Here is a 72,089-nt window from a genome sequence, read left to right on the forward strand (position 1 = left end):
AGCTGTTGCAGAACTACAAATCCCATGAGGCATAGCAAGACTCTGACAGCCACGGGCATGACACCCAGAGGCAGAGGCATGATGGGACTTGTAGTTTTGCAACAGCTGGAGGTCCGCTAATTGCATATCCCTGCCATACAGCATACTAGTGTCAGCTATAGTATGTTTTTTTTTTCCGCTGTATTTACCGTTTAATCCTTTAGTTTCGTTACAGACTCACGCGGGGAGTAGGCGTTCCTATGAAGAGGGGAACATGATTGACGTCCGGCTATGGCGCGTCACGCGTTCCGAAAATAGCGGGAGTAGGACTCGCCTCTTCACAGCACTATATGGCGCCTGCGCACAGACTAGGAGCTGACTGCGCAGGCGCCGTATATATCCAAGTCCTATTTTGGCTATTTTTGGAACGCGTGACGCGCCATAGCCGGTCGTCAATCATGTTCCCCTCTTCATAGGAACGCCTATTTCCCCGCAGGAGTCTGAAACGAAACTAAGGGATTAAACGGTAAATACAGAGAAAAAAAAAACATACTATAGCTGACGCTAGTATTCTGTATGGGATGGTAGATCATTTTTTTTTTTTTTAGGGTGAACCCCGGTTTTAAGTATGCCTTAAATTTTGAATAAATCCCCAACAGTGTCACCAGCAAAGCACCCCCACACCATCACACCTCCTCCTCCATGTTTCACGGTGGGAACCAGGCATGTAGAGTTCATCCGTTCACCTTTTCTGCGTCGCACAAAGACACAGGGGTTGGAACCAAAGATCTCAAGTTTGGACTCATCAGACCAAAGCACAGATTTCCACTGGTCTAATGTCTTACGCCGCAAGAATCATGAGAGAATCGTGATATTTATTCTAAGCAAAGAACAGCGATTCTCATTTTGGCCAGAATCGTGAGCTCTAGTGTCAGTACATCAGGACTGATCAATTTTCTCAAATACAGTATATATCATAGTTTGTGGACTCTATAACTTTCCTACAGACTAAACAATAAACACTGATTTGGGTTATTTTAACCAAAGAAATGTAGCAGAATACAATTTGACCTAAATTTATGAAGAAAGATTATATATTTGCTAAATTTTATAACAAAAACGAAGAAAAATGCTTTTCTTTTTTTTTTTATTTGAGTTTTTTCACTTACACAGCAAAAAAATAAAATAAAACCCAGTGGTGATTAAATATCACCAAAAGAAAGCTCTAGTTGTGTGAAAAAAAAATATAAAAATGTCTTATGGGTACAGTGCTGCATGACGGCGCAATTGTCATTCAAAGTGTGACAGCGCTGAAAGCTAAAAATTGGCCTGGGCAGGAAGGGGGTTAAATTGTCTGGTATTGAAGTGGTTAAAAATTCACTAATCTTTTCTCTAACATCCAAAATGCATATGGCAATAAACATTCCAGGGAGAATTCAAAATAAAAAAGTATTCCGTAGGATACAAATAAGTAATCATTTGCATGTTGATCACTGTTTTATTCCAACTATATTTTATTTGTAGAAATATCTTCACATGACTTTAAGCAAGACATCTTAATTCTGTATACTGTAACCCATCGTAATAAATATATATATAATGCCAGTATTTCAGTCAAGTTCTTTCTTCATTATGCTTGCGTGGTTTTCAGGCACATTAGATCTCACACTGATATAGCGTCCTTGTCAGAATGACATGAAGAGTCAAAGCAGCATGTGACCTTCACTACAGCTGTATGTTAATGTTAGCCATCATTGTCCAATTATACACCAGCTCTAGAGTTTAATATGAAGCCAGCAAAGCTGCTGCATAATGACTGTTATTTAATTATACAGCGCCAAGATAAAATAAAGATAAATTATTTATTTTGTAAATGTGATATTTTAAATTAGCATAGTGGTAGACAGATGTGATATTGGAAATTAACTTAAAATTCATTGGACACCAAAATACCATCTTTATGTATGTTTTTCTTGATGTCAGGGGTACATAGCACAGATAATTCTGCTGTTTTTATGCCCTGCAAGCTATTAATATTGATTGACATATAATCTTCTTCTGTATCTTGTATTAATGTAGTAGGACACCTACCACATTCAATGCCCAGGTTGCCTCTACACATGTAAAATATTGTGCATACACATGATAATTAATCCTAAAGTGAAAGCGTATACACAAATGTTACTGTATCACATCTCTGCCAGATGAAATAAATTATCCACTGGTACTATACATAGGTCTGGTTTCTTTATATACAGTATATTTTTCAACTGTAATAAGCATAGCTCAACCCACTAAACAATGTACAGAATCTGGTGCAGCTGTACATAGTAACCAATCAGCTTCTAATTTCAGTTTGTTCAATTAACCACTTGCTTACTGGGCACATACCGTATATCCCCCTCCTGCCCAGGTGAAATTTCAGCTTCTGGCACTGCGTCGCTTTAACTAACAATTGCACGGTCGTGCGACATGGCTCCCAAACAAAATTGACGTCCTTTTTTCCCCACAAATAGAGCTTTCTTTTGGTGGTATTTGATCGCCTGTGCGGTTTTTATTTTTTGCGCTATAAACAAAAAAGTGCGACAATTTTGAAAAAAATACAATATTTTTTACTTGTTGCTATAATAAATATCCCAATTTAAAAAAAAAAAAAAAAAAAAATTTTAAAACAATTTTTTTTTCTCAGTTTAGGCCGATACGTATTCTTCTACATATTTTTGGTAAAAAAAAAAAATCGCAATAAGCGACTGGTTTGTGCAAAAGTTATAGCGCCTACAAAATAGGGGACAGAATTATTATTTTTTATTATTTTTTTTTTTTTACTAGAAATGGCGGCGATCTGCGATTTTTATTGGGACTGCAACGTTATGGCGGACACATCGGACACTTTTGAAACATTTTTGGCACCATTCACATTTATACTGCGATCAGTGCTATAAATATGCACTAATTACAGTATAAATGTGACTGGCATTGAAGGGGTTAACACTAGGGGGTGAGGAAGGGGTTAAATGTATCCCTGCATTGTGTTCTAACTGTAGGTGGAGGGGGGGTGACGGGGGGGGTGACCGATCTATGTCCCTATGTACAATGTACAAGTTTACATATGAGATCATCTCTCATTGGCCGCACAGATCGCATCGCAAACGGCCACTCTGATTGGCCGTTCGTGGCGATCTGTAATTGGCTGTGTCCAAGGGACACGGCCAACACAGAGTTTCCCTGCTGCGCGCTCTGGAGCGCGCGCGGGGAACGCCCAAAGGGGCGGACGTCAATTGACGTCCTGTTGGATTTTGGGATCCGCGCTGTAGCCGTCATTCGACTATAGCGCGGGTCCCAGGAGGTTAAGCTTTGAACATAAATCCTGAAAGCTGATTGGTTACTATGCACAGCTGCACCAGATTATATGCATGCCAGTTTTAGTAAATCTGTCCCACAGTTTACATAAGTAGTAAAGTAATTGTTTTCTTAAAATAATTGGCATTCCCAAATATCAAATAAACACAATGGGCCAGATTCACGTAAGAGGGCGCATCTTTTGGCCGGCGTAGCGCATACCATTTGCGCTACGCCAACGTAACATAGTGAGGCAAGGCCAGGGTTCACAAAGCACTTGCTCCGTAAGTTACGTTGGCGTAGCGAAAATGGGCCGGCGTAAGCCCGCCTAATTCAATGTAGGCAGGTAGTGGGCGTGCTACATTTAAATTAACCGTGACCCCATGTAAATGAAGGGCCGTTCGTACGGCACATGCGCGCGCATGATCAGAATCACGTCGCAAATACTCCCTAAGATACGCTGGCTTAATGCTTTCGACGTGAGCGTAACCTACGCCCAGCCCCATTCACGTACGGCTTACGCAAACGACGTAAAATACGATGGCTGTTCCGTCGTCCATACCTTGCATGTGCTGCGCCACCTATAGAGGTGTTTTATCTTTACGCCGGACGTACGCCTTACGTAATCGGCGTATCTTGCTCATTTACATATTCGATGCGTAAATCAACGTAATCGCCCCTAGCGGCCAGCGTAAATATTCACCCAAGATACGATGGCGTAGAAGACTTACGTCGGTCGTATCTTGGCAACATTCAGGCGTATCTCATTTTAAGAATGAGCGCATAGATACGACGGCGCACATTTGGACTTACGACGGCGTATCTACTGATACGTCGGTGTAAGTCTTTATGAATCCGGCCCAATAAATAATAAGAGCCAATAACACACTGGTCAAAATGCATTAGAATATGGAATGAAAAAAAGTGATTTTTATAGTACTATAGTTAGTAATATCATGTGCTTCAGCCATTAGCTTATGATTAAGGTAAAACCTGTAAGTTGCATTCTGTATTTAAACCATTTAAACCATTTATGGCAAGTGTGCCCAGCTTAAAAATCCACATTTTTCTTTTTACAAGAGAATTGTTTCAAAGTCTCCTCTATGCAATGGTAGGTTATACACAAAGGGCCAGATCCACAGTGAGAGTACGCCGGCGTATCTACTGATACGCCGGCGTACTTTCAAATTTCCTGCGTCGTATCTTTAGTTTGAATCCTCAAACCAAGATACGACGGCATCTGGGTTTGATCCGACAGGTGTACTGCTTCGTACACCTTCGGATCGTAGATGCAATACTTCGGCGTCCGCTGGGTGGAGTTCACGTCGTTTTCCGTGTCGGGTATGCAAATTAGCTATTTCCGACGATCCACGAACGTATGCGCGGCCGTCGCATTCTCTTACGTCGTCTCTAGTCGGCTTTTCGTATAGTAAAAGCTGCTTTTTTGCGGCGTATAGTTAGATTTGCCATGTTAATGATGGCCGTTGTTCCCGCGTCGAAATTTGAATTTTTTTTTTTGAATCGGGATGGACGTAAGTCACGTCTAAGTTTAAAAAATGATGTCCTTGCGATGTCATTTCGCGCAATGCACGGCGGGAAATTTCGAAACGGAGCATGCGCAGTTCATTCGGCGCGGGGATGCGCTTCATTTAAATGAAACAAGCCCCCTAATCGCCGATTTGAATTTCGCCGCCAGAAATACACTACGCCGCCGTAGCTTACGGTGCGAAATCTTTGAGGATTTGAAAGAACGCCAGGTAAGGTACGGCGGCGTAGCGTATCTCTGATACACTGCGCGGGTGCAGATCTATGTGGATCTGCCCCTTAACCTGCCTGGCGGTATTCCCGAGTCTGACTCGGGGTTAGATTTTCCTGCTGCGAGCGGTAACCCCGAGTCAGACTCTGGCTTGCCTCGCTAGATCCACAGGGAGTGTTTACTTACCTTGTCCCTGGATCCAGCGATGCCACCGCGCTGTGTGAGCGAGCGGGACCTCGCTCGATTCACACAGTGCCTCTGTGTAACGCCGATCTCCGTTCCCTGCGACGTTACGACGCACGGGGACGGAGAACGGCGCCAAATTCAAAAAAGTAAACAAACACTTTACATACAGTATACTGTAATCTTATAGATTACAGTGCTGTATGTAAAAAAAACACACCCCCCTTGTCCCTAGTGGTCTGTCCTGTGTCATGCATGTCATTTTATATAATAAAAACGGTTCTTTCTCCCTGCAAACTGTAGATTGTCCATAGCAACCAAAAGTGTCCCTTTATGTCAAAAATAGTTTTAGATCAGCTAAAAAACAGCGATAATAAATTATAATCACTTGCAGAATTGTGCGATAGCGATTTGTGGGGAAATTCATCATAAAAAAAAAAAAATAATGACAGCGACAATTCTGCAACTGAGCAAATTTCAGTGATTTTGATTTGATTACATTATTGAATAATTTTTATTATAATTATATTATTATTTGTTATAATTATTTATAATTATTTATTATATTATAATTTATAATTTTGTTTTTAAAAAAATGTCATACCCGGGATGCCTATTAGAATCTTGTTTGGTCAGATTTAAGTGAGTTATTTCTAAAAATTACAGACCTACAATATAAAACGCCAAATTTCCTTGCAAATAATGGTACCGCTTTCAGCACCTTTTTTCTGAAAGAATCATACCGCCAGGGAGGTTAATGCATAGTCCATGTGGATTTCCATTATAATGCTCAGCAAAGTGTATCACCAGAGGACTCTCATCCCCCTATTTTTTTTATACTGGATGTGTTCGCCAATGGGGACCCGCAGTTGTCGCTAAGTTTTACCAACGTAGTATTTGTTACAGGGATATTCAAGCATGTAGATAAGGCCAGTAGTGGAAAACATTTTAAACTCTTTGATCTTAAATCTTTTGGATTGGTTTGCATTGGCGAACACATACGTCCTCTCTATGTATCTACAGATGGGGCAATGAGCACATGCGTACATGCCTTTCAAAGGTGGTAACTTGGTCAACCAGTTCTGTATAGGTTTCTTATGAAAAAATGAGTGCACCAAGGAGTCTCGCAAGTTGGGTGCCCTGCCTGCCACCTACTGGGGACAAGGGATTTAATCATTGTATGGACTGCTCTGAACCATACATTAATTTTATTTCTATTAATAAAGTTGTTAAATTTACATTTTGTATATTCTCTTGTCCTTTCCTGTTATTAATTGGAATTATGAATTTTTCTGAAGAATACAATATAGTTACTTATGAATCAATTATGTGAATATAAGATATACAATGTACCATAGATATGTCAATTACTAAAATAATCAGACCCTAATCCCGCACATACTTCATTCAAAGTCCCGCCCTTTCTGTCCTCTTATTTTTATACAAATACCGGGATTAAGATAAATGACTATATCATTACCTCATTTAAAGTCCTACTCAATCTTCTTTTAAAGGTGCTGTGTAATGTAAAGGGGTCCAGAGGTGCAGGGGGTTGTGTAATGTAAAGGAGTCCAGAGGTGCAGGGTGCTGTGTAATGTAAAGGGAGTACTGGGAGTATCATTTGGAGTCCTGGGAGTAATATCTGATGTAACTTGGGAGTTCTTGAAAGTAATATCTGAACTAACTTAACCACTTAAGGACCTTGGCTGTTTTTTTTTCAGATTTGGCGTTTACAAGACTAAAACTGTTTTTTTTTTTGCTAGAAAATTACTTAAAACCCCCAAACATTATATATATTTGTTTCTAACACCCTAGAGAATAAAATGGCGGCCATTGCAATACTTTTTGTCACACCGTATTTGCGCAGCGGTCTTACAAGCGCACTTTTTTTGGAAAAAAATTACTTTTTTGAATAAAAAAATAAGACAACAGTAAAGTTAGCCCAATTTTGTATATATTGTTAAAGATAATGTTACGCCGAGTAAAATTATACCCAACATGTCACGCTTCAAAATTGCGCCCGCTCGTGGAATGGGGTCAAACTTTTACCCTTAAAAATCTCCATAGGCGACATTTAAAAAATTCTATAGGTTGCATCTTTTTAGCTACAGAGGAGAACTCAGTCACGTTATAGCCAGACCGCTATTCCTAACCTTCATGGACAGCATACTGACAGGATTGGTATCAGCTGATTGGCGAAAAGCCCACCAATATTAAAAAAAGGGGCAAATATCTATTCTGAGGAACTATAGGTCTGTAGTGAAAAGCTGAACCACTTAAGGACCGCATCCTGCACATATACGTCGGCAGAATGGCACGGCTGGGCACAAGCACGTACCTGTATGTCATCTTTAAGTGCCCAGCCATGGGAAGCTCCGTGACCGCGGCAGCGGGACCCGATCGCCGCCGGAGTCTCTCGATCGGTCCACAGAGCTGAAGAACGCGGAGAGCTGTGTGTAAACACAGCTTCCCCGTTCTTCACTGTGGCACTGTCTTTGATCGTCTGTTCCCTGATATAGGGAAAGGCGATCAATAATGTCACACGTCCAGCCCCACCCCCCTACAGTTAGAAACACATATGAGGCCACACTTAACCCCTTCAGCGCCCCCTAGTGGTTAACTCCCAAACTGCAATTGTCATTTTCACAGTAAACAATGCATTTTTATAGCATTTTTTGCTGTGAAAATGACAATGGTCCCACAAATGTGTCAAAATTGTCCGATGCGTCCGCCATAATGTTGCAGTCATGAAAAAAATTGCTGATCGCCGCCATTGGTAGTACATTTTTTTTTTTTATAAAAATGCAATAGAACTATCCCCTATTTTGTAAACGCTATACATTTTGCACAAACCAATCGATAAACGCTTATTGCAATTTTTTTTACAAAAAATAGGTAGAAGAATACGTATCGGCCCAAACTAAAACTATTTTTATATATTTTTGGGGGATATTTATTATAGCAAAAAGTAAAAAATATTGCATTTTTTTCAAAATTGTCGCTCTATTTTTGTTTATAGCGCAAAAAATAAAAACCGCCGAGGTCATCAAATACCACTAAAAGAAAGCTCTATTTGTGGGGAAAAAAATGGACGCTGATTTTGTTTGGGAGCCACGTCGCACGTCCGCGCAATTGTCATTTAAATCGACGCAGTGCCGAATAGCAAAAACTGGCCAGGTCCTTTAATCTACAAGCTGAGGTCAGCAGGCATGGACCATAAGGTTTGTTCTTGGATAATAAACTGGCTACGTGGGCTTGTCCAAAGGGTTGAGGTAAATAATGTGTACTCAGAATGGTCTAGAGTGGTTAGTGGGGTAACCCAAGGCTCTGTCCTGGGCAGTGGCAGCCCGTCCTTTAGGGGCGCACGGGCACCGCCCCCCCATCCATGCATCCGACCCCCTGATCTACATGCAGGGTGCCGGACCATGGATTCCAATGAAGGGAGTTTTTTTTTTTAAGCACGTGATTAGAGCCAGAGGCTCTAATAGGCTTCAAAAAAGTGTGGGCTTGGGTGCAGAGCACTGCACTCCAAGCCCGCCCAGTTGTGCGACAAGAGCGAATGAATATTCACTATTGCCACACTGATCCTCCTCCCGGGCCAATCAGGAAGTGGGTCTTGAGACCCGTCACCCGATTGGCTGAAAGGACAGGCGATCCTATTGGATGCCTAGGAGGAGGAGGGAGGAGACACATGGCGGAGGCCGTTGTGATTCAGGAGGAGAAGACACATTAGCCACTGCCCACCGCCTGCCGACTTAGGAGCCACTGTGTCCCCAAATGCAGCCATGTTCCCCCACAAATGCAGCCATGTCCCCCCCATATATGCAGCCATGTCCCCCCCATATCCAGCCATGCCCCCCCCATATCCAGCCATGTCCCCCCATATCCAGCCATGTCCCCCCCATATCCAGCCATGTCCCCCCCATATGCAGCCATGTTCCCCCATATCCAGCCATGTCCCCCCCATATCCAGCCATGTCCCTCCATATCCAGCCATGTCCCCCCCATATGCAGCCATGTCCCCCCCATATGCAGCCATGTCCCCCCCATATGCAGCCATGTCCCCCCCCCCAATATCCAGCCATGTCCCCCCCATATCCAGCCATGTCCCCCCCATATATGCAAACATGTCCCCCTTACCGTACATGCTGCCACGCCGTGCCGCCGCTTGGTTAATACGGGCGGGGAACATTACAGCTTTCATTTGAATAGCTGTAGTCTTTCGCGCCGCGCTGCGTATAGACACTCCCCCTTGCTCGGGATTGGACAGTTCACTAGCAAGGGGGAGTGTCTATACGCGGCGCAGCGGGAAACACTACAGCTATTCAAATGAAAGCTGTAATGTTCCCCGCCTGTATTAACCAAGCGGGGATGAGGCGTAGCGGCGGGTTGCGTCAGCGGCGGCGGCGGGGGGGGGGGAAGTATTCTATTTCGGTATCGGGGGTATTTGCGGGTAGTACGAGTACTCCCGCAAATACTCGGAATCGGTCCCGATACCGATACTAGTATCGGTATCGGGACAACCCTAATATATATATATATATATATATATATATATATATATATATATATATATATGTATAAACATATTTGTTGGTAGATAGATAGAAACATACAGTATATACATGGCCGGCGCTAGCGCAAGGTAACAATGGCACTAGCCTTACGGCGCCAGAGCCGCCAGGGGAACAGGGTGGAAAATTGCAGGGCCGATCCGAGACGGCTGCGCCGGGTGCAGTTCACCCAGGTGCCACAGAGGTGGGGGCGCTCAAGCGCCAGAGTGCTCACTGCCAGTGCTCCCCTCCATCCAACTCCTCCTCTCCTTGTTGGCGTCTCTCTGGCCTTCCCGCGGCCGAACTACACTTCCCGCGATGCTCGGGGCGCCACGGCACGTGCGCAGTGCGGAGCGGCTTGAGTTTGTTCCCGTGTAGCGGCATCTGCTTTTTTTTTATTTTTTTGCGCTCCAGAGCTGCTTATGTTCCCGAGTCTTCCTGAACTCATTGAGCTTCTTGTTCTTCACCCTTCTCCTCCTCCAAACCTTTCCCCTTGTCCGTGTCCAGCCCGGTGTAGTCCCTCCTCGCTCCCAGCAGCAGTCCTGTCACACATGATCCACAAATGAGAAGGAGAAAACGATGGAACTGCATATTCTAAAGCACAGGTTACAGGCTGAAAGTAGCCAGCATAGCCAAGGACAACATCCATCTGTTTACCTATGGACTCATCAAACTTGCCTTCCTCTCCTCTAAGACAAGGTAGGGGGAGGGGGGTGCAGAACAAGTTGCTGCCATTGTATAGACTTATATGGGGGGTGGGGGTGGGGCCCACATGACACCCAGATGAATGGATGGAACGGGTGATGGATGGGGCAGTGTGTACAGTGTGGGTACAAATGTGGGACTGGGGGTGATGTAGAAGTTGGAGGTGTGATCTGTGCCCTGGTGTGGGGATGGTACAGCTAACTGTTCTGCATCTATTGGGAACAATGGCCAGGTATGATAAGGGGGAGTGGCAGTCTATCCAGAGCATGCTGAAATGTGCACACATTATTTGGGGCTTTTGTCTCTCCCTCTGGCATTGTTTGTAAAAAGACATGTAGGGTGATTCAGTAAGAGTTAGGCCGGCGTATCAGTAGATACGCCGACCTAACTCGGAATTTGCGCTGTCCTAAGTTTAAGTGTATTCTCAAACAGAGATACACTTAAATCTATCTAAGATACGACGGCTTGCGCCGTCCTATCTTAGGGTGCAATATTTAGGCTGACCGCTAGGTGGCGCTTCCATTGCGGTCGGCGTAGAATATGTAAATCACTAGATACGCCTATTCACGAACGTACGCCTGGCCGACACAGTACACATACGCCGTTTACGTAACGCATTATCAGGCCTAAAGTTATTCCATCAAATAGCTGGAATAGTAATGTTAAGTATGGCCGCCGTTCCCGCGTCGAAATTTGAAAATGTTACGTTGTTTGCGTAAGTCGTCCGTGAATAGGGTTTTACGTCATCTACGTCCACGTCTAAATCAATAGGACCGTGCGGCGTACTTTGCCGCAATGCACACTGAGATATGTAGGTGGACGGCGCATGCGCCATTCGTAAAATACGTCAATCACGTCAGGTCACGCCCCATTAACATAAAACACGCTCCCTCAGCCGAATTTGATTTAGCCGCCCTTACGCCCGCCTGATTTACGCTACGCCGCCGTAACTTAGCAGGCAAGTACTTTGTGAATCATGTACTTGCTTCGCTAACTTACGGCGGCGTAGTGTAAATGCCATACGCTACGCCGCGGCAACTATGCGCTCTCCATCCTGATTCTAGCTAATGGATTCCACCTCCTTGTTTACTTCTCTGGCTTCATCAGACGATGAGCCGAAGCTCCACTAATGACACCAATGTAGGCCAGCCTCTCAAGAGTTGAACAGTTAATGGAGCACAGATATAATGTATGGTGTGTGTGCGTGCGTGCGCGACGGGGAGGGGGGGCGGCAAAATTGCCCCTTTCGCCTTAGTTGGAAAAAATCCTTGCACCGGCCCTGAGTATATACATATGGAAACAGTATGGTTTCTGTGTTTTATGTTGTGATTTTCAGATAGATGGATCCATCACTGTTCCTTTCAGCCCAGTGTAATCTAATTTAAACTGAAAGCAACCTTTACTGAATAATGCACTTTATAAATTTACAATAATTATTAAATTCCGTGACATGTATTAATAATCACCAGAAAAATCACACCTAATAACATCAATGAAATACAAGTATAGCTGCAATTGGATAAAAGGTGCATCATGGCTCAAGAGACTCTCAGTCATATTATGAGAATAAAATTATGCCATTATTTGAGGAAAATCTAGTTTCTTTGTCCTAGCTCTGCAGCGTTCTGGTCAGAGAGCAATTCACACATGGCTAGAAATAATACACAGTAATCTTTCAAATCAATGAGACTTAAATGATGGCACAGTTGACATCTAAACTGCATGCCAGATTAGAAATGAACAATTCCTTTTTATGGACTTGATCCAATGCATTAAAAAAACACAGATCTAAAGGGTACAGGTAACAGGGGAAGATTATTTCTTGGTCTTCTATCCGTTAATTGATGCGTGGTTTGGATAATTATTGTGCAAATATTTCTAATTCTATCTCTGGTCAACTGATGCCTTTATATTTCCTTTCATTTTTTTCTTAAATGGAAACAGAAATATTTATTTATTTTACTACATATACAAAGGAGTTGATGGAAACACTTATGGGAAAGCTTTTTGGTTACTTGTTAATATATAAAATAGATAAGTGTCTAGTATGCATTATATTTAAACTGAAACTTACTGTCAGGGCCAAAGCGCTGTACTTCCTCCTTTAACACACCAGCGTAGTAGATTGGCTTCCCGGCGGCTAACTGGGCACTTTAGGCGTGTGCGCATACGCATGTGACCTCTCGGGGCCAATCACCAGCGTGACTGCCCTATTTAAACCAGCTCCTGTCAGTAGACAGATTGCTGGTTTATCGTCAGCTACTTCCTGAACCTGTGTCTCTGAAAAACATTTCCTGTTGGAATTCCGTCCGACTCACCTCTCACCTGGAACCTGACTTCGGATTGCTTCACCACTCTATTGAACTCTTCTGACCCTGACCTCGGCTTGTGACCTGGACTCTGTTGTTGTTTCTCCTGCCCTTGAACCTCTTGGCTTGTGACCCGGATCTGCTGTCTTCTCTGCTCCCCGAACCTTGGCTTGCACCCCGGACTTTCCAGTTTGTTTCTTGGACTCTTTCAGTACCGGTTATCCGGCTTCAGTATCGTTTGTTCCTGTTTCCGTCTGCAGTCACCCAGAAGCACCTGTCATCTACAACCGTCACCGGTCAACGCTTCTCCACTGGCACCGGTACCGCCTCGTGCTTCCGCCACCTGTTCCAAAACTCAGTGGGCGGGCGCGCTTGGTCGTAAAGGTGAACCACCCTCGGCAGTTCGGTCTCGGTGAGTACTTGATTCCTGATACTTACACAGTGAGTCATGTGTTCTGCTGATCTTGTTATTTAAAAGATAATGGGCCAGATTCTTAGAGGAGATACGACGGCGTATCTCCAGATACGCCGTCGTATCTCTGCGTCCGGCCGGTCGTATCTATGCGCCTGATTCTTAGAATCAATTACGCATAGATATCTATTAGATTCCGACAGGCGTAAGTCTCTTACGCCGTCAGATCGTAACTGCAATTTTACGTTGACCGCTAGGGGCGTGTACGCTGATTTACGCGTCAAAATATGTAAATCAGCTAGATACGCGAATTCACGAACGTACGCCCGGCCGACGCAGTAAAGTTAAGCAGTTTACGTTAGGCTTTTCCCAGCGTATAGTTACCCCTGCTATATGGTGGCGTAAGTGCGGCGTACCAATGTTAAGTATGGCCGTCGTTCCCGCGTCGAAATTTGAAAAAGTTACGTCGTTTGCGTATATGGGGCTGGACGTCATTTACGTTCACGTCGAAACCAATGACGTCCTTGCGGCGTACTTTGGAGCAATGCACACTGGGAAATTCCACGGACGGCGCATGCGCTATTCGGGAAAAACGTCAATCACATCGGGTCACAGTACATTTACATAAAACAAGCCCCCCTGATCCAAATTTGAATTAGGCAGGCTTACGCCGGCCGATTTACGCTACGCCGCAGCAACTTACGGAGCAAGTGCTTTGAGAATACAGCACTTGCCCGTCTAAGTTGCGAAGGCGTAACGTAAATCGGATACGTTACGCACGGGCAAAGTTACGTGGATCTACCTGAATCTGGCCCAATGTGGTTAACTGTTGTCCAGCTTTTATTGCTGTTTGTGTCCATATATTTGTGATCACCCTTAGGGCTCATTCAAATAGGTGATCTGGGGTGGATAGCAGGGGCGTCGTTAGGCCCGGGATTAGGGGGCTGGAGCCCCGAATGGGTCCCCATAAAGCCCCAAGTCACGGGCATTTAGATCTCCATTGTTAGCCCCGAGCACCGGGACCGTTCTGATCCCTAGCGTGGCCGAGTGCCGCCGAGTCCTGCCGAGTGTGACTGAGAGCCACCGCGCCGATTGTGGCGGAGTCCTGCCGAGTTTGATCGAGTGCTGCCGTGCCGAGTGTGGCCGAGTGCGATAGCAGGTCCTGCCTTCTGGAGCCTGCAACGCCTATGATGGACATCCCACTGATCCAATACCGGGACCGCGGGATGTGTGACGTCCATCATAGGCGCTGGAAGCTCCAGAAGGCGGGAATTACAATACCGCCGCGCCACATCACTGAGATCATGATCCACGCTCGGAGCTCGGGCGGGGGGCTCTCGGATCAATCAGGAGAGATTAGGCCAGCGGAGGAGCGATCGGGTGATCGGGTGAGGTCAGTGTATGTCAGGTAGGTGTATGTAGGTCAGGTAGGTTAGTGTATGTCAGGTAGGTGTATGCAGGTGTAACAGGCACTCTGCGCGCCTGTTACTTCCTGCTAATCAGGCGCTTTCATCACTGTAGTGCGTTCCATGCTCGAACGCATATGGCACTCACCCGATGATGTCATCGCCTGGCGCCGTGTGTTTTCAAGCTTGGAACGCGGAAGTGCGCCGTGGTGTACGGCAGTCATTTGAATCAATGCGATGCACTGCAGCTGCCCACTGCCTATAAAGGCATTCATGGGACATACGATCCCTGTTCTATTATTGTCGGCCGTAGCCGGTTAGGCTACCAGCCCTTCCGGGGGCCTACAGACATCCACTATTAAGGCTACAGAAGAACTACAGGTACCAGCAATCCCTGGACTGCATGGCATCCCCTGCAGCCATCAATCCCAGGCTGGAAACCATTCTCTCCTGCATCTACACTGCACCTCCTAAAAGAGATCTTCCTACAAGAAAACCTACACCACGGAATCCTTATCTGCTACACTGAAGCCTGCAAACGGATAAGTAGCTATTGTGTCACTTGTAGTGCCATAGGAAGATCTACTGCTTGTGTTCCATGCAAAACAATTGCTGTTATTTATCATGTCTTGTGGCTATCAACATACGATTTGGGATAGACTGTTGTGCCTATGGTTATTGCTAAGGAACATTTACTTCCAAATTACCTCAGCTATAATTGCCTCTCATATGCAACTATTGTTACCTCAGCTATATTTGCCTCTTATATGCAACTATTATTACCTGAGCTATAATTCCCACTCTTACGCAATTATTAGTTGTCGCAACAACTCCTATTTACTACGTGTACTCTCAAAGTACCTGAACTATATTGCCTCCTAGATGCAACTATTAGTTGTCGCTACATCGCCTATTTACTACGTGTACTCTCAAAATACCTGAGTTATAATTGCCTCTCATGTGTAATTACTACTAGTTGTCGCTACAACTCCTATTTACTATGTGTACTCTCAAAGTACCTGAGTTATAATTGCCTCTCATGTGTAATTACTAGTTGTCGCTACAACTCCTATTTACTACGTGTACTCTCAAAGTACCTGAGCTATATTGCCTCCCAGATGCAATTATTTGTTGTCGTTACAACGCCTATTTACTACGTGCTGACATAAGTGCTACTTCTTTATGCGCCTATGCCCTAGGTTGCTAGACATGTTCACCTAAACTTTCCTATGCTAAGGGTTGACGTATTTCATACCTTCTTCCTTAGTCGCCTAATGCACGACGCTATGTAATACTGATAACCGCTAGCATACAGTTGTGCATTGCAACCTTTTAGTACATACTATAATTTTAAACGCTAAGCTTTGGTCGCATGTTGTAATGCGTCCAAGCTCAGTAGCTCAACACCTATCTTTATGTGAGAGAGAGATGATGTAGAGAACCCCCAAACTCCTGTTTGTGTGGAGTGACGCCTGGGGCTTAATACTGAATTCTCGCATAAGGAAGAGCATTGAAATCCTTGCATCCGCAATTGTGGTTCACTCCCTTCACCAGTGCTGTTACAGTAGGTCAGGTAGGTGTATGTAGGTCAGGTAGGTCAGTGTATGTCAGGTAGGTGTATGTAGGTCAGGTAGGTGTATGTATGTCAGGTAGTCAGTGTATGTATGTCAGGTAGATGTATGTATGTCAGGTAGGTGTATGTATGTCAGGTAGGTGTATGTATGTCAGGTAGGTCAATGTATGTCAGGTAGGTGTATGTATGTCAGGTAGTCAGTGTATGTATGTCAGGTAGGTGTATGTATGTCAGTGTATGTCAAGTAGGTGTATGTATGTCAGGTAGGTCAGTGTATGTCAGGTGTATGTATGGCAGGTAGGTCAGTGTATGTCAGGTAGGTGTATGTATGTCAGGTAGGTGTATGTATGTCAGGTAGGTCAGTGTATGTCAGGTAGGTGTATGTATGTCAGGTAGTCAGTGTATGTATGTCAGGTAGGTGTATGTATGTCAGTGTATGTCAGGTAGGTGTATGTATGTCAGGTAGTCAGTGTAATGATCAGTGTGTCAGGTAGGTGAGTTTAGTGTTCAAAATTCATGGGCAATGGTAAGCCAGGCAGCAACCAGCAAGTGAGCTTACCCCCCACCACACAACCCAACCGTCCAGCCAAAAAACCCTGCGCCATGACCATCCCGGATCCCATCCATTAGCAACACTAATGGTGGATAGGCTGCTGAACCAATCAGCACTCTGCCTACAAACTGGATGATTAGTTATGGTCAAAAGCTCTCAGAAAGTGATAGATGTATCCATCACCCCCTACGTCTATGGGATAAATGTACAGATCTATCTTGCAATTGTCAGGTTGCACAATGTATTGTCACAACTTTTTTACAATTGCAACTAATTATAGAAAGACATACTGGGGTCAATTTGCTAAACACAGGTGCACTTTATTGATGGCATTTTGAATGCACAGAGATACCGTGACAAGATCCTAAGGCTCATTGTTCTGCCATTCATCCACGACCATCACCTCATCTGTACACAATTCCTGGAAGCTGAAAACATCCCAGTTCTTGCATGGCCAGCATACTCACCGGACATGTCACCCATGTTTGGGATGCTCTGGATCAGCGTATACAACAGCGTGTTTCCAGTTCCTGCCAATATCCAACAACTTCGCACAGCCATTGAAGAGGAATGGACCAACATTCCACAGGCTCACAATCGACAACCTGATCAACTCTATGCAAAGGAGTTGTTCTGCAGTGCGTGATGGTGGTCACACCAGATACTGACTGGTTTTCGCACCCCCCTGACCCCCCAATACAGTAAAACTGCACATTTTAGAGTGGTCTTTTATTGTGGTCACACCTGATTCGTGACAATATGCCACACCTGGATGGCAGACTCCAGGTCCTCTGGCTGGGCAGCAGGCTCCAGGTCCTCTGGCTGGGCAACAGGCTCCGGGTCATCTGGCTGGGCAGCAGGCTCCGGGTCATCTGGCTGGGCAGCAGGCTCCGGGTCGTCTGGCTGGGCAGCAGGCTCCGGGTCTTCCGGCTGGGCAGCAAGCTCTGGGTCGTCTGGCTGGGTAGCAGTCTCCGGGTCGTCTGGCTGGGCAGCAGGCACTGAAACATCGGGCACTGTAATGGTAAGTTGGGTAGATCCTGACTGTTAGAAGAAACCTGCTGGTGGACACCAGTACTGCAATCCACAGGACTGACAGCGCCACCAACGGGTGAAACCTCTCCTGGCACATATCAAGATGCTGATTAGACAACATGATTATAGCACAGATGTGCCTTCGGCTGGCCACAATAAAATATATATATATACCTGTCTGACTATTGTTATTTGTGGGTCCCTGTCTGTTTGTTGTGCACTGTGTTATATTGGAGGTGGTTGTATTTATATTTTCACTTATCTTAATAAATCACAATATTTTAACTTTACATGCATTCAGTTTTCCTCTGTTGCTATCCACGCAGTTCTGGTCACACCTGATTCGTGACAATATGCCACATCTGTGAGGTGGATGTATTATCTTGGCAAAGGAGAAGTGCTCACTATCACAGATTTCGACAGATTTGTGAACAATATTTGAGAGAAATAGGCCTTTTGTGTACATAGAAAATGGCATAGATCTTTGAGTTTAGGTCATGATAAATAGGGGTGAACATAAAAGTTTTGTGTTTATAATTTTGCTCAGTGTATGTATATATATATATATATAAATATTGGGGCAGATCCACAGAGCGAGTACGCCGGCGTATCTACTGATACGCCGGCGTACTTTCAAATTACCCGCGTCGTATCTTTGGTGTGAATCCTCAAACCAAGATACGACGGCATCTGGGTTAGATCTGACAGGTGTACGTCCTCGTACGCCTTCGGATCTAAGATGCAATACTTCGGCGTCCGCTGGGTGGCTTTCACATCGGGTATGCAAATGAGCTATTTCCGACGATCCACGAACGTACGAGCGGCCGGCGCATTTTTGATGGCGTCTCTAGATGGCTTTTTCCGGCGTATAGTTAAAGCTGGTATTTTGACGCGTATAGTTAGACCTGCCATGTTAAGTATGGCCGTCGTACCCGCGTTTATTTCGAATTTTTTTTTTTTTTTTTGCGTAAGTCGTCCGTGAATCAGGATGGACGTAATTCACGTCTAAGTTAAAAAAAATGACGTTGTTGCGACGTCATTTAGCGCAATGCACGGCGGGAAATTTAGAAACGGAGCATGCGCAGTTCATTCGGCGCGGGGACGCGCTTCATTTAAATGAAACACGCCCCTAATCGCCGATTTGAATTCCGCCGCTAGAGATAGACTACGCCGCCGTAACTTACGGCGCAAATTCTTTGGGGATTCGAACCGGCCAAAAGTAAGTTACAGCGGCGTAGCGTATCTCACATACGCTGCGACCATCTATTTCTATGTGGATCTGCCCCATAGTGTATGTAAATATATCATATTGATTGGATTGTAATTTTATTAAATGACATTTGGTTGGCACTGAACACCCATTCATTGAAATACAGTTTTATTTCTCATCCTATACCAAGTCTTGTAGTTACGGTGTAAAATGATGTTGCTTTTGTGTCAGAATGATTTTTTCTGCCAAAGCTGTGCCAATATCAACAAGATGCATCCTATTTTCATGCTTTCAGAATGCAGCCTAGGTTTTTTTCATCCTACCCCAAGCATTTCCATAATGTGTAAGTAGATTACTCTAATGTTTTTTACATGTAGGATTCAGTGTATGTACTACTGCATAAACAAACTCAATTTAACTGTCTGCTGTAGACAAAAAAACAGTTGCATCGATTTTGCATCTGCCAGAGTTGAACATATTCTGCAAGCATATATCTAAAACATGTAAATTAGTAATGTCTTATAACAATGATTTTATTTAGGTATCTTACTACATGTGCATTTAGGTTAAAGTAACTCTGTTTTAATATAGGTTAGAACTAAGTCTATAGCAATGTTAACCTCTTTGTGGCCAAAAAGAACACATAAAACCCCAAAGAAGCTCATGCTTGCTAAGAAAAACAATCTCTACACACACAAAAAAAAAAAAACGTAATGTGCACAAAGAAGTAATGGTGAACTTAAACACCATTTAACAGATTCCTGATCAGTCTGTTTTCAGATGGGTAAAGGATATGTGAAAGTAGCTGAATTATCAGGCCAGAAAATCTTGCTGGAACCTTTTTTTTTTTTCTAATTATTCCAGAATGCCAGAACAATAAGGGATATAATTGTAAAAAGTTTGCATAGCTGTTTGTTTATCAATACTGCATGTAAATTGTTATGTGTGAATGGAGTAAAACCGAATGTTTACAAGCCATATTCTATGCAGATTGAGACTGTGTAACTGGGGAAAATACTGCATTATGGTCACATGATGGCGTTGACTATCATAGGAAATACATATGCACCTCAGCTACATCTAGTGGCCATAATGCAGTATTATCACATATTCGGTCTCGATCTGCAGAGAACACTATATAGCCTGAGAACATTTTATGTTGTCCCATTCACAAAAGAACAAAAATACATGAAGTTTGATATATTAACATGCAGTTTTCAAAGATTAACAGCTATGTAATTTTTTATAAATACACCTGTAATTGTGCTCCTCCCACAAATTTTTTCTATTGCAAAAAAAGAATGCTCACGCAACCAAAGCTTTCCTGCTTAGACAGAATACTGGGCTGAAAGTCACAGCTGGATCAGATTTTAGTTTACTGAAGTCAGATTAGTGAAAGATGATTTTTTTCAAATACTGTAAATAAAGGGGCATAATTAAAAGGGACATGTTTATAAAGCAGTGACTGTGACATTCACCAAACATTCACTGCAGGTAAATCTCTCTAGTGCACAAGTTTAAAAAATCTGTGAATAATTCACCATCAGTAAATGTCACAGTTACTGCTTTATGCTACTTGAGTAAACATGTTGGTACAATATCTTTAAATTATATCATTAGAGTAGTCAAATACTAACTAAACATGTATTTTAAACAGCTGTTTTACCTCAAAAAATTTTTTATATCTTATAATACATTGCATGCACAAAATAAATCAAGTTCCATATAAATTCTATCTTTACATAGTACTCAGATAAAGTGGATCTTTTTCATGTGGTGGTATAAGCAAAAGTGTTTATGAAACCATGAAACATTCAAGAATTAATGAGAATCAAGCCCACGGTGGAGGTGGCTAGCATTTATGTCACTGCTTTTTCTATTATATATCGTATATAGCACAAACTTCAGTAATAAATTAATTAAGTGCAAAAAGGGCTTTTAGGAATATATAATGGAAATATTATGCAGACTAACCTCATGTAACTCTGCTGTATTTTCATATTTCTCTTCCTGTGAACAAAATGAAAAAATGTGATATTCCACTATAATTTGAAATTAAGTAAAATTATCCATAATGAATGAATCATGAGAAAAATTGTCAGTATACTTACATTATAAAATAATTACTTCATTCATTTCAAGCTGCAAGGGTATTTACATAAAAGGTTATGTTCAAATATTAATGAACTATTTTTTTTATTAATATCTATAATTATAAAATGTAATAATTTAATAACTTAAAGGTAAGGCTTATGCAAATAACGGAAAATTTATTATCAAATACTTATAGTAATTTTCCTTTCGTGATGGACTCTATGGCAGTCTACGTATGGGTTAACCCCGCCTCCTCTCCAATGCAATAGGACCCCATACCCTATAAGTTTGAGCTCACCGCTAGGGACTGCGTTCCGTAACTGGCCGACTCTTAGACTCATGGGTGGGAACTCCGACTGCCATGGAGTCCATCAGGAAAGGAAAATTACAATAAGTAATTGATAATACATTTTCCGTTTTTCTGATGGACTCCATGGCAGTCTACATGTGGGAAATAACTAACCAGTCCACCCGGGTGGGTATGGTGAACAGAAATATATTTAATTTGACCCGTCAACCGACAGGATTTACAAACCAAAGTTCACAGAAGATAGGGAGGCGCGCTCAATACAAAAAGGTATTTAATGGAGGCCCATGAAGCCGCTTTGCAGATAACATCTGGAGCCACATGCCAGGCTGCTGCTCACGAAGCTGCTATACCCCTGGTGAAATGTGCCATCACCGCCCCGGAGGAGCCAAGCCCTTAGCTATATAAGCCTGTTAGGTGGACTGGATGACCCAGGCTGCAATCGTTCTGGTTGAGGCTCAATTCCCTTTGTTACTGCCAGAGTGCAGGACAAAACAGGTAAGCAGGGCATCTTAAAGGAGGAAGTAACTTGCAAGTACACTTTCAGAATTTGATCCGAGCATAAAAATAAGGACTACCTAGACCGGGAAAAAACTGTCAGAAAAGGTTCTTGTAATCTAGGGACCCAATCTCTAAATTCCTCTTAGCCAAGGAAAAGGCTACTAGGAAAACGACTTTAGCAAAAAAAAAAGTCCTTAACAGAAAGCGGGGGAGGACCCTGTGTTACTGAGTTCAGACAAGGAGTAGAGAACAAGGGGAAAATCCCATTTGGGGAATCTTGGTCTCTTTTGGCGCCTGAGACTTGGCGCCCCCCAGAAGAACTGCTGGATTAAAGGGTGAAAAGGCAGACCGAGCTGAGACTTGGATTCTAGGAGAGCTGATGGATAGAGATAGATCTAGGCCGGAATGAAGGAAGCTGAGGAAATCCTGAGTTATTGGATTTCTACATGACCTGCCCGTAGAGGATGAGAACTCGACAGACTTGGCCCATTTTCTCCTATAACTTTACTTGTGCACTTCTTCCTTGAGCTCATGAGGGTGGAAAAACACTCTTGAGGCGTACCTGAGAAAATTCCAGCCCTTCCGTCTCAAGAACCAGATTGTCATTCTCAGTAATGCCGCAAATGGGTGCAGCAGGACTGCCCCCTTAAGACAGAAAGTCCGGTTCGAGAGGAAGACACACCGGGTCCTGGAAGTTGAGCTGGATCAGGAGGGGAAACCATTGCCTGTTTGGCCAGTAGGGTGTCATCACCACCACCTTGACTGCTTCCACTTGCCCTGTTGAAATTCCAGTGATCTGTCAGGGCGTCTAATCCAAAGGCTTGGCTGCAACGGCCCCGAGCATAATACTTCTTGACCTTGAAGTTGCAAGGGGAAGCAAACGGAGTCCCCTCGGGATTGACTCCCAGGGACAGGATTCACTCGAACGTCTGCTCATGAAAGGATCACTTGTTGTCTGAGTGGACTCCGGGGAAGAAGACTGCTGAAATGTTGGCCAGATATCTCTGGGCCCAGGACACAATGGGCTTGACTTCTTGGAGCCGGATGAAGCTCCAAGTACCTCCTTGTCTCAACACATAGGGGCCTGCTGTGGTGTTGTACACTCTTAATAATACTGATTCCTCTTTCAGGAGATGAGTGAAGGACTGAAGAGCACACCAGACTGCCCGAAGTTCCAAGACATTCAAACCTGAATTGAGAAAATGCGAATCCCAATTGTCTAGTGCAAGTTCCGCCTTACATAGGGCCCCCCAACCAGCGCCGCTGGCATCGGTTGTGACCGTGACTCAGGAAACTGGATTAATAGAGTGGTGATTGAACAAATTTTTATGTTGAATCCACCAGAAGAGGCTTTCCTTCATCAATGATGTTATAAGAATCGACTAATTGACATCCCCTGACTTCCATTGTTGAAGACATGTTTTACTGAAAAGCGTGTAACTTCCATAGGGTCCACTTGACCATGGGGTCGTAGAGACCATCGTGCTGATAATTCTCAATTCTATGAGGCCTTCGGGCTTGAGGAGCTCAGAGCCAGAGATATCTCTCTCAGATGACTGGGATATTCTCTACTGGAATAGAGATGGTGTTCTCCAACTTATTGAGCTGAGCCCCCAAGTATATTTGCGAAAAACCTCTGCCACAAGAACGTGAAAATAAGCATCCGTCAAGTTAATTGAGATTAACCAGTTTCCTGGATGTACAGTTTTCTGCGTGGTAGCTAGAGTCTCCACCTTGAATCTTTTGTATTTTATAAACTTTTTCAGATAAGTTAGGTCTATCACTGGACGCCAAGGCTGAACTCTCACCTTAGAACCAATCCCCTGGATGAACCATTCTTTTTCTGACCTAGGTAGAGAGGGAAGTATATTCCACAAAACTCCTCGCCGCTCGGGACGGACGCTGCCGCTCCCTGTGTTTTCAGCGAAAACCGCGTAGGACAGCAACACTTACTTCTTCTTTTCTTGCCGTGGTAACAGGGTAGAGATGAATCTGGGGGGAGGAGTGCTGGTGAAGGACCGTGTATGACCTGATGAAACTTGATGGTCCAGTAGTTTGAGATTGAGGCCAGCCAGACGTGCCGGAAAAGAATCAGATGAGCCCCTACCCGACCCACCTGGGCAGGTCCAAACTTAAAATGACTTAGCCGACTCACATCCACTGGACGCCTAGCTCTTTGCGGGCTTTTAGAAGGACATCTGCCCTCTGCTCCAATTTCTCTCGAAGTCCCTGCCGGGCTTGTACGAGCGTGCTTCCCACGAATGCTCAATGCTGCGTTCTTTGGGCTGGGGTCTCTTCCGACCAAACAGACACTTATCCTGGGATAGGAAGCCGGGTCTATTGTCGAATAACGAGGACCCTTCGAAGGGGAACATATACCAGTGCTGTTTTCCATCGCCTGGGACAGAGCTGCTAGGGCCAGGACAGGTTTGTAAGCCATACCGGCTAACCCGTAAATTTTCTTAAGATTTTGGTCTAATCTCCTTCTCGAGCCTGTCCTAAAAGGATACGGCATGTTCTAGGGGAAGAGTGATGAGTTTAGCCAGACCCTCGATACCACGTCCACGAGGGGAGCATTTTCCAGATGATTCACGTCCTCTGTTTTAAAGGGATAACATCTAGAGGTTTTATTTGACATAGAAGTTTTCTTGTCCACTTCGCTCCATTCTTTATCAATAATATCTTTCAATTCCACCAGGAGCGGAAAGTTAGAGCATTCCTTCCCCAGGTGTTTTTTTTTTAAGAAACTTCCTTTGTTTAGCCGATGGAGGGGAAGGCTCTTCCCACTTCAGGGCCTCCTTGACCACTCTGACTAATGGGGAAACCAGAAAGAAGCTGAAGTCTCTGACAAATGTATTCCCTTCCAAGCCAGTGACCGAAGAACCTGGGGAGGTATTGTAGGACTGGGATGGGCCTGGATCTTCCTAGGCCTCGTCAGCCAGGTTTAGGGGTACAATCTGGAGGTCTTGCCTGCCAAAGAGACATTCTTGTTCACCTTGCTCCACTCCTCAATAATGATATTCTTAAGTTCGTGAAGGGGCGCCACAAATGTTCAAAGAACTTCCGTCGCTTAGCCGGGGGAATGGAAGCATCTTCTCACTTACGGACCTCCATGGTCACTTAGAATAATGGGAAAACTGGGGTGTAGTTGAAGCCACAAACAAAATCTCCCTCCACCTCTCTGTGCGAGGAATTAGGGGAGGCCTCATAAGGCTGGAATGGGCCTGAATCCTCCTGGACTTCGTCAGCCAGAGAGCCAGAAAGGGTGGTGGCCTGGCTCCGCATGTGGGTTGTACCCTACTCTTTTAGTGTAATATTGTTGTATTACACACTTAACAAGAGACTCCATTTGTTGGATTTGCATCTCTTTCTCTCCGACCGCCTGGGCATAGCATGGAACACACAATGATTTGCCCTCCGGGACTCGAGTCCCACATCCCCAGCAGGCTCTGCGATCAATGCAGTGGGTGCGGTGACTGGAGGAGGAATGGGAACATCTCCTCTGGAGGAGGAATGGGAACATCTCCCTTGATTGAAGGAGTAATGGGAACTTCCCTGTTGTTTAGAGGGGGAATGGGAACATCTCCCCCGATTGAAGGAGGTATGGGAACTTCTCCTTTGATTGGAGGAGGAATGGGAACATCTCCCCTGATTGAAGAAGGAATGGGAACTTCTTTATTTGTAGGAGAAATGGGAACATCTCCTCTTGTTGTGGGTCCCAGACAGAGAGACGCGTCTGGACCTGGAAGATGAATGATAATGTTGCGGCAAGGTTTTTGTTGACTTGAACCACGATTTGGTGGTCCGATCCAACAGGGCTGCAAAAGAAGAGAAAAGGGGAGGAGGCATACCTTGTGCGTGATGGGTGGTCGCACAACGGTGGTAACTTGTCCATAACCCCTGGATGCCGGATGCCGGATGCCAGGGAAAAGGCACACACCTCTGGGCGATACTTAGATACTCTAGAACGCACCAGGGGGACAAGTGAAAAAAAGCCACCTATTTTTTTTTTTTTTTCTATTCCTTTAAGAGAAATAAACACATACACTGCCAGGCTCACCTTGTCATATGTGGTACCAGGCTCGGGGAAGCTGCCACATGCTGCCCAAGGGTTTCCTAACCTGGCAGGGGCTGATAGTTAATCGAATTCCCTGCCCGGACGACGTCACTTCCACCCCCGCCTCACTCCTGCGATGTGGAGAGTGGCCAAACGGCATATGTGCGGCCACAGGTAGCTCCGGTGCTCTGCGCATGTGCGAACTGACCCTCGGTGTCGCCAAGGCCCCGCGCATGCGCAGAAGCCTGCGGCAACTGCAACCCTGAAGTTTTGTGGCATCCTGGAATGCAGAAGCGCTCCAGGAGCCATGAAGGGCCCAAAACACAGTCAACGGGAAAGGGAGGGTGGCTACTGACTACACAACAACATAGTCACTGCCATGGAGTAAAAAAAGGAAATAACCGCAGACCTTGCCATCCGTGATGAAAGTTTTGACAGACGTCCATCCTGGTATACCTCAGCAACCTCCCTTTCACCATAGAGGTATCTTATGCCTGAAAGCCGCTCCCCCTCCCATGGCTGGGCCCTGGAATGCGCCCGCATAGCTAGACACCAGGAGCAGAAGTCATCCCGACAGGACGTCACACAGGAACAAACGTGATATACTGTAGGTCCATTGAAGAAAAACAAAAAAGGAACGCAGTCCCAAGCGGTGTGCTCAAACTTATAGAGTATGGGGTCCTATAGCATTGGAGAGGAGGCGGGATTAACCCACACGTAGACTGCCATGCAGTCCGTCAGGAAAACACCTATTAATGCAATTGAGTATTTATTAAACAATCATTACATTTTAAGTTTCTGTTTTTTTTTTTTTAATACTCCTCCCTTTAGAATAGATTGTAAGCTCCATGAGCAGGGCACCCCTAATCCTTCTGTATTGAATTGTATTGTAACTGTTCTCACTCCCTTTATATTGTAAAATGTTGTGCAAACTGTTTGGTGATATATAAATCCAATTTAATATAGATAGATAGATAGATAGATAGATAGATAGATAGATAGATAGATAGATAGATAGATAGATAGATAGATAGATATTAATAATATATTGATTATTTATATATTAAACTATTAAATGAGCTTAATTTTATCCTCTACAAATTAGGATTATAATGTATTATATGTACAATTCTTTTTTTTGTTTGTTTTGTTCACTCAACAGTTCTGTTTTTTACAAATAATAACTTCAGGTATGCTAGAAAAGATAACAAATTAATGATGGAACATCTGTGCAGGGCCGCTGATAGGCCAGTACAGCTGGTCCAGTTGTACCGGGCCCGGCTGGCAGGGGGGCCCGGGCAGCCTCGACAGAACCTATTAATGTTATTAAAAAAAAAAAAAAAACCTCCACAGCCCTGACCGCTAGTCAGCCGTCCAACGCCCCCCCCCCCCCCCCCCTTTCTACGTTTTTTTTTTTAAGATCGCCGCTCAGTACCTGCCTGCTTGTTCCGTAAGTATTCGGCAGCAGGTAGGGACTATTTCCTCTGTTTCGGGCGCGGAAGAGTATCTCCTCTCTCTCCCGCGCCCGCTCCTCTGCTCTGCTCAGTCTGCAGAATCAAGTCCCGGCCAGCTTGTCCTTCCCTGGCGCCGCGGAGTGATTCTTCTCCCTCCGCGGCGCCAGGGGAGAGAGTGAGAGAAGAAAAAGCACAGGCAGTTGCAGAAAGAAAAAAAAAACACTTTTTGTGACACTCCGGGCAGCAAATCCAGGAATCCAGGCAGGCAGACCGCACAGCAGCCAGCGCTACTACTACAGTCAAGGAGGAAGTGACTCTGTCCTGGGGCCAGGAATCAGGATAACAGGTATGAATGTACTTGTTTGGGGGGGGGGGTCAAGATCTACTGTCTGCAGGCTCACTCTAATTATTATTTCAGGCCTGGCTACCCCACTGTAGCTGAAAGTACTGGTAGCATTTAAAGTGGAGGTTCACCCCAAAAAAAAAAATTTAACATTACATTCAGCCGAGTTGTCCTAATGACAATCGGCTGTTTTTTTTTTTTTTTTCGTACATACCGTATTTTACCGCCGCTTCCGGGTATGTCTTCTGCGGGACTGGGCGTTCATATCTGATTGACAGGCTTCCGACCGTCGCATACAACGCGTCACGAGTTGCCAAAAGAAGCCGAACGTCGGTGCGCAGGTGCCGTATAGAGCCGCACCGACGTTCGGCTTCTTTGGCAACTCATGATGCGCTGTATGCGACGGTCGGAAGCCTGTCAATCACTTAGGAACGCCCAGTCCCGCAGAAGACATACCCGGAAGCGGCGGTAAAATACGGTATGTACGAAAAAAAAAAAAAAACAGCCGATTGTCATTAGGACAACTCGGCTGAATGTAATGTTAAAAAATTATTTTTGGGTGAACCCCCGCTTTAAGGAAAATGTTTCACTGCAAATACATACCTCCCAACCGTCCCGGATTCCGTGGGACCCTCCCGCAATTCCAAGTATGTCCCGGGGTCCCGCGGACTAGACTAGAGTCCCAGAAAACAGGGCCCCAGGCGCAACCTTTAGGGGGGTGACATTCCGTGCCTCCTCCTAATTTTCATTTTCTGTGTCCCCGATCTCACCCGCCATGTTTGGTGTCCGGTGCCCTGTGATTGGGCGTATGGGGGTCATGTGCGGCGTGGGGCTGGCCTGTCTGGGATCGTCTAGAAGTCCCGCCTCCGCACATGACCGCTATACGCCCAATCACAGTGCGACGGGAAATACAGACCATGGTGGCGGGTCCCCTCCGCCTGTCTCTCTGCTCTGTGTCCCTCGGCGGCAGAGGGGCAGGGCAACTCGGTTCTAAGAGATGGGAGCATGGATGATGGAGGTGCAGTCTTACACCATGGAGCGGGCTGCAGGTGGATGGCGCAGGCGGGGAGTCGAGACAGAGGTAAGGAGGACGGATTTGAACCGAGCTGTGGGGAGGGGGGGGGTGTGAGTAGTGCAGGAAGTAGGACGCTTACTGTAGGAGTCAGGGGGGTCAGCGTCTGTGTCAGGTGGGGGTCAGCGTCTGTGTCAGGTGGGGGTCAGCGTCTGTGTCAGGTGGGGTGCAGCGTCTGGGTCAGGTGGGGTGCAGCGTCTGTGTCAGGTGGGGGTCAGCGTCTGTGTCAGGTGGGGGTCAGCGTCTGTGTCAGGTGGGGGTCAGCGTCTGTGTCAGGTGGGGGTCAGCGTCTGTGTCAGGTGGGGGTCAGCGTCTGTGTCAGATGGGGGTCAGCGTAATGTGAGTAGTGCAGAAAGTAGGAGTCAGGTGGATCAGTGTGTGTGTCAGGGGGTCAGATAGATCACATGTGTTCAAAACATGGAAAGAGTGCAGCGCTATGTGGTTAAAATCATGTGTGAAATAAATGTTATACCTTGAAATGTAAACAAATGATATGTGAAAAATGTATTAAAAGGAAAACTAATGCAGAGTCCAAAAAGAACATAACATAGTCTGTGAAGAGTTAATTTCAAAAGCACACTACACAGACCACACTGTGGAATCTAGGAGCCAGCTAAAAAAGTTAGGAGCCAGAAACGCACCCCGTCCCACCAAGCTCGTGCGCAGAAACAAACGCATACGTGAGTAGCGCCCGCAGGGCCGCTGATAGGCCAGTGGAACTGGCCCTGTTGTACCGGGCCCGGCCAGCAAGGGGGCCCGGCAACCTGATCAGATAAAAAATTAAATCTAAAAAAATAATCCTCCAGCCATGCCCCTTAACGACAACATCACCCCTCCCCCCCCCCCCCGACCCGCCACGTTAAGATTTTACGCTTTTTGTTTTTCGTTTATGATCGCTAGATGAACTATTAGGTAGCGGCAGGGAAGGGACTTTTTTCTGTATTTCGGGCGCGGAAGAATACCTCTTCCGCGCCCGCTCCTGGTGCTGGCTTAAGTCCCGGCCAGCACGTCGTCTGTGTAGTGCCGTCCTCCTGGCACCGCGAGTGATTCCTTCCTGTCTGAGTCTGAGTCTCTCCGCGAGAAGTAGCAGTAGCAAGCAGCGGCGGAAGAGGCAGAGGTTCCCATCTAACTGACCCCCAAAGTCCAGACAACGGCAGCCATCGGGGAAGAAGTGACTCGGTCCCAGGCAGCTAAAAATGACACAGGTGTGTGCTGGGGGGGGGGGGGTTCAAGATCTCCTACTACTACTGCAGCGTGTATACATTATGGCATCGGCATGGTGGATCTGTCTGCCCATAACGCATTTGCTGCCTGCAGAGACAGTGCCACCCATGCAATGTCGTAATTTGCTGCAGACAGTGCCACCCATGATGCTAATGCCATAACGCATGTGCTGCCTGCAAAGACAGTGCCTACCCATACGGCCAATGGCAGTGTCTGCAGCACAATATGGCATTGGCAGCATGGGTGGCACTGTCAGCAGGTAGCACATGCGTTATGGCATTAGCGTCATAGATGGCACTGTCTGCAGCACAGTATGGCATTGGCGGCATGGGTGGCACTGTCTGTAGGTAGCACATGCATTATGGCCCATAACACATGTGCTGCCTGCAGAGACAGTGCCACCCATGCCGCCAATGCTGTAATGTGCTGCAGACAGTGCCACCCATGCCGCCAATGCAGTATGGTGCTGCAGACAGTGCCACCCATGCCGCCAATGCAGTATGGTGCTGCAGACAGTGCCACCCATGCCGCCAATGCTGTAATGTGCTGCAGACAGTGCCACCCATGCTGCCAATGGCATTATGTCATTGGCGGCATGGGTGGCACTGTCTGCAGCACAATATGGCATTGATGGCATGGCATGGGTGGCACTGTCTGCAGTACGTTATGGCATTGGCGGCATGGGTGGCACTGTCTCTGCAGTACATTATGGCATTGGCATGTCCCGCTGTCAAGTCACTGGGCCAGGGGTGGGACCAGGGGTGGAGCTCAAGGGGGGCCCCGTCAGGTAGGCTGTACGGGGCCCCATGAGTTCTATCAGCAGCCCTGCATCTGTGCACCAATAACAAAGTATCTGATAGTTCAACTGGTTAACCGAGTACCCCTACATCTTCCTTCTTTTCTTTATTCCACCTGCTGGTTTGTAAACGAACAGCGGGAGCTCCAGGGTGGCAATCTTGTGACTTTCCTCAAAAGATACATCAGAGAACATATTTATTTTACTGATCTTCAGCCTCATGGCTCTAGCAATTACAATTATCATGTTTTCTGTTAGTCTCAAGTCCCTCTGTAAACACGTCAGATCCACCTGAAAATTAGAGATGTGCAATGCCAAGGCTATGACACAATTTTAGATTTCAATGTTCCCGATATAGAATTCTGAACTCTGCCATCCTTATAGACTATTACAGAAAAGTTCTTCATTAAATTCCCACAAATATTACTTGGACAACCTTTGGTAATAAGATCTTTCTGTTTTGCAACTTTAAGTTGGCTAAATTTATTCAAAGTGTCCAAATACCACAGAACGTGAGCCTGACGGTCAGGGTTCTTTGGTAGAAATTTTGCGGCGGTGTAACTTAAATAGGAAGATTTAAGTTAAGCCCGCTGGCTGTGGATCTGGCCCTATGTGCCCGATCCACAAAGCACTTACCTAGAAGTTTTCGGCTGTGTAACTTAAATCTGTCCGGCACAAGGCGTGCCCAATCTAATGGGGCGAGTCCCATTTAAATTAGGCGCGCTCCCGCGCCGGACGTACTGCGCATGCTCCCGACGCGATTTTCCCAACGTGCTTTGCGCGAAGTTACGTTACGCCGAGTTTTGTGAATCGTGCCGGGTAAAAAAAGTTGCGTCGGGAAAAAAAAGAAATGCGGTGGGAAAAAAAAAATTTGACAGCGTCGTGGGAAAGAAGGGTCTACTTTTACATGGTGTACTAACTTTACATTTTGTAAAAGTAGCCCTAATTTTGCGTTTGTAAACTAACAACTTACGGAGACTTCACGAAGGGAATCTCACGAATCGTGGATCTCTGTAAGTGCTAATTTGCATACCCGACGCGGAATTTCAACGATAAATGCCCCCAGCGGCGGCCGAGGTACTGCATCCTAAGGAATATCTATGCGTAACTGATTCTGTGAATCAGTCGCATAGATAGAAAAAGGGATACGACGGCGTATCAGTAGATACTCCGGCGTATCCCTTTTGTGGATCTGGCCCAAAGTTTTTAAAAGCAGCAGAGACACTTTCCAAAGCTTTATATTCCACAGGAGAGATAAGGTCATCAAATTTGTAGATTTTTTTTGGTTTATCTGCACTAGCATCACAAGAAGGCAAAAATATTATTATTTGTGTCCATCGCTTCTTTCACTAGCTCTTTTTTTCCTTTGTTCTCGATGATCTCTTCTGCTGCTTTCACCATTGCTTTATTTAACGTTTCGCTGCCAACTTGGTTCAGTTTTCAAGAACTCAAAGCACGTTTCTGTCTATTGGTACCTTAAGTGCATCCACCTTTTCTCTGTAGATTCTTGTTGACAGGTCTGTCACATCTTTTATCTAACAGATAATTACTAGCCCTTGTAGTCAAGTGATGTGTGTTCCAGAACTGATTCTTCACCAGGCTTCGGATCCCTGGTAACTCAATCTTGGATGTGGGAACTGGCTGTGACTTCCTGATATCACACAGCTGGCTTCCCCCTCCCCTGAAAGACTGGTCCTGCAGCCTCCTGGAATGTGTTATATGTCCCAGGAGGCTGTAGGCAGTAGGAAGGGGCAGCTCTGAGGTGAAAATAATAAGGTGAGAGCGGGTCAAAACAAAGGTACCTGCCCCCCCCTACCTCCACCCAAAAAAGGCCTGCATTTCAGTTATAGGCTGGTAGAGGAAAACAATGAGAGGAATTCAAATTCAAAGTGCTCAAGGTAATGTTCTTTAGGCCTTGTACAGACGACCGAACATGTCTGCTGAAACTGGTCCGCTGACCAGTTTCAGCAGACATGTTCGGTCGTGTGTACGGCCGACCGGACAGGTTTCCAGCAGACATTTGTCCATCCGACCGTTTTCGAGCGGACACATGTTTCTTAGGCCTCGTACAGACGAGGGGACAGTCCGCGGACCGTTTTCAGCGGACATGTCCCCTCAGAGGGCCCTGTTAATTAGGGCTTACAATCTAAAAAGGGAGGGTCAGTTGATACAAAATGTAATAGCTTGTGGGGGATGATCTGATGGAGGAAGTAAAACAGTGTTACTTAGAAGCAGGATAGGCATCTTTAAAGAGAAGAGTTTTCAGGGATCGTCTAAATATGGATAGATAAGGGGACAGTCGGACAGATTGGGGTAGGGAGTTCCAAAGAATGGGAGAAGCTCTGAAGAAATCCTTGTGGCAAGCATGGGTGGAGGTGACAGGGGAGCTAGAGAGCAGGAGGTATTGGGAGGACCGCAGAGCGGCTTGGTTGGTATTTTGGGACTGGGTTAGTGCTTTGTATTTTATTCGGTGGGTGAGTGGAAGCCAGTGGAGGGATTGGCAGAGAGAGGTGGAGGACACTGGATGGTTGGTAAGGTGGATGAGTCTTGCAGCGGCATTCATGATGGACTGAAGGGGGGAGAGCGTATGTAAAGGAAATCCCATGAGAAGGGAGTTGCAGTAGTTGAGGCGAGATATGACCAGGGAGTGAATTAGAAGCTTGGTGGTGTCATTAATTAAAATGGGGCGTATTCTGGAAATGTTGCGGAGGCTAAAGCAGCATGATTTGGACAGGGATTGGATGTGGGCCTGAAAGGACAGTTCAGAGTCTAAGGTTACCCCTAGCACCCTGGCATGTGGGGACAGACTGATAGATGTGCCATTGATCTTGATGGAGAAATCAGGGGAAGGGGCACATGGGGGAAATATTAAGAGCTCAGTTTTAGATAGATTCAGTTTAAGGAAGTGGTTTGACATCCAGGCTGATATGTCTGTTAGTAAATCAGTGATGCGTGAGGAGATTGATAGGGTGAGCTGAGGGGCAGAGAGATAGATTTGGGTGTCATCAGCATATAAATGGGAATAGCAGCTACTTTGTCTGTCTTTCACTCATATGCTACAGTCCACTCTCAGTCTTAGTTTCTCTGCCAGTCATCCCTTTTCCAGCTCACCAAGCCAGCACAGTCTATCAGAATTACACCTCTCTCAATTCTTCCAGTTCACATCCTGTATGAATCCCTATTCAGGAGAAGGAAGGCTCGACACAATAATAGTAATCTCCTCCCTAAACTGTGCCTGTGTAAAAAGTGTCCTCTGCAGCAAAGACACAGAGTTCCTTTCCCGCCAGAGCTGCAGACTGAGCAACAATACAGCTAGCATAAATGACAACCTGTGTTTATAGTAGCATCCTGTAATCTCTGGTAAAGTAGGACTGAGAATTAAAGATGAAGGATCAGCACTCTGAACTTATCAGGGCTCTGATCCTGGCTAAATCTATCAGCCATAACCCTGCTAATTTTTTTTCAGCCAGCAATTCTCTTTCTCATAAAAGTGATCCGAGCAGCTGATTAGCTGCTGGATCGCTGTTAGAAGCAGCAGGAAGGGTCATTCCTCCCACCACTCTCCAGTGTTTCTTGGGCTTACCGTTCTCACCCATGAGCCCTGGAAACAATCTGGCAGTTCGCACAGTTGGCCACCAGATCTATTCTACGATCTAGGAGGACCGGAGCAATGTCATGATGTCACATCCAGTCTAGGGCAGATGTAAACAATTTTTTTTAAAGCATTAGATCATTTTATATATATATATATATATATGATGCTTTTAAGGGTAGAGGAGAGATCTGGGGTCTTATAGACCTCAGATGTCTCCATTAAGAGGGCCTGTCATCCTTGATTTCTATTTTATCAAGGGATGTTTACATTTCTTGTGATAGGAATAAAAGTGATAAAAAAAAGAAAGGGACAGTGTAAATTTTTTTTTTAATAAATATTAGTTTTACACTAACACATGATTAAGACTGGCTTAATCATGTGTTAGTGTAATACTGTGATCTTTGTGAACAAAAGAAATCATGAGGGACTACGTCTTCAATGTACTGTTGCTCCTTTATTGTCCAATCAGCAGGCTGCTAGGAAAGAATTAAATAGGGAACTTTGTTAGCCTTTTCTGTACATAGTCACTTAAATGATCAAGCACCATTGCCATGATATTCACGTTGAGAATGTTTGCAGCTATAATTGTAAGTCATATAAATGGATTTGATGATAAAATCAGATTTGACAGTACAAATGCCTCTTTCCTTTATTCTCTTCTACCTAGCCCCAATGTCTTTGAATGGAAATCTTTTTTTACTTCCTTAGAACATGTTAAAAGCAGCACTGTTCATATCAGTGTGTGTAATATAGTAGGCTTCATTACACAGATAATGATGCAATACATCAGATACCTCCCAGGTCTTTTTCTGAGCTTTGAGTATTATATGATTGATAAAGGATCTATAAGAGATCTGAAACTTTGTATTATCTCTGTATCGGATCCTGTTGCACACCGCTATGGGCTTTGCCATCTTTAAAGAACTTTTGATTTTTATTACAAAACCTCTGTGCCAAATTATTTCAGAGAATATAGACCATAGTATATATGGAGAGTATAGGGTTTCCGAGAATAAGATTCTTGCCTTGAATTTGGCTTTAATCAATTGTTATTTTTTTGAGGTCTCTTTTGGCTCCCTTATGTGGAAAAGAATGAACGTTAAAATAAGAGTAAAAAATTGGACAGATTCTTTGTGTGAACTATTAAATGTGGACAATGGTCATTCCAACAAAGAAAAAAGGTAAGCACAATACAATGAGAACAACCTATATCACAGTTGGTGGCATGTGCAATCAACTTTGATTTGTAAGTTTAAAAGGCTTAGCCTCTACATCTGCCTCAACCCATTGAACATGTTACTTTCTCATAAAACCCAGAGCACAATCCCTTTGAAAAGGTCAAAAATCTTTGGATGTCTGTCAGTTGTTAATACACCAACAGCTACGATATAAACTGCAACAAAACAACCATTAGGATATTAAAATTGTACTCCAGGCAAACAGCTAAATACACTGATGAGATGCATATTATTATTCCTATCTCTTTCATTTCTGAAATGTGTACAGTATAGTCAGTATTGCAGAGCTGGATATATATATATATATATATATATATATATATATATATATATATATATATATATACAGATACAAAATATATTTAATACGTATAGAATAGCTGATTAAATGTCTAGCTGGTACCAAGAATAAACTTACAATGAGCAGAAAATACAACAATGGGTAAAAGGCTTAGAATCTAACCATATAACACAATTTTAACAAAACGATTACATGCTGGAATTTTAAGTTATTTCTCCTCTGTGTGTATCCTTCTTGTGTTGACATTTAGTAGTTAAGGTGTCTGGGGAAATAAATGAGACTAGAAAGCTAGACGCTTGGAAAAAATGGAGATTACAACAATCTCTTGGTAATTTGAAACTTATCCTGAAGCTTCAACGCACCTAAAAAAAAGAGTCAAAGGTCAAAGAACACACTGGGTGGAATGTTTCATTAGAATTCAATATTTTCTTACATGAGACTCACTTCACAATTATTATTTGTTCTCAGAACCAGAACAACCAAGCAGCAACATATTGTGGAAAGCTGTGGTCCCTAGAGTAATAAAAACAAGTATGAGTTGTGCTTTCCAGCTCCAGGGACTTGTATTCCTGACGGTGTTCTGCCTGGCACTCATACCTTAGAAAGCACACTAGATCAAGACATCGTGGATATTACTGTTTTCTTATTGTTAAAGCTGTAATTTAACAAACTGACAACTGTATTGCTATTTCATCTTAAAAGATATATTAGATTCCTAAAAAATGCATTCTGTAATAAAATGTTCTTATAGCTTTGTTGCCAGCAAGAGATGCTGATGAACTATTATCAATCAAGAATATCCTTTTGTAGATAATGGTTTCACTCTCATGGAGATGGTATGAATGTGAAAGTGGATTAGTGTCATTTTGGCAGTCTAGTAACAGTGGCCCGGATTCAAGTAGCAATTGCGCCTGTGTAACCATAGGTTACACAGCGCAATTGCTTACTTGTCCCGGCGTTACGAATGCTCCTGATTCAGGAACATTGTAACGCCGACTGCAGCCTAAAATCTGCGTGGCATAAGGCTCTTATGCCATGCATATCTTAGGCTGCATTCTAGCGATGACCGCTAGGGGGCGCTCCCATTGTGCTCAGTGTATAGTATGCAAATTGCATACTATCACCGATTCACAATGTTGCGCGAGCCCTGCGTACGCAATTTACGTTGTTTCCGTACGGCGTGTTTAGCGTAAGGCTGCCCCTTCTAATAGCAGGGGCAGCCAATGCTAAAGTATACCCGTCGTTCCCGTGTCGCGACGTTCGGATTTTACGTAATTTGCGTAAGTGATTCGTGAATGGCGCTGAACGCCATTCACGTTCACTTTGAAGCAAATGACGTCCTTGTGACGTCATTTGCCGCAATGCAAGTCGGGAAAGTTTCCCGACGAAGCATGCGCTCTACGCTCGGCGCGGGAGCGCGCCTAATTTAAATGATTCCCGCCCCCTACGGGATCATTTACATTAGGCGCCCTTACGCAGGGCAAGTTTACACAGCGCACACGCAATTTACGGAGCTACTGCTCCGTGAATCGCGGGTAGCGCAGTAAATTTGCGGGGGCGCAGGGCAAAAACGCTGCCCTGCGCCTCCGCAAATAAGGGGCAAATCTACCTGAATCCGGGCCAGTGACATTAAGAAACCTGTCCATTTATACTAATGGTTTCATAATTTGACACTGTAGCCCAACTTGAGAATTTAGTAACTGCAGAAACCCAGTGAGTGATTTTAATTTTAATCTTGGCACCTATTTTGTGGATTCCTTGTTTACTGATATGCTTTCCTACTGGGTGGCTCTGAACATACTCATATAGACTAGCCTTGCATCCTACAGCCCACAATGGGATGTTAGTAAACATTTCTTGGAAGGGTCTTAATGATTCACTTAAAGGACAGGTTCTGCCTGCTCAAGCATACTTAAAATCCAACTCCAGAAATAGTGCATCATGCATCAATTTCCTTACTCCTCTGTCTTGATTCCAAACTCCTTTTTCATAAGTCACCCTGCAATGTAATAAATCAAAGTCACAGCTTCCTCTGAGTCAAGCTAATTTCCTGCCCTGGGGACCAGCCATTTTCCCCTGCTAATTATCTTTTTGGGTACTGGTCCCCTCACTACCTTCATGAGTTCTCCTGCCTCTAAAAGAGGACCTGGAAGCTGAAAGTGTCTCCTCCATAGGTGTCCACATTAGGCAGAAGGTGATATGCACAACAGAAGAAGGACCTTGGGAAGTACACAGAAGAAAAGAGAAGGGTTGTCATGTGACCAACGATTTAGGTCAGTAAAATGTGCATTTTAACAAGTTTTTTTTTCTTCATACCATCATACCAGTGGCTAGTTAGACGGGGTAGCAATCATGGGGGGGGGGGGGGGGGAAAAAGAGGTTGGTAATATCCTGTGCTTGGGCTTTGAATCTGAAAATTAAACGTTGAGATACATACAGGGAGAACAGCCTACATCAGAATCATCAATAGCCCAGACACTCCTGTACTGCACCTCACTCCCTTTTGTCAGTAATTTGGTGATCCTGGAATGTACCTGCTTGTGATACTGTAAGAAACATTTAAGATTCCTACATTTTTCTACCATACACAGAAAACCTGTTGTCAGTACTAAGCAGTTTTTCACAGCGACCAATTAGAATCCCTGACATGCCCATGTTTATTAACCCCCCTGGCGGTATTCCCGAGTCTGACTCTGGGTTAGATTTATGTGCTAGGATCGGTAACCCCGAGTCAGACTCAGGCTTGCCTCGCTGGATCCACAGACAGTGTTTACTTACCTTGTCCCTGTATCCAGCGATGCCACCGTGCTGTGTGAGCGAGCGGGACCTCGCTCGATTCACACAGCATCCTCCTGTGCCGCCGATCTCCGTTCCATGCGACGTTACGACGCACGGGAGCGGATAACGGCGTCAAATTCAAAAACGTAAACAAACACTATACATACAGTATACTGTAATCTTATAGATTACAGTACTGTATGTAAAAAATACACACCCCCTTGTCCCTAGTGGTCTGCCCAGTGCCCTACATGTACTTTTATATAATAAAAACTGTTCTTTTTGCCTGCAAACTGTAGATTGTCCATAGCAACCAAAAGTGTCTTTTTATGTCAAAAATGGTTTTAGAGCAGCTAGAAAACAGCGATAATAAATTATAATCACTTGCAGAATTGTGCGATAGCGATTTGTGGGGAAATTCCTCATAAAAAAATAAAAGTAATGACAGCGACAATTCTGCAACTGAGCAAATTTCAGTGATTTTGAGTTGATTACATTATTGAATAATTTTTATTATAATTATATTATTATTTGTTATAATTATTTATAATTATTTATTATATTATAATTTATCATTTTGTTTTTAAAAAAATTTCATACCCGGGATGCCTACAAGACTCTTGTTTGGTCAGATTTAAGTTAGTTATTCCTAAAAATTACAGGCCTACAGTATAAAACGTCAAATTTCCTTGCAAATAATGGTACCGCTTTCAGCACCTTTTTTCTGAAAGAATAATACCGCCAGGGAGGTTAAAAAGATGCTTAGTTTAGGTAGCATGTATTGACAAGAGATTCTACCTCCAAGGATTCTGAAAGTACTACTGCCCAGCTGACCTGGTACAGAGTTATTTGTGAATAAAGATGTAGAGGATTACTCAGAACTCTGAATCAGACTTTAATACAGGTGCAGCATTTGCTGCATGACATAGGTAGCATACTAAGAGATTTCACATTTGCCTGAAAATACATCAGCAATAAGCCCTCTTTAAGCCCTCTTCCACATTGGTGCGATTTGGGTCAGGCAATTGTACTGTTCGAAGTGGTGCAACGCCGACTTTGCAGTGTTGCACCGAATTGAAAAACTAGTTCCTGCACTACCGGGGAGGGAAAATGGCTAATTGGGCCCAATTTGGATATTTTCACTTAGAGGTGTACTCATTTTTGCTGCCAGCGGTTTAGATATAAGTGTGTTGAGTTATTTTGAGGGGACAGCAAATTTACACTGTTATACAAGCTGTAACCTCACTACATTACATTGTAGCAAAGTGTCATTTCTTTAGTGTTGTCACATAAAAAGATATAACAAAAATGTGAGGGGTGTACTTACTTTTGTGGGATACGTATTTTGTTTTTCTAATATTCTGCAATCTATGTTATTCAACTAAAAAAAATATCAAAATATTATCAACGCTTAAATTGTGGTTGCAAAGGTTCAGTTACTTTTTAAAATAAAAAAAATCTGTCATACTTACTTGCCTTGTGCAATGGTTTTGCACAGGGCAGCCCCGGCCCTCCTCTTCTTGGGTCCACCGCCAAAACTCCTGACCCCTCCCCCCTGCTGAGTGCCCCCATAGCAAGCTGCTTGTTCTGGCACTCCTGCATGCTCGCTCCCAAGCTGCTTCTGTGTTTTTAAGAGGCACACAGAACACAGCTTGACCCCTCCTCACTGGCTGTGATTAATAGCCTTGACTAAGCACTGATCTATAGGCTGCTAATCCCATTTTCTGCTGGTTTTTGTAGTGCATTTTTTCATCCTTTTTATATTAAAGACAACCTAAAGGTTTTTTTGGAGTGCGGCTGTCCATCTCTTATCCTCTACGATTAATAGCAGCGGGAGCCGATGCCTGTGTCTCAGCCAATAAAGGGGCAGACATTCGGGAGAGTTTCAACTCTCGTGCACATCGCTGGATCGGGCTCAGATGAGTATAAGGGGGGCTAAGGGGGGGGCTAAGGGGGGGCTACACACTGAATGTTTTTATACCTTCAAGCATAGAATACATAAAAGTTAAAAAACGTTCAGCCTTTAGAACCGCTTTAACCAATTGCCGACTGCTGACTGATAAAGAAATTTGTTTTTTATATTTATTACAACAAAAAGTTAAAAATATTGTTGTTTTTTTCAAAATTGATGCTCTTTTTTTGTTTATAGTGCAAAAAATTTAAACCGCAGAGGTGATCAAATGCCACCAATAGAAAGCTCTATCTGTGGGAAAAAAAGGAGATTAATTTTGTTTGGGTACAACATTGCACGACTGCGGAATTGTCAGTTAAAGTGACATAGTGCAGTATCGCAAAAAATGTCCTGGTCATTAAGCAGCCAAATCTTCTGGTCTGTAAGCGGTTACATGATCAATTATCATCTGCTTAAAGCGGGAGTTCACCCATTTATTAAATTTTTCCCCTTTTCCCCTTAGATTCCTGCTCGTTCGGTCTAGGGGAATCGGCTATTTGTATTAAAATATGAGCAGTACTTACCCGTTTTCGAGATGCATCTTCTTCCGTCGCTTCCGGGTATGGGTCTTCGGGAGCGGGCGTTCCTTCTTGATTGACAGTCTTCCGAGAGGCTTCCGACGGTCGCATCCATCGCGTCACTCGTAGCCGAAAGAAGCCGAACGTCGGTGCGGCTCTATACTGCGCCTGCGCACCGACGTTCGGCTTCTTTCGGAAAATCGTGACGCGATGGATGCGACCGTCGGAAGCCTCTCGGAAGACTGTCAATCAAGAAGGAACGCCCATTCCCGCAGCCCATACCCGGAAGCGACGGAGAGGATGCATCTCGTAAACGGGTAAGTAATGCTCATATTTTAAAACAAATAGCCGATTCCCCTAGTAAAAACGAGCAGGAATCTAAGGGGAAAAAGTGCCCTCTAAGGGTGAACCACCGCTTTAACTTTTGATTCTACATACAGACAGATGCATTTTAATTTATTATAGTCTTAGAAATTAAATTCCATGGAATTGATTGAGGAAAAATACACACATACTGGGCCAGATTCAGAAAGAATCGCGGCGGCGTAACGTATCCTCTTTACGTTACACCGCCGCAAGTTTTCAGCACAAGTGCCTGATTCACCAAGCACTTGCATGTAAACTTACGGCGGTGTATCGTAAAGACGTAAAGACGTCCAGCGCAAGCCCGCCTAATTCAAATGGGGCGTGTACCATTTAAATTAGGCGCGCTCCTGCGCCGAACGTTCTGCGCATGCTCCGTTTGGAAATTTCCCTCTGCGCTTTGCGCGAAATTACGGCGCCCCGACGTGTTTGTGAATGGCGACAAGCGTAACGTACTTACGGCGGAAATTTTTTTTTTGTAAATTCGACGCGGGAACGACGGCCATACTTTAACATGGCTGCTCTAAAGTTAAGCCATGAAAAAAGAGGCTTAACTTTGCGACGGGAAAAAACAACGACGTAACGCACGCGAGTAGCTTCGTGGATCGCTGTAAAAGCTAATTTGCATACCCGACACTGGAAAACGACGCAAACTCCACCCAGCGGCGGCCGAAGTATTGCATGACTTTTTTCATCAGGAAACAGACTGTTCAGAACAGAGAAGGATTACAGCAACATCAGAGCAAAAACGAACAATGAGGACATGAAAACAGGACTGCAGTAAGGTAAAGGAAGCTATTTAGCTGAAAAAAAATCCCTTAGTGACCCTTTAAATCATATAAAAAAATTAAGTAAAAATAAAATAGATTGTTGCAGAGAAAAAAATTATAATAGGCTGCTTGCAAGTGGTACTGAAGTGCACAGCCAATAACTGTTCTGTAATAAACTTTAGCGAGTTTGTGCAGTGCTAACTTATGTTCCAGAATAACTGTCTGTCTAAATGTAGAGACTGCGTCACCATATCTAAATAGAAACATTTACAGTAGAACAATTAGCATTGTAAATCTTGGCATATGTGGTAATTTGTATATTCATTTCTTTCTGGAAGTTTGCTGTTCAAAAAAAAACCTGTTTATTAAAATGATACCTTTTTTAATCTGTTCATACACTGTTTAAGCTCAGATTTGTTGATCGGCATTCACGTTTTGATGCTCAACTCCAGTCAAAATGTTATGTGTTGCATGGAGAAAGCTAATGCCGTGTACACACGGTCGTTTTTTGTCTTGTAAAAAAATGTTGTTTTTTTCTCGTGAAAAAAAGCGACGTTTTTCAAACTTCATTTTAAAAAACGTTGCCATCGTTTTTGCAAAATGCTCTAGCAAAGCGCGGTTGCGTTCAGCATGTACGACGGCACTCTGTTCCATTCAAGCTCGCATCATAAGTTGCTTCTGAGCATGCACGTGTTTAAAAACGTTGTTTTAGCCCACACACAATCATTTTAAATGACACAAAAACGACATTTTGAAAAACGACATAAAAAGTTGAAGCATGTTCGAAAAAATTTTTGGTCTTTTTTCAGAAGACTAAAAACAACGTTTTGCCCACACACGGTCATTTTAAATGACGTTTTTTAAAACGTAGTTTTATTTCATCACAAAAAACGACCGTGTGTACGCGGCATTAGAGCCTCTGCTAGTTTTTTTATTGCTGTCTGCATTGCTGTTGGTGAATTTCGCACCACTTCCTGCCAGGAGAGGAAGTGATTGGAAATCTTCCTAACAGGAATACAGACTAAACAAAAAATTTTTTTTTTAGTAAAAAGAGGAAGAATTAGAACTCTGCCATGCTTTTATTGCTTTTTGTGCTTTTCTGTTATAGTGATGCCTGTACCTTCCATTTCTTGTACTATGTCAAAGGTATAGGAAGGAGAAAACTCCCCCAATGAGGTCATAGACAGTAACAAAATTCTAACAAAAGTGTAACTCTTCCCCTTTCTAAAACTAAAATGCAACATGCAGCTACTTTTTATATGAATTATTCGGTCACAAAAAAAAAAATCATCATCAAAGATCACAGCAAAGACTATAGAGTTGCGTTAAGTCCGTTTCTAACAGGGTAGAAATACATGCTGCTTGTTTACATTAGAGGGGTGGTAGGATGCCAGATCCCATTCTCATATAAAAAGCACACTGCCTGTGTTGTGAATTTTAAAAATTAAACCCACAACAGTAAAATCAGTCTGTATATGCAGTAAAGCATTCTTGTTATACTCACTATGGAACCTAAGGGGTTAATTCTGCATTTTGTGTAAAAAGACAGTTTCATCCCGTCTTCTCTGATCCTCCTTCTTCCACAGTCCCCAATCCATCTGCTTATAGTACAGAGCCTTGGGGGGCACTCTGCACATGCTCAGTTTTGTGTGTATTGCTAGAGAGTTTATTTATATTTTGGGGGAGGGTGCATGTGATCAGCACAGGGCCAATTAGTACTGTGCAGACAGAGGGTCAGGGGTCATGTAGCCTCATAGGAAAGTCAGAGGGAAATGAAAAATCCACCTACAAGCTTTAACCAGTGCTTTTATGTTTGTAAATCATCCCTAAGGAAAATGATTTTGCTAATGAAACTTGCTATAAATTTGCTTTGATTTGCACATCAAAACACAGAGTGACCTAGCCTAATGACCCTTACACACGATCCGAATATCGTACGACAGATCGCACAACTTTTTCCGCTTAATATTCGCAAGTAGAAATTGAATAGGTTACTAAAGTCACGAAAATTCTCACACGACAGAAAAAAAAGTGATGTCATATGTTGTAATGTATTTGTATTGTATTTTCGGACGACAACTATACTGACTAAACGAAAATCGTACGATCTGGTATCGTACGAGGAAAAATTTTATGCTTGTCCGATCTAATAATATCGGATGAACTGTCGTGACCATCTCTCAAAAGTAGTGTACACACGATCCGAAAATCGTACAATTCTTCCTCAGACGACAGTTTTCGTCAAATATTCGGATCGTGTGTACACTTCTGTATCCATGTTTTTGCTCACTCAACCTATTTCCCATAAAAATTCAAAATTTCAAAATTTGCCTTTCGGTTTTTAAAGGAATAAAGAAAGTACTTGCAATGTCACAGTCTACCATCGGAAAACCCAAATAACCTAAAATAAATTGGGGCAGATCCACAAAGAAATTACGCCGGCGTATCTCTTGATACGCCGGCGTAATTTCAAATTTTGCGCGTCGTATCTTTGTTTTGTATCCACAAAACAAGATACAACGGCATCTCGGGTCGATCCGAAAGGCGTACGTCTTAGTACGCCGTCAGATCTTAGATGCAATTTTTCGGCGGCTGCTAGGTGGCGTTTCCGTCGAAATCCGCATCGAGTATGCAAATGAGCTATTTACGGCGATCCACGAACGAGCGTACGTCCGGCCGGTGCATTTTTTTACGTCGTCTGCGTTCGGCTTTTTCCGGCGTATAGTTAAAGCTGCTGTTATGAGGCGTTCTCAATGTTAAGTATGGCCGTCGTTCCCGCGTAGAATTTTGAAATTTTTACGTCGTTTGCGTAAGTCGTTCGCGAATAGGGATTTGCGTAGAATGACGTCACCATCGGAAGGCTTGTTCCGGGTTAATTTCGAGCATGCGCACTGGGATACCCCCACAGACGGAGCATGCGCAGTTAAAAAAAACGTTGTTTACTTCGGGTCACGACGTATTTACATAAAACACGCCCCCATTACATCCATTTGAATTAGGCGCCCTTACGCCGCCAGAGATACACTACGCCGCCGTAACCAACGGCGCAAATTCTTTGTGGATTCGGAAAAAAAAAGATAAGTTACAGCGGCGTAGTGTATCTTAGATACGCTGCGCCTGGCGCAAAGGTACATGGATCTGCCCCATAATGTACTGTTTCATTTCAAAATGTGGGTATAACAATCTCAATTAAGCATCAGTCTGATAATTCCTGGATATCAGAAGAAATCAGTTGAATTGGTGTTGGAGCAGATTCTTAATCTTCCATTACTTCAAGTGAAGTCTGGCCTGGCACATTTGGAAATCTATTTTAATCTGCTAAATCTATTCTTCTTAAGCCGGGATTGTACATATTTCTCTTTGAGATTAAACAAATTTCCCCTTGAGTACATTAAGGCACTGTGGTGGTACCATGCCAATAAATTAAACTAAAAGAAAGACAAAAAAAATCTATATATGTGATTGCAATTGATCCATTCATCAGAACAGAAAGGCTTCAAAGAAGCATTTTTAATGGTGCTCAGGAGGTGAAGGTAATGTTCATGATAATTAATGGTAATAACATTGAGACAATAGAAATGGAATCAATTGAACAGACTGTGGTTCAACATAAAACTCATTAATTCCTTACCTATAAGGCATAACTTGTACATCACCAAAAAAATACAAATATTGAAGTTTATTAAATTACATATTTTTAAATTTTACTTAACCACTTAAGCCCCGGACCATTTTGCTGGTCAAAGACCAGGCCACTTTTGTGATTCAGCGCTGCCTTGCTTTAACTGACAATTGCGCGGTCGTGCGATATGGCTCCCAAACGAAATTGACGTCCTTATTTTCCTACAAATAGAGCCTTTTTTTGGTGGTATTTGACCACCTCTGCGGTTTTTATTTTTTGCGCTATAAACAAAAATAGAGCGACAATTTTGAAAAAAAATCTATATTTTTTAATTTTTGCTATGATAAATATCCCAAAAAAATATATAAAAAAAACATTTTTTTCCTCAGTTTAGGCTGATACTTATTCTTCTACATATTTTTGGTAAAAAAATCGCAATGAGCGTTTATTGATCGGTTTGCGCAAAAGTTATAGCGTCTACAAAATAGGCGATACTTTTGTGGCATTTTTATTAATATTTTTTTTTTTACTAGTAATGGCGGTGAGCAGTGATTTTTATCATGACTGTGACATTATGACGGACACATCGGACACTTTTGACACATTTTTGGGACCATTGTAATTTTTACAGCGATCAGTGCTATAAAAATACACTGATTACTGTTAAAATTACACTGGCAGTGAAGGGGTTAACCACTAGGTGGCGCTGTAGGGGTTAAGTGTTTCCTAGGGAGTTCTTCTAACTGTAGGGGGGTGGGTTGTGTGTGATAGGACAGTGATCACAGCTTCTGATTACAGGAAGCAGTGTTCACTGTCCTGTCACTAGGAAGACTGGGGAAATGCTTGTTTACATCAGCATTTCCCCCTTTTTCCTCACGTGACACGATCGCGGGTATGCCCGCGGATATCGAGTCCACGGGACCCGCAATTAGAGTCACGGAGCTTGCGCGTCCACAATGCTGCTTCTTAAAGGGGACATATATATATATATACGTCCTTTTGCCTGCCCGTGACATTCTGCCGACGTATATCTGCGTGCGGCGGTCGGCATGTGGTTAAAGTGGTAGGTTTCCTGTGGATTTATGCACAGTGTAATATCAAGGTGAGGATATCTTTGGTCGGAGATCTGTATGATTACCAAGTACAACAAACCAGGAGTGCAGGAACACCTCATGGGGAAAAATAAATGTTCCTGTTTATATGACAGGCTCCCACAATAGCATACTCTTCTTAAACTATGGCAAATTGTGGATCGCCTGTCAGATTTAAAACTGCAGTCCAGGGTCCCTTCAGAATATGAATAATTAATGATGTGAATAGGCTGTGAAATCAAATATTTTCGATGACACACAACTGTCACTTTGTCAATAATTGCATCTTGAACCTTCCATCTTTAACCCTGTAGTGCAAGGTTAAAGGGAGGGAAACCTTCAATTTAAGTATATTTATTAAATGATCTTTAAAACAGAATCTCACAGCAGTCTTAGAGTGCAGAACCTTGTCAAACAGCAGGATTTGCTATTTAGCTTCATAAATGCAGGTTTTCAGAGACCATGCATGAACAAACCTAAACACTGTGGCTTCGAAGGATTTGACAGGGATTTCGGGAATTTGAACAAAACAATTACATGTGCCATAAATATACAAAAACAAATGTTTGTTTACATGTCATATACTGTCCTCCCGGATAAACAAATGTATAATGATGTTGAGACAATTACAGATCAGCTAGATTTTTATTATTATGACAGAATGTGTCTCTGTCCTCTCCTGCATAACTCTACACTGCTTTTCATTTTAGTATGTAATTCAAGTGTACTTTCCATGTAAATAACATTAATTTTAAAATAAAGATTTCACTAAAAATACTACTTTTTTTCAGTGGGAGGTGTGGGTGACCTCACGGCCCCTCACTTCTTACTACAAGTCACTCAAGTGAAAATGCATACAAGTGACATCCCTGGAGTCACTTGTATGCATTGCCCCTGGCCCCTAGTGAAGAGTTGTTGAGCCAGGCCCATCCCCCAGGGCCTACTGTAAAGTTTGCAGCAAGGAAACCTCTGCCTCTTCTTGGCCTAGGGGCCAGTCAGGAAACTCATTCTTACTTGTACCTACATAATTGTATGGGGCTCCTGATTCTACGGTTGTGGGACCAGTCCATTGGGGGTCATGCCAAACACCTAGCTCGATTTGACGCCAGGGTCATGGGGTACAAGGTGTCTGGTTTAGGTGAGTAACTCATCACAACCGCAAAGCTGGCTTACCCGTGTTCTCCTGGCCACCAACAGTTTCTTAACTCATCCCGTCTCTATCTTTGCTCCCAAGGTACAGGCTTACAACAGTCCATAGATAATTTGGTTTCATAGTTCATAGACTCAACACTCAAAACTGCCCTCCTAAAACTCACAAATGATCTACCAATGGCTAAAACCAATAGACACTATTCTGTACTGCCTTTGACACAGAGGACCACATCCTTTGCCTAAAAAAACTTTGCTCCTTTCGTCTCTGTGATTGTATTCATCGTTGGTTCTCATCCAACCTATCCTACTGCTCCTTCAGTGTCACTTACATATCTACCTCCTCTTATCCTCTCCCTTTTTCTGTCGGGGTCCCCCAAGGTCCTTGGACTTTTTCTCCTCTCTATCTACACTTCCTACCCGGGTCAGTTGATAGCCTTCTAGAGATTCCAATACCACTTCTACACTGATGACACCCAAATCTGTCTCTCTACCTCTCAGCTCACAACATCAGTCTCCACATGCATCACTAATTTACTAACAGACATATCAGTCTGGATGTCATGCCAATTCTTCAAACTTAATCTATCCAAAAGCAAGCTCATAATATTTCCTCCCCTGCATGCCCCTTACCCTGACTTCTCTGTCAAGATCGATGGCACAATTGTCAACCTGTTCCCCACATGAAAAAGGTGCTAGGTGCTATTCCTGGACTCTGAACTATCTTTTCCGTTTCACATCCAATCACTGTCAAATGCTTGCCACCTCACGCTATGCAACATCTTAACAACACACCACCTCCTAACCAATGACACCATAAATCTTCTAATTCACTCCCTGGTTATCTCTGACTTTGACTACTGCAACTCCCTCCTCATTGGCTAACCTTTACATAGGTTATCCCCCTTCAGGCCATCATGAATGCTGCTGCCAGATTCACCCACCTTACCCACTGTTCAATTTCTGCTACCCCTCTCTGCTGATTCCTCCACTGGCTTCTGCTCACCCACCAAAATAAATGAAAAATACTAACAGCTTACAAAGCCATCCACAACTCAGCCCTCAGCTACATGACTAACCTAGTCTCAAAATACCAACCTAATTGTTCCTCCCAAAACCACCTGCTCTCTAGCCCCATTGTCCTCCTCCCATGCTTAACTCCATGACTCTCCAAGCTTCCCCCATCCTATGGAACTCAATCTGTCCTACTATCTCCTACTCTGTCCACTTTTAGGTAATCCCTGTAAACCCTTCTCTTCAGAGAGGCCTAGCTGCCCCTACCTACCTAACAACTATACTTTTATTTTCTCCACCAGCTCATCCACCAGCTCATCCCACACAGTTATTTCCTTTTTTATCTCTTAACCCTCCTCCTTATATTGTAAGCTCTAATAAGCAGGAGCCTCTGATTCCTACTGTATTGAATTGTATTGTAAATGTACTGTCTACCATCATGTTGTCAAGCACTGCCTAAACTGTTGGCACCGTATAAATCATATATTATAATAATATAATATTAGTGCATGGTTGACACAAATCTAGATTTCTTGTCCACAATTAATTTCTCAGTTTCTTATTAGTCTGAGTTAGGTGCCTTTCTGTTCCCATGAGCAGCTCTCTCAAGGTTCCTCTCAACTTATTATTTAAATAACCAAAAATGTAATGGGCAGGACTCCCTCAAAGATGGTGGTCCACGACCATGTACAGAAATATGCAGAAATGTAATTCTGCAATAAATATTATACTTTAACCTACTTGGCGGTAATCCCGAGCGTGACTCTGGGTTGATTTTTCCTGCTAGGGGCGGTAACCCAGAGTCACGCTCGGGGTAGCTTTGCAGAGCCTGCAACATCGTCCCCTTACCTTCTCCTGGCGATCCAGCGATGATATCCTATTGCTGTGATCGCCAGTGAGATCACCGCCGCTTTCGCCGACCATCACCTGACTTCCTGGTTCCGTTCCCTGCGAGCAGCAGCGGGCGGGTAATTCAAAATTGAAAAGTAAAACACACACATAAAAGGAGGTGATACACTGTATCACCTTAGGATTTGACACCATCACTGTACAGTGCCCCTTGCCTGACATTTTAGTGTCATTTGTGGCCATAAAAAATATTTAGAACAAAGGCGCTTTTGGACCAGTTGCTTGCAGAACTGAGCGATAGTGAGTCGTGGGGAGATTTGTCGTCTGACACTGACACTGATCCGGCAAGTGATAACGATGATGATCCTGCACCTGACCTCAGTGATGTGCGCACTTAGTGCCCTATAGAAACAGCAAAAAAAATATTATAAGAAGATTTTCACGCATCTTCTGGAACAATGCCTTTGGAATTCTTATATCCTATATAGAGCAAAGAGTGACATACCTCTTGTTCATTCTGACTTTATCTGGAAGGTGGCTGAGCAGATTTTTGTCAACCACCAGACGACATCAGTAGCCGTGAACAGACCCAGACGTTGTCAACCCAGAACGCCTGACTGGTCGTCATTTTATAGACTACATACCGCAAACCGCAAAAAAGGCAGCACCTACCAGGATGTGCGTGGTTTGCTGTTCAAAGAGAGATGGCAATGGAAAGAAAGTCCGAAAAGAAACAAGGTTCCATTTTCCTGATTGTAACGTCGGACTTTGTCCAGTTCCATGTTTGTTTGACAAATTTCATTATTTTTTATTACATTATTGAATAAAATTATATTATTTATTAGATTATAATTCATGATTTTGTGTTTCAAATTGATCACATCTGGGATGTCTACTAGAGTCTTGTTTGGTCAGGTTTAAGTAAGTAATTACTAAGAATTGCAGGCCTATAATACATATCACCAAATTTCCATGCAAAAAATTGTACCGCTTTTGGTACAAAATTCCAGATATAATCATACCGCCAGGGACGTTAACCAACACTAGAAAAGTACAAAGAGCCATAGACGTAAGTCACAGTGTCATCCGTCGAGTTACACCAGAAAAAGATAATTACATCCTCAGAATGCTATGGTTGATATAGAGGGAAAAAACACCTCTTGTAAAGTATGGACCAATTTTCTGTAACAGGGAAAAAAATCCTTCTGATCGCTAAAAATCTACATTTTGTAGTGTTATTTCTTATAACTATTTACAGCCATTTATAATTTGTGAATAACATGCAAACCTTTTATGAAGCAAAACAGTTTTCTCTCTATTAATGTTTTTTTCTGTATCAGATGCCACCACTCTGTTTGTCCCAGCTGTCTGAGATATGCATCCCTTACTCGTAATTTCCTTGGTAAGATGTTGTATCTTTCTGTGCTTCCATTGCAGAACCATTGAACTGGAGAGCGACCTAACAAGAAGATAGACAATTGGAGGTGGAGCAGAGAGACCGGAGTGTAGAAGACACCTAGTCACAAAACAATTTAGAATGTGTAGGATCTTTCTCAGCCTATACAAACCAATCCCAACCTACTTTATACAAGAGGAAGTAAAGTTATTTTTCCCTCATAAAGAAAGTGGGGGCTTCTACAAGTTCTTGTGCACAATAGAATCACAAAAGCTGCCTGTGAAATGTTGTAACTTCCTTTTTCTGCACAGGACATGGACCTTATTTGCCTTTAACCAGTTAAAGAACAGCCGCCGCAGTTATACTGCAGCAGGTTGTCTCTTCTGGGCGAATCGGTATCATGGTACGTCGGCCGCTTTAGGACCACTGATGAAGAAATTAGTTTTTTTTTAACATTTTATTTTTGGGATATCTATTATAGCAAAATGGAAAAAAAATACCACAGAGGTGATCAAATACCACCAAGGAAAGCTCTATTTGTGGGAAAAAAACAACATAAATTTTGTTTGGGTACAACGTCGCACTACCACGCAATTGGCAGGTTAAGCGGTGCAGTGCCGTATTGCAAAAAATGCAAATCCATCTAGTCCTTAAGTAGTTAAAGAAGATACTTTTTTCTATTAGGCCTCGTACACACGACCGAGGAACTCGTCGTAAATGAAACGTTGTTTTCCTCTACGAGTTTCTTGTCAGGCTTGACGAGAATCTTGTCAAGCTTTCCTTGCATACACACTGTCAAGACAAAATCTCATCGTTCTCAAACGCGGTGACGTACAACACGTACGACGGCACTATAAAGGGGAAGTTTGATTCCACTAGCCCCACCCTTGGGGCTGCTTTTGCTAATCTCATGTTACTACGTGTTAAGTAAAAGTTTGGTGAAAGACGATTCACGCTTTTCAGTCTGTTACAGCTTGACGAATGTGCTATCTCCATTACGAAAACTACTTTTACCAAAGGTGCGCTCCCGTCTCATACTTTATTCTGAGCATACGCGGGTTTCTAAGCATACACATGAACGTGTTTCTTGTCGTAAACCAGCCTGATGAGAAACACGACGAGGAAATTGACACTCCCGACGAGAAAAAAGAGAACATGTTCTCTTTTTTTCTCGTCGAGATCCACGACAGCTTTCTTGACGAAAAACATACACACGGCCGTTTTTCTTGATGGATTTTGTCGAAGAAAACAGTCGTGTGTACGAGGCCTGAAAGTAAGGAGACAATGCCTGCAGATAGCAGGCATTTTATACTTACCAAGTCACACCCCATCACTGCTTACCGCTACAGAATCCCAGACTGTCTAAGTTCCAGTGTGCAAGCTTAGAACAGGGGATTGATGCACAGGACCCCCCTCCCTCCCATGTGACAGTGTTTGAGCCGGTAATTGCCAGCTCAAGGCCATTCACTGTCTAATAGATGAGGTTATATGCTCCCCAATACTCTGAAACTTTAATCAATGAGGCAGCATGGCAGTGTAGCTCTATAAATAAAACTGCCTGGGAAAAGAGCTATCTATAGACACTGTTAGCTAGATTCAGGATGGCGAGCGCATACTTGCGGCGGCGTAGCTTAAGGCATTTAGGCTACCCCGCCGTAAGTTAGCGAGGCAAGTACATGATTCACAATGTACTTGCTTGCTAAGTTGAGGCGGCGTAGCCTAAAGCGGGCGGGCGTAAGGGCGCCTAATTCAAATTTGGCTGAGGGGGTGTGTTTTATGATAATTAGGCTTGACCCAACGCGATTGACGTTTTTTTGCAACTGCGCATGCGCAGTGCGCCTACATTTCCCAGTGTGCATTGCGGTTAAGTCCGCCGCAAGGGCCTATTGATTTCGACGAGGACGTAAACAACGTAAATCCCTATTCACGGACGACTTACGCAAACGACGTAAAATGTTTGAATTTCGACGCGGGAACGACGGCCATACTTAACATTACCATTCCATCTATTTGATGGAATAACTTTAGGACGCTAATGCGTTACGTAAACGGCGTATCTGTACTGCGTCGGCCCGGCGTATGTTCGTGAATAGGCGTATCTACTGATTTACATATTCTACGCCGACCGCAATGGAAGCGCCACCTAGCGGTCAGCCTAAAAATTAAACTTTAGGATACGAGGGTGTAAGACACTTACGCCGCTCGTATCTGAGCCTAATTTAAGCGTATCTGGTTACCAGAATACGCTTAAATTAGCGCGTGCGCACATTCAGACTTAGGCTGGAGTATCTACTGATACGCCAGCCTAAGTCTCTCTGAATCTGGCTATGTCACTCTGCCCTAAACTCTGAGACAGTGTCACTTTAAGAAATTGGCCACGTACCCAAACCTTGCTTAATTGGTGCAGACTGCTTCTCTGTACATCAAAGCTGCATTATATGGACTGCATTTTCTATCATCATAACACACTTTGTTGCATGTTTACTGTACTTACCTGATTATAGATGTATTCCTCCTTTTGCACATTGGCTTATCATCATCAGTTATGTTCAGAGTGCTATAACTTGTGTTTTATAAAGACATCACACATACACATTCAATGCATTCATGTTCATTAAATCAATGTGCATTGACATGTATTATAAACACATTGCATTTGTGTCATATTTTTATAATTACATTTGCAATTACTTCAGGTAATACACGATACAGAATTTCTTAATTACAGTGTACATTAGTTTGATCATGTTCCATTGAAAACAATTTATTCTCTTGTCTATATCAAAATATTAAATTCAGTATTTTGATAAACCCAAAACGTGCTTGATTAATACATTTCTAGTACATTAAGCATAGATGTGCTTTACGCACAATTCTCTTCAACTTCCTTACAGAAGCTTAGACCTAAAAAAGCTGCACATTCACTACAGGGGAAATTTATCAACATTGAAGCAACCAGAATCTGAAGCAGCTGACCATGGCAACCAGTCAGCTGCTTTCATTTTAAAAGCTTTACTGAACAAACTAAAGATAGAATCTGATTGGTTGCTATACACAGCTGCTCTAGATTATGTCTGATACCGTTTTGATAAATTCCCCTCAAAGTTTTAAACCACAAAAGCTTTTACTGTCTTAGTTCAGCTTCCATTAAACAGCTATCCTTCAGTTGACATTATTTGTAGACAGCTTAATTGACCTTTTGACAAATGGGATTGATTTACTAAGGGTAAATAGGCTCTTCACTTTGCAAGGGAGGTTGCAAAGGGACTTATCCCCAGAGCTTAATGACCGGTTTTCCTGCCAGGAAAACTGGCAAGAGAGCTTTTGGCCAGGAAAACCGGCCGTGTGTATGCTTCCTCGCAGTTTTCCTGACAGGAAAACTACCGGGAATCCCAGCGGGAAAATAGAGAACCTGCTCTCTATTTTCCCGCCGGGATTCCCGGCGGTTTAAAACCCAGCAGTTTTCCTATGGGGAAACACTGCGAGGGAGCATACAGACAGCCAGGATTCCCAGCCAAAGCTCTTCCTGCAGTTTTCCCAACAGGAAAACCTCTCGTGCGTACACAGGGAAAGTTACCGAGCAGGTTCTCGGTCTTCCCGTCAGGATTCCTGGAGGACTTTATACCGCCGGGAATCCCGGTCATGTGTACAGGGTTTTCCATTATACTATGAACTGGGGCAAATTCCCTTGCAAAATGTAACTTCCCTCGCAAAGTGAACATCCTACTTGTCTTTAGTAAATCAATCCCACTGAAGATGCCTACCCAGATGGCAAGTAATCGACCTGCAAGTTTGAAAATTACTTGCTAAGCTATAGCTAGACTTGCCAGGCTTCACAAGTTTGTTGCACAAATGCAGCAAGTCTGCATTGCATGACTCCAGATCAACTTTCTTCAAACATTCTGCAAGTCTCCGGCAAGTTCTGGTTTAGTTATGTTGTGCAATAGTCATCCCACCATATGGGTCACTGTGGCTTGCAGGGCTCTTGCTGTAGACTCACCCTTGCAACTTTGCTTTTACTAGAGTCTTGCCATGCAAAATTGCTACAAATTGGAAAAGTGTCAACAAGAACTTGTGCTTCAAGTGCTCTGCAAGTGTACAACATGCCAGTGCAAATGTGCATCAAGTTAACAAGACTTACAATTCAACACTGCCACACATTTGTGGTAACTAAGTTATCCTTGCTATCTGGATACAGCCCCATTTTCGGCTGATGCCAACAGCTCCATTTTCTTTCTACCTGTGGCCAAGTTTTTTTCTGGTCTGTATGATGCATCTATTAAAAACAGAAACATGTAATTACTCACTTCACAGATTACACAGTTTTTGAAAGTGCCAAAAGTGTAAATTTTTGTAAAAGTCTCAGCAACTCCCCCACTGTTGTATCTATTGCTGCTGTATATGTCCATCTCGTTTTGTCCTGTGATGCAATTTTGCTACTTACCAATAAGCCAGAGTTTAAGAATCCCACTGTGAAAAGGAGGTAACCTTAACGTGGTTGTAAACCCATTATAACAACTTTATGCTACAGGTAAGCCTATATTAACCACTTACCCCCCGGACCATATTGCTGCCCAAAGACCAGAGTACTTTTTGCGATTCGGGACTGCGTCGCTTTAACAGACAATTGCGCGGTCGTGCGACTTGGCTCCCAAACAAAATTGCCGTCCTTTTTTTCCCACAAATAGAGCTTACTTTTGGTGGTATTTGATCACCTCTGCGGTTTTTAGTTTTTGCGCTATAAACAAAAATAGAGAGCCAATTTTGAAAAAAATGAATATTTTTTACATTTTGCTATAATAAATATCCCCCAAAAATATATAAAAAAACATTTTTTTTCCTCAGTTTAGGCCGATACGTTTTCTTCTACATATTTTTCGTAAAAAAAAATCGCAATAAGCGTTTATTGATTGGTTTGCGCAAAAGTTATAGCGTTTACAAAATAGGGGGTATTTTTATGTCATTTTTATTATATTTTTTTTACTAGTAATGGCGGCGATCAGCGATTTTTTTTTTTGGGTATTGCGACATTATGGCGGACACTTCGGACACTTTTGACACATTTTTGGGACCATTGCCATTTTATAGCGATCAGTGCTATAAAAATGCATTGGATTACTATAAAAATGCCACTGGCAGTGAAGGGGTTAACACTAGGGGGCGGGGAAGGGGTTAAGTATGCCTGGGTGTGTTCTTACTGTGGGGGGGGGGTGGCCTCACTAGGGGAAACACTGATCCTCGGTTCATACATTGTATGAACCGAAGATCAGCATTTCCCCTGCTGGCAGGACCGGGAGCTGTGTGTTTACACACACAGCTCCCGGTCCCCGCTCTGTAACGAGCGATCGCATGTGCCCGGCGGCGATCGCGCCCGCCGGGCACACGCACGGGAGTCGGGGGCGAGCGGGGGGCGCGCGCGCGCCCCTAGTGGCGGCTGGCAGAGAGGACGTCATATTACGTGCTCTCGCCCAGCCGAGCCACCTTGTGGACGTATAACGACGGTGCGCGGTCGGCAAGTGGTTAAGGCTTACCTTTAGCTACCCTGGATATCTCCTAAACCTGCATGGTTTAGGAGATATCCCCCTGTGTCTGCATGTGCCGAAGTGATCGGCACATGCGCACTGAAGCAAAGACACATTCTGGTGACAGGAGACAACAAACCAAGACCCCCATTTCACCCTTTAGTTGTCCAGTAGGGAGAACTAGCAATTGTGGTAATGTTACCAAGAGTTATATGTTGGTTTTTGACAATGTTACTGGATTAGCCTCTGGCTTTTTGGTCATGTGTTTTGTGGGTTACAAGATCCACACCCCGAACATTAGGTGAGACATTGATTTTTGTTTAATTTATTATTCAGTACATTTGCTATTTCCAGTAACACTCCAACTACAAATGACCCATTCAAGGAATAGACAAACATTTGCTAGTTGTATATTTAAACAAGGGTTTGGACCTGTTTTTGTCAGCAGCATAAATCACTGCAGTAGAATAATTGCTCTATATCTCTAATGATTGTAGCTCTCACTCGTGTTTTAAAAATGAGTTGGCTAAGTGGCCCTTTCCTGGAAAAGTTACAATTTGCATCTGTTTTCTCTGTGTCATCACCATATTAAGTAAAAAAGGGACATTAGGTCAGAAGACAAAGTCCAAGAGCAGGAAATCATGTATATGTCTACCGTCATTTTATGCATATTTTTGTTATGCATAATAAACAGACTAGGAAGCACAAACAGTAACATAAGCAATTCTTGGAACATGCGAACATCAATATCCATTTTATACAATCTAATTAACAAGAACAGGGCTTGTGATTTATTGGAAGCCTCTCTCACTATTCTGAAATCATAACTAGGCCAGCCATAATAGATGGGCCCAATGTCCTCCTTTCATCAATAGCCTAGATCAAAAAAATCTGCATTAACCCTATGTCATAAGGACCGTAAGTCAAACTGCTGTGTAACTGTGTAATTGCCACAAATTCCAAACATTAATGTTAAAGTGTTATTAAACCCAGGAACCTGCGTTCACTATATCTGGTCTCCCACAGTACACAGAACATGGAAATGTAACTATTTTTGTAAATATAAACTGCTAAATACCTTTTCTCTTCTGTGGTATATAGCAGTCTTGTGACTTCTATCAGTATCCAACTAAGCACTGGTAAAAGCTTGTAGGAGGAGTTTTCATTCTCCCCTGATTGTCCTAAGAGGCTGCAAGACCCCTGACCTTCTGTCTGGATAGTGCTGATTGCCCTGTGCTGATCACATGCACCGTTTCAAGAAAAAAAAACCTCTAGCAATACACACCAAACTGAGCATGTGCAGATTGCCCCCGAGGCTTTGTTGTTTCAGCAGATGGAGATTGTGGAAGAAGTGGAGGATCAGAGAAGACAGGACCAAACAGCCTTTTTATACAATGTGCAAGATTAACCCCTTATGCCCTGTACACATGATCGGTTTGTCTGATGAAAACAAACCGATGGATTTTTTCATCAGATATCCGATGAAGCTGACATTCATCAGTCTTGCCTACACACCATCGGTTAAAAATCCGATCGTGTCCAACGCGGTGACGTAAAACACTACGACGTGCTGAGAAAAATTAAGTTCAATGCTTCGGGGCATGCGTCGACTCGATTCTGAGCATGCATGGATTTTTGACCAATGGATTTCCCCACAGACGATCGTTTTTTTCTATCGGTTTTTTAACCATACAAAAATTTTAAAACAGGTTCTATTTTTTTTTCACAGATGGGAAAAAAACTGATGGGGCCCACACACGATCGGTTCGTCCGATGAAAACAGTCCATCGGTCCGTTTTCATCAGACGAACCGATCGTGTGTACAGGGCATTAGGTTTCACAATGAGTATAACAAGCATGCTTTACTGTATATATAGACTGATTTTACTGCTGTGGATTTAGTAACACTTTAAAGGGGTGGTTCACCCTAAAAACTCCTTTTTTTTATTACACTGGCCCCCCACATTACAATACGATTAAGGCTATTATTATTTTTTTGATGCTGTACATACCTTTGTACAGCATATTCACCCGTTGCGAGTCCCGCGGGAGTGGGCGTTCCTCACATGTCTGTGATTGACATTTTGACCAAAAACGAGCTCCCCCCGTCGCGTAAGCCGCGTCACGATAGGCGAAAGGAGCCGAACGGCGATGCGCATGCGCAGTATAGCGCCGACTCGCCGTTCAGCTCCTTTCGCCAACCGTGACACGGCTTACGCGACGGGGGGGAGCTCGTTTTTGGTCAAAATGTCAATCACAGACATGTGAGGAATGCCCACTCCCGCGGGACTCGCAACGGGTGAATATGCTGTACAAAGGTATGTACAGCATCAAAAAAAAAATAATAGCCTTAATCGTATTGTAATGTGGGGGGCCAGTGTAATAAAAAAAAGTAGTTTTTAGGGTGAACCACCCCTTTAAGGCAGCCCATCCAATTGAATGGACCAAAAATCGGAGCTGCGCTTAATTTTCTAAAGCACCACTTTTCACTTGTAAATTATAGAGTTCACATTTTCTGACACATGGTTGTTTTTGTGACAATTATAATATTTTTATTTTAGGAACATTTTTTTAAAAAACTTGCTTAGATGTTGGTCTTGGCTGTGACTTCAATAGCAAATGGAGTATGGAGGATTCACCATATGACCTGTCTGTAGAGGGCATTAGATTACATGATTTGTTCGCCTTTGTGGCTTTGGTGCATCATGGGAGCTAAGTTATGTCTGATGTCTGAGTATATGAAAAGTTTTTTTTTTACTGCCCAAAGCAACCAATCAATCACTGCAAACAATATTTAGACATGGACATTTTTTTTTTTTTTTTTTTTTTTATTGCATACTTTTATACTTGAGGCCATATGAGAATATGTTAAAGGAAGGACCTGGAATAAATAATACATGTTTTGGACATAAAGCTAATATAGTTTTTTAAACATTAAAGCAGACATGTTATCATTCTGAAATCAGCATCCATGTATTTATAAGTAGTGTTGTCACTCTCCAAACTTTAAACGATTTGTTTTGTATTCTACCATATATTATATTCTAGAATACAACTTCAATAGTATCTTCTTTTCTATACTACATGAAGCTGTTGCAGCAGTCACTGTACACCGATTTGACCGGCGACATAATTTACCTCGAGTTATTTTCGGGTTCACGGCACTGTGATTAGCTGGAGCCGCGATGCTGCCATTATTGCGCATGTGCATGGGTGCCACCGATCACAGCACAGCTACTAAAGAAATGGCATGAGCAAGCCTTTTCTTCAGTGCACATGTGCTGATTTTTATTATAGGCTTACTTGTAGGTAAGAGTGGTAGTAAAGGGTTTACAACCACTTTAAGCTCATTGGAAAAATGTAAATCAAGTGAACATATGGTGGCAGATGCTGATGCTGCCTAACCAATATGTAAGCACCTAGAGGGAGGACATACTGGACTATCTTGGTACTGATACACTGACACATATAGTATCGTAAAAAAAATATTTTATTACATATAAAAAACACACATCATTCTAAAAACAAACAATACCCCACCCAAAAACAACAAGTTACTACTAACGGGTGACCCAGTGAAGTTTCTGTTGAGGTGGAGTATAGCAGTTTCCTTTACCAGTTTCGTGGACTCAGCCGCTTCTTCAGGAGGAATAATCTGTATAACGTATAGTATATTAAACCAAAAGATAATAAACAGCATACAGACAAAAATACAAAAAACACAGAAAAAATGCTATACAATCATTATTTAAAATAAGATGATTTGCTCACCCACTAGTAGGGCCATAGACCAACGAACGGTCAAAAATTGGCCCCTGTGGCGAACTAGAGGGATATAAATGATACTCTGATAGAAATAGTATGATAATAGTATTAATTAATAATGGTAGCCAAGGAATCAAATAACACCATATAGGTGAGTGCAGGACAGGAATGGGAAGCAGGGGCAAGGGAAAGGAAGGGAGGGGGGCGGGGGGAAGTACTTTTCCTAAGCAAATCTGCCCTATAGCAAATCCACTCTGCCTTTTGGTAAGCACACAGGGTAACAGTAAGATGTCCATGGGCGATGACCAGAAAGTGGGTGCAGAAATGTTCCCAACAAAGAGGACAGGAATGCCCAGGAATTTGAGACCCCCATTTTATAATTTAACAAAGCCCTGCAATGAGTAGCTGCACCACTGCCACCGCTACGTACTGATATGTGCATAACTCTGAAGTAGTAGCAAAATCAAGCAGAGAGAATTAAACCTTGTTTGATCTGTACACTATAAGTTGGATAAAAGCTTACTATTTGTCATATTTCGTTTACGTATATACAACAGTACTCCAGCACACAGTAAGATCTTTATTCATATTTTCATCAGGCACTAGAATGATTCAATGTAGCATTAACTTCCAGCTCACAATTTTCTTGTTGTACAGATATTTTCTACGCTGTTTTCTTGCTGTCTGTGCTAACAAGCAATTAGCATGGATGACCACAAAAAGTAATAGAATTTTGGTTCTGTCAGCTGTACTATGGATATAGCTATAAAGAGTTGACTTGTATCTGTTTCAATAGGTGTCTTTGTAAAATCTGCCACCTAATGAAATATATATATATATATATATATATATATATATATATATATATATATATATATATATATATATATATATTTTATATAAACACTGCTATGTGTCATGAAATGTGTAATGATCTTTTTATTTGTTATTTTTCTAGTTTTTTTGTTTTGTAGAGTGGATTTGAGGATTTACATGGTATGAGGATAGTTAAAGTTTTCCACCAGTCTGCACCCAAGCATTTATAGAAATGGTATAAAAAAGTATAGAGTAGTGTGTGTTCCTTCACTAAATTCCCCAGGCATTTGGGTAAAGCAGGCTTATTAAACTTTTGCTAGGGGGATTTGGTATGTGTGCATTTATATGCTTCAAACCAATAGTCATATTCTCATGAATAAACATGATTAATTCCCGTGTTTTGTTTAAGCCTAAATATAGAAGCAGTAGGTGATAGTTACAGCTGAATGCATTTGTTACAATCACAGTTATACTACACTAAATCGCAGAGTCATATGTCAATATGCCTTGCTGTTTTTAATGACTCAAACTGTATAATAAAAAAATAAGAATTTTATATCATTTATATATATTTCTATGAGTTCTCTTTTACTACAAAAAATATACTCATATTCTCAATATATTAAATGATTTAATACAATATAGTATTAAAACTTTAAATGATGATTATTTAAATACATTTGTGATTAAAATAGATTGTATTGTCTAGCCTAGGAGAGATTTAAAGTGTTTTTTTTTTGGACTTTGAATGAGGCCAGTGACAAATAAGTAGAAAAAAATGACATGTTTACTAACATAGAAGCGTATGTATGATTGAGCCCTAGCCCCATGTAAGTAATCAGGACTGAATATTCCCATCCTTTTCATATAATACTTCTTTAATCATTTAGCATTTGAGATTTAAATTTAAGGTTGGATATTTATAAAAACATTTAGACAGGTTGATACATGCGCTCCTGAGGAAGTGTTTTTTACCACGAAATGTGTCATATATACATGAAATGCTATTTTATTCAAATGTGCTGCTACACTACTTATATATGAAATGTAACATAACCATGTCATGTATATAAATGAAATTGTCCACGTGCATCTTTTGCTATGTGTTATATTAATTTTCTATGTTCATAAATGTCATGTTATTTTTTTCCAAAGTCCCAAACAAAAACCCCCCTTTAATTTCAGAATTTTGGGATGGAAACATATCAACACATGTGTCTCATTAAAAGTCCCATTTACCCCCTATTTTAACAATTAGCCTAGGAGAGAGTAGAGACTTGTTAAAACCTTTGTTGGATTCTTAATGTTGTCTATATCCCCATCCCTGGTGTAATTTTATCGGGACAGGAAGTAGTGGGAAATCCCCCCAGTGGGGATTTAGACAATAGTAAAATACCTGACAGAGCTTCAGCACTCTATCCAAAACTAAAGAAAAAATTATATGACTGTACACTTTTAGGGCAAAAAAGTATCTTTGTTTAATGATGTTATTGTTTCCAATACAATTTATATTAAAAATATTTAATCCATAAAAAAACTGTTGAATAGTTTGAGGGTTTGTAGTCACAGAGAAGATTACTTATGAAGGCTACCTGCAAATCTGAGATTAGGGAAGATTCAGTCATCAGTATGTAAATAATTTTTCATAATTTCTCACTATCGTAAAATTGAGTCCTCCAGATTACATTTTATAAACAGCAGATCGCCAGCTGAAAAATATGAAACCAAGTTTTAATATTTGAATTCAAGGACGTTTTGAAATAATCAAAGGATGGAAAGTGGTTAAAGTCTGAATCCAGACAGATAAGAAATGATCCCTTGCAGTGGGTCTGTGCCTGCCCTGCAAGGGTTAATAGCTAATTTTGTCTAGGGGAGAGAAGAAACAGCAGTGGACAGTCCCTTGGCATCTTCACGCTAACAGCAGGGCTATGGACCGTACTCTGGTCTTGATAATATTAGAACTCTAGACCGTAGAGAGGGGTATGATAGCTACTAGGAAAAATTGTGACTAAAGTACATGAAAATTCCATCTAAACATGGTTTCTTTCTTTAAAATATTATTATTATAATTATACAGGATTTATACAGCATAAAATACCTGTTTTCATTGTTAGTTGATCTCCTGGAGCGTTTTTTGCAGCCACTACTTGTCTATGTGCATGCACTCTAGCAATTGCTGCATGACATTTTTCAGGACAGGTTTCAAGATACTGACAGCATTGATGACAAAAATGGCAGCACCATCTACCATAGGTAGGTGCTAGAATAGGATTTTTCTAGGGAAACTGTCAGCACAGGTAAAATTTAGGCCTATGCTTTAGTGGCTAGTGTAGCAGTGGGTGTGGCCACCTGTTCTTTGGTTTTGAGGGGCCTCCCCTGCTTCCAAGGAGATTGTTCTGGAAGAGGGTCTGGGCCTGGAACTGGAGTGACAGGCAGCTCATGTGAGGAGCCCTGACCAATCTCCATTCAGTATTGGCAGGGGGCAGGCCTCCCATTTAAGCTGAGGTCACATGCTACTAGAGAGGAGTTGTCAACCGAGAGAAGTGGAGGATGTAATACAGAGGAGAGACTGTGGTGTGTAGTTTCAAGTTGCTGTGGCCTGAGGGCGCAGGATTTGAAGGTTGGACTGACTGGGAGCAGTAGTCCATTTGTTACCACGTGCTATTAAGCTACTAGGCTGCCAAGGAGAGGTACTGCAGACCTCTGGCCTAGTAAACTGCACTCAAGTAACATAATTCAAGTAGTACTATAACAGCAACTAAGTGCAGCCAGCCAGCTGGGATTATTCAGAGTGATCCCCTTTGACATACTGAAGATATTGGTTTGGGAATCTAACAGTTTACAGTAAAAGATTTGTGCAGGATGAGAACAGTCCTGGGAGTGATATTCTGCAGGAGCTAGTGCAGAGGAGGAGGAGCAATAGTCTACCTGGAGATATGCAGGGAAAGAGACTGTGAATGTTGGGAGTACATCAGTTCTTCAGGGCTAAATCTACTGATCAATGTTCTCTAAATGTGATGGCAATTCAACAAGTTCTATGGGCATCCCATATTCCCCTTTACCCCAACCAAGTTATATCCCCCAATAAACATAAACAAAACAATGCAAATTACTGCTCATTGTCTCAGAAGTGATATATGGGGGTCTGGCAGCAGGGTGATTTGGTGGATGCTTATTACTAGTAGCAACCAAGCACTACACCTGTATAAGGGAAGTTTACTGTTTTCAGTATAACAGCAGGTGCGTGGCAATTTTTTAATTCCTTATTCTTGATCAGAATAGGGTTGAACATGCATTCCATTTTAAAAGTCACAAGCAATAGCAAATTTCACAAGATTCCTATTATTACTGGTATTGGCTTAAAAAAGAGGTTGTTCTGTGCCTCTTCCTGTTTTACTTTCACTTTGTTGATGGGCCCTAATTTCTCCTGACTTCTGGGCTAAGATTCACTGAATGCCACTCTTGTGTCCAATGAAAGTGAATGAACTAGCCTCTGAGGTGGTTCCATTGGACAGCTGAATGGCGATTGGCGGGGATAGCCAGGAAGTCAGGGAAGGTCAGCCCCCTGCAGCAAAGTAAAACTAAATTGTGTACAAACAATTGAAATATAATTTTCTGGCTAACTCAGGTAATAACAAGCATCCTGATGTGTCTGGCAGAACGTTAGGCATGTAAAATGAAATACAGAATACAAAGGACCCAAATTGGACTGGCACCACTTAAAAAGTTTTAGGATACTTTTATAAATGTAATGTTTAAATCATTTATAGACAAGTTGATAAAGGTATTATCTGATACGTGAAGATCTTAATATGTATTTAGCAATAAGCAAACAGCATTTAAAATACTTTACAATTGACCATGACTCCATCTTTGACCATAGAGGAACCCAAAAAGTGTACATTCGTATAGGCTCATTTAGCAATATTTTGTTTTCTTAGGGAATCACAGCTTTGTGAATCCAAAAAAAGGTGAAGAGTTCTATTTGACTAATTATGTCTCAAAGTAGAAAAAAATCCTTCTGAACTAAAAATATGCAAATCAGTTTACACCCTGGATTCCCCATACCTGACTGAGCTGCATACTGCTACAGCCTACAGGCTATTTGGAAATACCAGTAATGGACCTAGAAATAAAATGATGCAGAAACGTTTTTCTCCCTCTCTTTATTTATTTTTCCTTTACTCTTTATGTCGGTAAGGACACTGCCTTAAGCTGATGACACACAGGCAACTTTGCCACCAACAATCCTGCCACTGATGACTTGTCTCAATGGTCAGTGTCAGGATTGCTAAGAGGCTGCTTATCTGTATCTATGAGACAGTGATTTGTCACTCTCATTGCTAATGATCGAGATTCAGCAGCAATCAAGCCAGTGATGGAGTGACAAATTATCTCAGAGCAATTCCATAGGGGAAAACGGGCAGCCACTTAGCAATTCTGATACTGGCAATCTGATAGCTACTCATATAATTGCTTGAGTGTCATCAGCTATAAACTGGAGTGCTACTAGTCTAAATGATTGCAGCTAAACTGTAACCACACTAAGTTTTATTTGTGTTGTCTGGGGTCATTAACACTAAAAACAATAGTTGATTCTTCTTGGTAGTGTTCTTCAGTACATAGATTGAGAAGATGCAATGTATTGGGTTATATTGATTCTGCTCTGGCCAATTACTAAAGAGATTATGCCAGTAACTCTCACATTATTTCACAAGGTCAAATTTCAAACCTGCAAGATTTGCAGTGAAGCCATGATAGTGGTAACCTCATCCCTAGTCAACAAAAGAAACCAGTGAGATCTACAGGGGACCCAGGTGATAAACACGACCTCAAGTGTTGGATTTTCTTTGGACTTCAGAAAATGTTTTTTTCTATACAAAGCAGAATATTTTATTAGTTATTTTCGAGATAATGTATGCCTTAGATTAAGCTATTGACATGGTCACTAAAGACTCCTCTACAGGTATATCCTACGAATTGTACAATTCAAGTATTCTTTCTAAACAAAGGGCCAGGTTACTGTCCTTCAGACTTAAGCGGGCCAGACTGTGGTCATTGGGAGTTGAAAAAGTCATGATGTCAGTGGGAATAAAAAAAGTGCTCCATCTCTGGTGTCAGTTGGAGGAATAACATCCCATTGTTGGTGTCAGTGGGAAGAATTGTGCCCTATCATTGGGTGTCATTGGGCCCCCATCTTTGGTGTCAATGGGAGGAGGAATTGTCCCCCATCATTGGGCCCCATCTTTGGTGTAATTGGGAGGAATTGTCCCCCATCATTGGTGTCATTGGGAGGAATTATCCCCCATCATTGGGCCCATCTTTGGTGTCATTGGAAGGAATTGTGCCTCATCTTTGGTTTCATAGGGTGAAATCCTGCCCCTTCATTCATGTTGGTGGAGGGAATTGTGTCCCATTATTGGCATCAGTGGATGAAAATAGTGCCCCAAGGGCCAGATTAAAGCAAGCAAGGGGCCACAGTTTGGAGAACACTGCTCTACATCATGCATTAGGTGCTGATAATGTTAAAGTAGAAGTTTTTTATTTTGGGTAGGGTAAGGAAGTGTTATAACTCCTGCCATTTGTTTTTGAGCCATCTGTGCCACGCTGGGAAGGTTTCCCTTTACTTCCTGTCCCATAACCAAAACAGAAAGTAAGAGGAAATCCTTGCACATTAAGGGAATCCCTTAGGTGAACCCAGGTCATCCAAACTAGTGTTCCTATTGGAAGATTTCCCCTCTACTACTTTTCTGGGCACAACCCCGAATTTGGGATTTTCTTTTACTTTCACCTTCAATGCTAATAGTAAACAGGACAAGAGGGCAACCATACAACTGGATAGGTGTTGTAAACCCTCTCTACTCTATCCAAATATACTTAAGGCAATATTTGTCACCCCCCCCTCCCCCCCACCAACCAGTTTATATTATTGTTGTGTAGCCCTTTATCCTTCCTCTTGTTCAAAAGTCGCATTGCCGTGGCAACCAAGAGGCAGATCAGCAAATTAACTAGTATCTCTTGCTAGTCAAATTTAGATTAATGAACATAGAGATTTATTCTTTTAAAAATGTAAAAATAATTTATTTACATGTCTTTGTATGATTTTATTATTTTAATTAATTCAATAACAAGAACAGATACATTATTCAGTTTCAATTGCTGGCTATATCCAAAACTCAGCGAAACTTGCGCAAGACAAGTACAGATTACCATGGTAAATCATCAAATTACCATGAAATACCCATGAAATCACCACAGATTGAGCATGAAAATGTCATGCTAATTCTTTTCTTCACCTCTACACTTTTTTAAATGGTTACAAGAAAGGCACATTGCATTACAATGGTGAACAACCAATCTTCCACAGAGTCGTATGGTAATGTAGTGGTATTCTGTAATAATTTTGCTGGAAGGGTGGAACATTCCTATAGGCATTCCTATAAGTATCTGACTTACAATCATAATATTATATCTTGCTGTTAAAGCTTTGTCATGCAAAATATGAAAATGCTGTTGCCAGAAGTTCCCTTCATGCGTTGTATGAGAGCTGAAACCTCACAGAATTACAGGAAAATTTGGCATTCAACAATCCAATACAGAACCCATTCTAATGCCCCGTACACATGATCGGAAGTCCGTCTGACTTTTTGTATTGCAAATTCCGACCGTGTGTATGCCCCATCGGACTTTTTTCATCGGAAATTCCGATGAATTCCATCAGAGTTTAGAGTTCTAGAGTTTAGAACATGTTCTCTTTTACTCCGATGGAATTCCGTCGGAATTCCGATGTGATTTTAGCCAGTCAAAAGTCGGACCGTGTGTACGGTGCATCAGAAGCACCATGTAAAAAAACATAACACAGCAACATGTATGCACACCTTGCTAACTAGTGTAATATAGACCCCATATAGTATACTGTATATATCCTAATCTGACTTTTTATATGCCAGGAGAAAAGATACACAATAAAGTCAATAAATCATAATGTATTCATGCTACATCAAATAGCATGCCCAGATTTTTATATATATATATATATATATATATATATATATATATAACTGTGAGAAGGGGAGCCTATGGGAGACCACTTGATTTGAAGTGCACTTAAAAAAAAAACGTCAATTAAAAAAAAAAAAAAAAAAAGAACATATGTAATTACTTAATGATTAATTGATTTGATAATATCATTTTATAAAGGTTAAACCATTGCATTTACATGTCCAATTTAAGCTGTATCTAAACCCAAGAATAAAAATGTATTTTTTGCAGCTCGTCCTGGGGTTACACTCTTCACTCCCAGTACTGTCTCCTTGGAAACAAGTTAAAGAGGCGCCTCCAAGTGTAGGAGTATGGTACAATTTTATAGCTTAAGACAAATGGCAACTCACAGAAGGAAAAAAATGGGCACATCTGTAGAGAGAGGAAGATAGCTCTCAACACTGAGTGTCTCACTCAGCGGCCAGCTCCCTCCGTGTATATATCGTTCCTCACTGTTAAGGAAGTTGGCCATGAGGTGGCATCAGCTCCAAAGCGAGGCTTGGGGCGCAGAGGAAGATAGCGTGCAGTGATGACATCACTGGAATGCAATGCATTTCAGAGCGTGCAAACTGCGAATGGCCCGGCAGTCGCGCTCCCTTTTCAAGCTATGATGCAGGGATATTAATTTGGCTATATATAGCACGAAGGGGAGGTGCCAGAGGAATACATGACCACAAAAATGTAAAGCTCTCTACTACAAGAATTAAAGAAAAAAAAAAACATATATCTGTATACAAAACGGCTCTATATGAATGTCATATAAAATATGTTGTAAATAAGAAGAAACATTGTATAAAAAAAAATATATCAATTAAAGTGACTTCAATGGAGAAAAAATACACTACGTAACATGAAGACTAAAGATGTATGTTTAATGTATGATTCTTTATCATTCAACACTTTCAGGGGTTATGATACCTGTGTCCCCCACTGACCTGTGGTACTATCATTTAACCCCTATGTCAATCCTAATATCTGTAGTGATATTGTGGTTGAGGAAAGAACCCCAACATGCTGTGGAGGACATATGCACCTGACCATCCTGAAAGTGTCAGATGCTAAAGCTCCTGGAAGAGGCTGTAGTGTTGGAAAACAGCACACCGGAAGTGACGGCACTGCTCGTGGGGGAGGAGACAGGTGAGGGACCTAAAAAGAAAGGGATCAGAGCTGCTCTGTGCAAAATCATTGCACAGAGCAGGTAAGTATAACATGTTTGTTATTTAAAAAACAACTAAGCTTTAATATCACTTTAAGATGGGCACTATGTCATAATAACAAAGTAAGCTATAAATTGACATACACCCTTTCCTTCTTTGTCTCTTATTTCTTTTCACCTCTTTCTTCTGCTTTCCTTCCTGACCAGGCTCTGTGCTTCCCAGTCTTATGTGGACCCAGAAGGTTTAGGCATTAGACTCTTATTTGGGTCTTCATTTTATTTTTTTATTTTTTCACAACTTTTGTACTATGTTTTGAGGTTTTATAAGCCATTTGATCTTGTCTGAGTGATATCTCATTGAGATTACTTTCTCACTTCTGGAGTCTGTTGCTCTTCAGGACTGTGTCTTCTATAAATAAATATTTTTCACAAAAGAAAATTGAATAAAATAAATAAATCAACCAATGTATTAATGCCAGAAAAAAAAGTAAAAGGAAAATAAGTTTTCACGTTGGTATATTTTTCCCTTCTTTTTCCCTTCTTCTGCTACCCCAAATGACAGATGGCAGTAGACACTCGAAAAGTAAGACATAACACCTTCAAAAACTGGGATACTACTGATCATCATGACAGCTGAAAGGAGGTTGCTGCACATCTAATCAATTCACTTTATAAAGAGCTCCAGAAATTTCTAATGATCCAAACTGTGAAGCTGGAAAGGGAAAGAGGAAGAATGGGGGGTCTGGAGAAAACACTCTATAAATATGCACAGACCTAATTCTCCTGATGATATCTCTGGTCTTGATACTGGTAATAGAAAAAAACTCTAATGCCGTATACACACTACCGTTTTTCATGACGATAAAAATGCAATTTTTTTAATTGGCCATTAAAAACTACAGTGTGTAGGCTCCAGAGCATTTTTCTCAACGTGAAAAATGGGCATTAAAAATTTAGAACATGCTTTATTTTTCGCGTTGTTTTTCACATTTGTCATTTTTAGTCGTGTGTAGGCTTTAACGACGGGGAAAAAACGTGCATGCTCAGAAGCAAGTTATAAGAAGGGAAATTCGAATGGAACTTCCCCTTTACAGTGCCGTCGTATGCGTTGTACGTCACCGCGCTTTGCTCGAGCATTTTCTTTTTCACAATCGTGTATGCAAGACAGGCTTGACAAGAATCACGTCGAGAAAAACTTTGTTTTTTTCCATGACTTTAAAAACGGTTGTGTGTACGCGGTATAAGGTATTTAGATTCTACTGCAGTTCTGTTCACAGCCCATGTACTGAAAGCAAAGATGCATTAGCAAAGTAAAGTAATCTATAGAAATATATTACAAATTTACTCAAATTATTTTCCATCAATCTGATGGCTGAAAGTTGAACTTGGATTGAACTGGTTATTCTGAGTTACTGCACTCCGCACATCATCACCATCACTCTTTCCAATGCCTTACTTTTTCACACTTTACATGTCTATAGTACACATGCCATAACAAATTATTTTACATTTATAAATATGACTTGAACGAGATTAAAAAGATACCAATGATTATTTGAAAATGTGACCTTCTTGCTATAAACCTCACAAACATGATGCTTCAGTTTATGGATTCTCAGTACCACAGGATCACAAATCCCTAACAAAAATATTCTTGAACTTGCTGTAATCTTTTTCTCCCTCTGTGAGTGGCATGGGTTGCACACCAAAAGTAACATTAATGCCCGAGGCATATAAAAAACCTGCTGATATGCCAAATCCAGTATGGGTACACAGGTTAGCAAAGTGCTGTTTGGAGTTTCTGTGGGAACCTTCAAATGTAGTCTGAGAATCTGTTTTATATTCTTCAGTACTTCATGTTTTCTAGATGATTCATTCAGCCAGATGGAGAGATAGCAAACTTGTACAGTTCAAAACCCACATAATCCTCTAACGCATTTTCCAAAATAATCAATGCTATATGCAATTCCTATCACATCCCAAAATCACAGCAGCTGAGCGTTAAAGTCAAAACAGTTATAAAGTTATGACTTCCTAGCCTTTCAACTGGGCTTGGTCTGAGAAATAAGAGTATTAAAGTGGAGACAGCTGTACAGCAGCACTGCGGTGATAAGACGCATATTTAAAGTGCATAAACTAAATGGCACTGTTCTTGATATATATGGGTTCTGCAAAGCTGCATTACAGTAACCTTAATATATAAAGACTTAGGCCCGGATTCACAAAGCACTTACGCCGACGTATCTCGATATACGCCGCGTAAGTGTAACTATCGTGCGCCGTGCCCACAGAACTA

The 72,089-nt window shown here is 42.4% G+C and overlaps 1 pseudogene; it reads right to left on the minus strand.

The window, feature by feature from the left end:
• Nucleotides 1–30,945: 30,945 nt before the first annotated feature.
• LOC120930401 lies at nt 30,946–50,613 on the minus strand (annotated as a pseudogene).
• Between the last annotated feature and the right edge of the window lie 21,476 nt (nt 50,614–72,089).

This window comes from Rana temporaria, chromosome 3 (genome assembly GCF_905171775.1).
Source record: "Rana temporaria chromosome 3, aRanTem1.1, whole genome shotgun sequence".
NCBI lineage: Eukaryota > Metazoa > Chordata > Amphibia > Anura > Ranidae > Rana > Rana temporaria.